This window comes from Vipera ursinii (genome assembly GCF_947247035.1).
Source record: "Vipera ursinii genome assembly, chromosome: 2".
Classification (NCBI taxonomy): domain Eukaryota; kingdom Metazoa; phylum Chordata; class Lepidosauria; order Squamata; family Viperidae; genus Vipera; species Vipera ursinii.
In genome coordinates, this window is record NC_139513.1 from 133,148,104 (window position 1) to 133,220,192 (window position 72,089).

The window sequence follows — 72,089 nt, forward strand, 5'->3', positions numbered from 1 at the left end:
GAAATACTGTATTTTCTCATAAAGTTAAGTATGCACACACTAAGCAGAATGCCATCATTCATTGTAGCGCACACAGAAGTGAATGATATGAGGGTGCTTCAAAGAAGGCCATGTCCAAATGACCAGATGGTCAGAGAACAATTACAGATTGTTCTAGCATAGGACCTTTCCTAGTTTAAGGCTTTGATGTCTCAGAAGCTGCACCTGTACACACCAGGAAATGATAGAACAGGCAGGCTGTTGAGAAGTCAGAAAACAATTCAAGAGACCCTGTTTAGATTGCTGTTCCATAGAGATGTCAATAAACTTTTTGGAAATATTTAAAAGAATGGCACCAATTTCTATTTCCGCTTCATTAAAATCCCATTTTTCCCCCATAAGACATGAAAGCAATACAAAAACAAACATTTTCCTTGCAATTGCAAAATGTTCAAATATTGCAGTACAGATCAGTATGCACTGTTTTAAGCAGACAGGAGATCACAGAAATGGCAGGGAAGGACCACTTTCCATATATTTTAAGTTCAAAAACCATTAAGGTATTTGCATAAAACTTTCCAATTTGGTGTCTGGAAGGGGGCTTTCAAACTACATCATGTTATTGGTTTAGTCCAGGGGTAGGCAACTTTAGCTCTTTGGCTGGCTCAGGAATTCTGGGAGTTGAAGTCCACAAGTCATAAAAGAGCCAAGGTTGCCTACCCCTGGTTTAGTCAAACCAATTGCCTGTTCCAAAGTGTTCAAAGAAAGGCTGTACTGCTCAAGACTGAAGCAGTGTTCTACTGCATAAAAACGTACACCACTTCATTTAAGCCTTGCTTGAAAACCAATTTGCTTTTCTTCCCCTGTGCATGCACTACCTATATCTTTCTCTATCCATTCGCTTGAGATGATGCCTCCCCATAATTTTGAAGGTAGCCTAGCCCCTGGTCCAAAGTGCACATTTTATCATGGAAGATTTTTCTTGTCAAGAGAGTCATAGGAAGCTGGGAGCAAAATGTTCAAGATTTAACAGTTGAGTCCCTACTGAATTATCCACATTTTACCCAATGCTTATTTAAATCATATACTGTACACTACAGCAACTATATGGAACTAAACATTTGCAGCAGGTAAACTGGGACAACAAACAATGACATGGAAGTGGGCAGAAATTCATGTAATTCCAGGCCTACAGCTGTTCCAGAAGTCATTAAAAACACGGCTGTGCTCTCAGCCCTGGGGTTAGCATGGATGTCAAGTCTTTGTTAGTTTTTGCAGCTTTGGTATGTTTGGGTGTTCCTCGCTTCCAGATGTATATGTGTGTTTTAATTATTTGGTTTTCTGTTTCTTTGTCTCTACTGTAACACACGGACACACACTCCAGGATCTTGTAGAGGTTGTGTGGTCTCCAAATGCAATAAGTAAATAAATAGGCTCAAGTGGCTAGTTTAAAAATCTGCTAGGAAAAATGCTAGCAGTCGTGAGGCATCCTCATTTCTGCAAAGTTCACTAGAACTCCCTGGACATCAGTGTTAGAGAGGCTATCAGGTGCTTTACCTCTTGCAGCAATACTTCAAAAGTCTTCATTTACGAGCTTATTTGCCTATCCCAATCCAATAAAAAAAAATTAAGTCACCAGAAACCAGACTGTTGAGCAAGATTAACCTTATGGCAATGAAGATTCTCAGTCATACGGGTTGTCTGGAAGTTGAGTCATGGCTACCAGAATCCTTTTCTTGTCGGTTTGAAACATTTCTCTACTTATCCAAATGGAACTGAAGAAGCTCCTTATATGAGCAGCAAAATGTTTTGAACCAACAAGAAAAGAATCCCAGTTGCCATGACTAAACTACCAGACGATTGACCTAATGGATTAATTTTGGCAAGGACATTGTGAGTGAACCTCTATAGATGCCCAGTATTATTGCCCATGTCTTGTGATTCATTCCTATCAATATTTTTAATTTTCAAAGAAATTTTGTTTGTTTCCCACCTTTATTACTTTTATAAATAACTCAAGATAGTGAACATACCTAATACTCCAAGAGCCTTGGTGGAGCAGTGGGCTGATGCCTCCTTAAGTAACACCAGCTGCCTGCAATTAGTGCAGGTTCGCATCCCACCAGGCTCAAGGTTGACTCAGCCTTCCATCCTTCCGAGTTAGGTAAAATGAGGACCCAGATTGTTGGGGGCAATTAAGCTGACTTTGTAATAATGCCACTTGGTGTGTGTGTGTGTGTGTGTGTGAAAGCCCTAATAAGCAGGCATATACATAGAATGAAGGCTACTGCTAAGCTTGTAAGCCGCCCTGAGTCTTCGGAGAAGGGCGGGATATAAATGGAAATAAAATAAAAAAATAAAATAAAATACTCCTCCCTCCTCCTACTTTTCACACAATAACCATCCTGTGAAGATTCTCAATAAGCTCAATCTCAGCTAGCCGGCTTTCAGAGATAAGGTGACACTAAAACTCAGAGTCTCCTGGTTTCTACATCAGCTTTTTAACCACTTCCAGAGATCATGTCTTTTTCTACATGCTAACCTTACCTTGCTACTTTACCTTGTTGCTAGATCCCCTGTGAAGCATTCATAGCTACACTTAGGTAATTTGTACTGACAAACCACATCAGGGGAACTCAAGGTAGGTATTTTAGGGACTTTTGAATTGTAACTCCACTCCTGTTTCATAGAATAATGACCATTAAATCAGGGTTCTAGTGTAGTATTTATATAATAATAATAATAATAATAATAATAATAATAATAATAATAATAATAATAATAATAATAATAATAATAATAATAGGAAGGGACCTTGGAGGTCATCTAGTCCAACCCACTAGTCAGGCAGGAAACCCTATACCATTTCAAACAAATGGCTGTCCAGTCTTTTCTTAAAAACTTCCACTGTTGGAGCATTCACCGCTTCTGGAGGCAGGTTGTTCCACTGGTTAATTGCTCTAACTGTCAGGAAGTTTCTCCTTAGTTCCAGGTAGTTCCTCTCCTTGATTAGTTTCCATCCATTGCTTCTTGTCCTGCCTTCGGGCGCTTTGGAGAATAGCTTGAGCCCCTCTTCTTTGTGGCAGCCCCTGAGATATTGGAACGCTGCTATCATATCCCCCCTCGCCCTTCTCTTCATTAAACTACACATACCCAATTCCAGCAGCCGTTTGTTATATGTTTTAGTCTCCAGTCCCCTAATCATCTTTGTTGCTCTTCTCTGTACTCTTTCTAGAGTCTCAACATCTTTTTTACATTGTGGTGACCAAAACTGGATGCAGTATTCCAAATGTGGCCTTACCAAGGCATTGTAAAGTAGTATTAATACTTCACGTGATCTTGGATTCTATTCCTCTGTTAATGCAGCCAAGCACTGTGTTGGCTTTTTTTGGCAGCTGCAGGAACTGCTCGCTCATATTTAAGTGATTGTCCACTAGGACTCCGAGATCCCTCTCACAGTTACTACTGTTGAGCAAGGTACCCCCTATACCAGGGGTCAGCAACCTGAAACAGTGAAAGAGCCACTCGGAACCGGTTCCCTCACAAAAGGAAAAACTGGGAGCCGCAAAAAAATGTGTCCACATGCGCAGAACAGGGTTTGACTGAAGAGTGGAGCCAAGGCAAGATATGCACCTACCCTGCATATTTGAATTGATTTGTTGAACTTTTTTAGTCCCACTTTTTTTTTTTTGGACTGCACATGGCAGAGGACTGGGAGCCGCTGGAGACGGCTGAAAGACCCGCATGCGGCTCCGGAGCCACGGGTTGCAGACCTGTACCTATACTATACCTGTACATTTGGCGATTTTTGCCTAAATGTAGAACATTACTTTTTTCACCATTGAATTTGAATATTAGTTATACAATATAATTACACAAAATAAGGTAAAACCATAGATAACCCCCCCAAAAGTTTCATTAAATCATGATTTACATGGTTGAATGAGATTCCAGCAGGAAGTTAAATAGAGAAGCCACAGTTTTGAGCTACATTATATCCGTCCATAGTCTTCCACTAATGTTTCAAGGGATTAGACAATCATAGGGTTGAGTTTAGTAAAATATGGCAGAGTTCCAAGATAAAACTCAAGTATTAGTGAAGTCTAGATCAGAGTTCAAGTAGATGCAAAATACAACTAAATGGCTCAAGTTGTTTTAGCAAGACTCCATCAATTGAAGAACTCTTAAATATCTTAGTCCTCTGTAATTCTTCAGCCAAGGCTTCCCATACTGTGGTGGGCATACACCTCTTGGCACCCTTTCATGGAAATTTACTTTCAAGTAGCACCAACTTGGCCTGGACTTTTACAGAGAAAAAAAGGAAGAGATCACATGCAAGAGTGAAAGCAATCAAATGTCTCAGACAGCCCAATTGTTATTAAAGGTGCTATCAGATATGTACCAAATCTTTAACATCTGTACATCTGTATCTGATTAACAAAACACTGAACTGGTTAATCCAGCTGCTAAGGTCTTTATTTTTAAAAAAAGAGCCCTTGGAGTTGTACAGCACAAACAATTCTAAAAAGAAAGTAGAAATGACAATGTTTGATCTATTTCTTATACTACAACTGCAAACAAATACATAAAGAAAATAAACAGCATGGTACTGTAATAACATAGTGCATTGTACCAGGAAATAGTAAAATATCTTGTAGCTTTCATGATTAAAAGGATATTTTTGGCCATACCAATCTATGGCCATAAGAACAGCATCCTTCATTATCTCCTTCACATCTTAGCGCGGGAGTTCAGGGCCTCCATGACGGCCATGGACCTGACCCAGATAATTCAGGGCCTGACCCATGGAGGGGGCCACACTCTCAACCTGGTTTTCCTATCTGGGCAGTGGTTTGATGATCTGGGAGGGGGTACACCAAATATTGTCCCCCTGTCATGGTCCAATCATTACCTCCTACGGCTGGTCTTCTGATACGCTACCCCTCACCGTTGGGCTGCGGAACCGACCAGGTGGTTCCGCCCCAGGCGCCTAATGGATCCTGAACGGTTCCAGACGGTGCTTGGGTCTATACCTATCTCCCTCACTCACAGCCCGGCTGATGCCTTGGTGGAGGCTTGGGAGAGAGCCGCCACCGAGGCGCTTGACCAGATTGTACCCTTGCGACCCCTGATCCGGCGCAGATCCCGATGGGCTCCATGGTTTTCTGTGGAGCTACGGGAGATGAAGCATCGGAGACAGAGTCTGGAGAGCTGTTGGAGATCCAGCCGGTCTGAATCTGACCGATTGCGAATAAGATCCTTTACTAGGTCTTATCTCGCGGCGATGAGAACGGCGAAGTCTAATTACTTCGCCACCCTCATCGCGTCCGCAGATAATCGCCTGGCCGCCCTGTTTAGGGTAACTCGCTCCCTCCTCTCCCAGGAGGTGATGGAGGAGCCCTTGCAGGGGCAGGCCGAGGAGTTTAGCCAGCATCTGACGGACAAAATCGCTCAGATTCGGACTGGTTTGGACTCTGACTGGGCAGAGTCTGATGGGGAGGAATCGAGCGGTCTTGAGAGTATTATCTGGACTGAGTCTGATCCTGTGACTCCCAAGGAGGTGGACAGGATTATGGAGAGGCTGAGCTCTACCACCTGTTTATTGGACCCGTGCCCTTCCTGGCTGGTTTATTCAGCTCGGGAGGAGACACGAGGCTGGTTCCAGGCAGTGATATCTGCTTCTTTCAGTGAGGGTGTCTTTCCCGCCACTTTGAAGGAAACGGTGGTGAGACCCCTTCTCAAGAAGCCTGCCCTGGATCCAGCTATTTTGAATAACTATCGTCCGGTCTCCAACCTTCGCTTTTTAGCGAAGGTTGTTGAGAGTGTGGTGGCGCATCAGCTTCCTCTGTTCCTGGAGGAAAACGATTATCTTGACCCGTACCAATCGGGTTTCAGGCCCGGGTACAGCACGGAGACGGCATTGGTCACGCTGATGAATGATCTCTGGCGGGCTCGGGACAGGGGTTGTTCCTCTGTCCTAGTCCTATTAGATATCTCAGCGGCTTTTGATACCATCGACCATGGTATCCTACTGCGACGTCTCACGGGGTTGGGAGTGGGGGGCACTGTTCTACAGTGGTTCTCCTCCTACCTCTTGGGCCGTTTGCAGTTGGTGTTGACGGGAGGGCAAAGGTCCGCCCCGAGGTCTCTCGTTTATGGAGTTCCTCAGGGGTCGGTCCTCTCTCCCCTCCTGTTCAATATCTATATGAAGCCGCTGGGTGAGATCATTTGTGGTTTTGGGGCGGGGTATCATCAGTACACCAATGATACCCAACTTTTTCTTTCCACCCCAAACCAGCTCAGTGATGGCCTCGACGTGATGTCCCATTGCCTGGAGGCGGTTCGGGTTTGGATGGGGAGAAAAAGGCTCCGACTCAATCCTTCCAAGACTGAGTGGCTGTGCGTACAGGCATCTCGAGTGAATCATCCTATTCCACCTTTAATGATGGGGGGTGAGGTGTTACCCCCCCCCGTCAATAGGGCTCGCAACTTGGGTGTCCTCCTGGATTCACGGCTCAGTTTTGAAGATCATATAGGAGCCGTGACCAGGGGGGCTTTTGCCCAGGTTCGCCTGGTGCACCAGTTGCAGCCCTATCTGGACCGGGATGCCTTGCGCACAGTCACTCATGCGCTCGTGACCTCCCGGTTAGACTACTGTAACACTCTCTACATGGGGCTGCCCTTGAGAACCACTCGGAGGCTTCAACTGGTGCAGAATGCGGCCGCGCAAGTTGTGATGGGGGCTCCCCGATACTCCCATGTAACACCTCTGCTCCACAAGCTGCATTGGCTTCCGGTTGCCCTCTGGGTGAGATTCAAGGTGCTGGTGATGACCTATAAAGCCCTAAATGGCTTGGGTCCAGGATATCTAAGGGAACACCTGCTGCCGGCGTCAGGTTTCCTTCGTCCTGTGCGCTCCCACAGGGAGGGCCTTCTCAGGGTGCCGCCGGCAAAGGATTGCTGGAGGGTGACACCCAGGGGGAGGGCCTTCTCTGTGGGCGTGCCTGCCCTTTGGAACCAGTTACCCGTAGAGCTCAGGACTGCCCCAGATTTTCGTTCGTTCCGCCGGGACCTGAAGACCTGGCTCTTTGAGCTTTCCGGCCAGGACTATAGTAGTAGTGACTGGTAGTCAACCGATCAACAGATAGAAATTTCAGACAGGAAATTGGTAGGTGGCAGTAGAGGAACAGCTTGATATTTCCATGATAAATAAAGAGAAGAATAGAGAATTTATTGACTCTTGGCTCCTGGTGTCGCTACTAATGTGGAACTATACCTTAACCATCTGCTATTATTTAATCATCTTACATTGGCAGCATTGAAATTCAAGAAAACAGATTAGCACATGCTATATTCATATTGTAATTCAGTTACTGGGAATGGCAGAACGTTTACAGGGGAGAATCAGTGCTAATTAATGAGGGAGGAGATTAAGATATTTCCCCTCTTTTTTCTTCTCTAGTAATTTTCCTTGCATTTTCATGTTAATTTAACATCTGTTAAAATGATGGAACTGCTTCTCAGAAATGTATAGTTCTAGATTTATATGCTCTGTTGGAAGAAATGAAGAAAATCTATTATGTGATTGCCAAGAGCTGACACAAATTTGATGGCACATAATGAATTATAATTGTGTATTTTGTGCAAATATAAAAATAGTAAATAGTGAAAATGAAAATAGAAAAAGATTTTTTTTTTAAAAAAGTAGCTTTCAATATTCTTGACAGCAGTTATAAATACATAGTGTGTGCGTGTGTGTGTGTGTATACACACACTCATATATATATATACCTTTCTCTCTAAAGCACAGATCGGAAACCCATGGCTCTGGAGCTGCATGTGGCTCTTTCAGCCTTCTACTGTGGCTCCCATTCCTCCTCTGCCATTTGCAGAGAGGGGGGGCACTTGCGCTTCCTCTCTCTCTCTCTCTCTCTCTCTCTCTCTCTCTCTCTCTCTCTCTCTCTCTCTCTCTCTCTCTCTCTCTCTCTCTGTTCCTGATTGGCCCTGCGCCCAGGCGCCCCGCCCCTTGGGAGAAGCACAGCCAGGAAATTCCTTTCCTGGGATGGCCCTGTCCCATGTGGCTTGGGAGCCACATGGGGGAGCCCTGGGATCCCCCCTGGGAGCAGCCTGCAGGAGCCTCTACTGACTGGGCCAGCCCTCCCACAAGCCGCGGCCCTGAGGGAGCGCAGCCCCAGAGATCCCCAGCTGGCACTACCATTGGCCCCGCATCCTTGGAGCTGGCAAGAGGCAGACAGAAAGGAAAATTTGCTGCCTCCCACCTTGATCAGTTTTGTTCCCCTCGGTTCCCTCCTGGACATCATGCGTGGACCTGAGCAATGTTGCTAAAAAAAAAAAAGCCCCATCGTAAGGGATCTGTTTTTTCTGCTGAAAGGAAGTGCCATCAAGGTAAGGTCGAAGCTGGCGTTGGCTTTTTAAGTTTCCTCTGGCTTGATTTCTTGATGCAGAAAAGCAGATTTGTTGGGTTGTTGTTGTTTTTGCAGTATATGCACAAATCGAGGCCAAAAGAGAGAGAGAGGGAGGAAGGGAGAGAGGGAGGAAGGGAAGGAGAGAGAGAAAGAGAGAGAGGGGGAGAGAAAGAGAGAGAAAGAGAGAGCGGGAGAAAGAGAGAGAGAGGAAGGGAGGGAGAGAGGGAGAAAGAGGGGGAAGGAGGGAGGGAAAGAGAGGGAGGAGGAAGAAAGAGAGAGGGAGAGAAAGAGAGAGAAAGGGGGTGGGAGGGAGAGAGAGGGAGAAAGAGAGAGAGAGGGAGGGACAAAGAGAGAGAGAGAGAGAGAGAGAGAGAGAGAGAGAGAGAGAGAGAGAGAGAATTCATATATGTGGTTGTCCTTACTAGAAGAAGGACAAAGAACGTTTAATGGAATATTTTGGTTTTTTTAATTAAGAGATGAGATATGGGGATAATTATGCTGTATTTAAAGATTGTAGATAAGCTACTAAAATTGTTTTCACCTGTTGGGATAAAGGAGAAAGGGTTTTTTCCCCTCTTTCTCCTGTCCTTTTCTTTTTTACACCCCCCCTACATTTTTTTCTTTTCTATTTTTCTATCTATTTGCACCAGCTTTTTATTTCATAAATATAAAGAGGACTCAAATAAATATTGAGTATTTTATTTGAGAGTAACCTTCGACCCAGCATCTTTTTTTTGGAGTTCAAATGTTTTTGTTGCAAGCAGAAATAAAAATTTGTTTTCTCTGTAACAGTTCATTGCTTTCATAAATGCAACACACTATAGTTTTTTATACATAGCATAAAGCTAAAAAATGATATATTCATTGTTTTATCTTCATTTTAGATGTCAAAAGGGTTTTGTGGCTTCCAGTGTTTTCTTTTCGGAAACGGGTCCAAGTGGCTCTTCGAGTGTTTAAGATTGCCGACCCCTGCTCTAAAGTTACTTCATAAATTCCTTCTTTCCATAAGCTTTCCTTTCTCACCTTAAAGCCCACAAATCAAAAGTTCATTTTTTTCTCCACTTTTTAGCAAAAAGTCTATATTTATTTATTTATTTACTTTATTTATTTATTTAATTTATATACCGCCCTTCTCTCAAGAGACTCAGGGCGGTTAACAGGGCAATACGTAAAAGACAGATAAGGTGAGAGTTGACAAGTCTTCAGCAGATCATTAAGAAATGTATGAGTCCGAGAAAGCTTATTGTCCACTGATAGATTTAGAGGCTCTTATGAAATATTTTCAGTTGATTGTTGAAAGACAGTGGTATAGGAAGGTAACAAAGCATGCGTAAGAAAGGATGGGATGTTTGACAAAAAGGTCCAACATTGAACAAGGGAGTATAATAAGGATGTGTAATATTCTTTGGATGTATAAAATTATTCATGTTAAATGTGTAAGGGGGATGAATATGGTGATATTAGAAGTGTATTGCTTGGGGATGTGAGTGGTGGAAAACCTGAAAGATTTGTGCTATTAAATACATTGAAGTTCGGCAGTTTGGCGGGTCGAATCCCAAGTGCCGCGTAACAGAGTGAGCGCCTGTTGCTCGTCCCAGCTTCTGCCAACCTAGCAGTTCGAAAGCACGTAAAAAAATGCAAGTAGAAAAATAGGGACCACTACGGTGGGAAGGTAACAGCGTTCCGTGCGCCTTTGGCGTCTAGTCATGCCGGCCACATGACCACGGAAGACGTCCTCGGACAAATGCTGGCTCTTCGGCTTTGAAACGGAGATGAGCACCGGCCCCTAGAGTCGGAAACGACTAGCACGCATGTGCGAGGGAACCTTTACCTTTACTTTATTATGAAACATAGAGTGAAAATCTAAAAATTAATGTGCCATGTTTTGTTTGGTAGGGGCAAGGGGGGGGGAGAATTAATGAAATTCATCATTTGTTATAATGACTAAGTAGGTCAGGAAGAAAAGGCTGTGCTTTCATGGGAGTGTGTTTCATACAAATATATTAAATAAATAAATGTTTACTAAAGGTGAAAAATGGATGGAGACGTGTTAAGATGTACAAATCCTAATAGAATTACAGTGGTTATTATATGTTCTATAATGAGGAATAAATGTTTGGCAAAAGAAGCCAAAATAGCTTTTGTAAGCTATTCAGGAGAATTGAATGGTTAAGTGAACCATAAAAATAAGTTGAACACTGTAGGAGCAGATTACTTAAGCCTTTTGTTTGATTAAAACAAAAAGAGATAGGATGAATAATGAATGGATGGGACTGGATACAAAAATAAGTGGTCAGTGTGAAAGAAATGCATTGAGGTGATTTGTCCATACAGAGAAAATTATTTAGGATTGAATAAAAAAACAAATATGAGGGAAGAGGGAATGGGTTGAGAGAAAGAAAACCAATAAAGTTGTGGTTTGATGGAATTGAAGAAATTCAGAAACAGAAAGACATCAATAGGAAAAAGCATAAACGGTATGTATGCAGCTGTGTATTGATATGGTGAAGGACGGCTTTTAACTATAGATGTGAAAAGGTGAACAGGGTGTATAGCAAACTAGTTTTAAGTATACTTTTTTTCTTTTTTGCCTTTAATGTTTAGGAAAATTATTCTTAACTACTTTGTGTATTCATTATAACACAGCACTGGTTACAAAATTTCTGAAAATAATTCAACACTTCTTTTTTTGCAAAAGCTGTCTTTTTATAAACGCAAATTCTTCTATTTCATAGATTCAAACAATGATTATATTTAAGTGTGCATATCATATATTTATATACTGTATTAAGGAGGGAGAAGACCACATTCTTATGGTAGATGTTTGTTTATCATAGTATTTATATACCATTCTTTACTGTAGTATTTATATCCTCTTTGGAAAGCAACTTTAAGTAATGAGATTTGCTTTGTTATTCATTTCCAGAATATATTTACTTGTTTTGGAGAGTTAACTAAATAATTATACTGAGGTTTTATGAAAATAGGAATATTATTATTATTCTTTTACCTACTCCCACCAAAAAAGAGTTTTGACAGTGGAAAAGAAAGTGCGATATGAACAACTCACTCGCTGAAAAGAAAATGCAACTCACCAACCTCAGACTAAGGAGCAGACTAAGAAATCAAGTTTACAACTAAGACAACTTTTATTGAGATTGGCCATAATAATCAGAATCTTTGGAGCCTGATTATGTTGTACTTCCTATTACTTATAGTCAAGTGAATTAGGGAGGTGTTTCAGCCTCCTCCAGAGCTGTCTGTATGTTGGGGACTTAAGATATGTTTTAGCCCTCATCGCTCTGGCAACAGATTTTGCATATCTGTGTCAAGGTCATTTTCTTTATTCTCTGCAAGTGTTGGAAAGACATCACACAAATGATGAGGTCTAAATGATGAGATATATAAAAAACATAAGAAGATTCATTCTCAACTCCCATGTTGGAAGGTACCATTATGAAATCAAGACTCAAATAAATTTAAATAAGAAGTTTTAATGCATGAATTAAAATGAATATAGGATATATCAATATAGAATCTTGGAAACCATGTTAGAACCTCCAATTCTTTTTTATAAGTCATAGTTGCATATCTGAATTTAAGTTGAAGAATTGTATAGAATGCATTGTTGATAATTATGTGAGGTTAAGACTTTATGGACTAATATGCATCACTTTATACATATTATTTTATAGTCAATTTTTAATATAGACTTCCTCTAGTTTAAATATACTGGAAACATGCTTAATTTTCAACACTTTCAGTTTTCATTTTAATTATAATCATTGAACAGAATAAGTGGTTACTGTTCTGTACCAGCCTGCTACCGGCCCTGCAGAAAAGGCAGGAACAACCCCTTTACAAACGGCAAGAGGCTGGAACTAAGCCTGCCAAATTTATTAACATAAAACAGAGCAAAACAAGACACGAACCATGAAACAGGAGCTATTCAAGCGGTTGCCTTCAGCAAACCAGCCCTCCCATGCATTCCCCTTTTATACAGTTCAGGGCGTGGCTTCTGTCTGCCTCCTTCCGAGGTGCCCCATTGCCTTCCTCTGTTTACTCCTGATTGACTGCCTCCTGTGTCGGGCGTCCTTGAACAGGGCCAGCTGTGGGTCATCTTCATCCACGCTGTCAGGCTCACACAGCTGGGTCTGCGTCGTGACCAGGTGGGAGGGGCCTGGCTGAGGGCTCTCATCAGCAAGCTCTCCAACCCCCTCAGCAAGCTCTTCAACAGCCCCCTCCTCCTCCTCTGAGTCATCCGACCCAACTGCAGAACCCACAGACTGACCCTGAATCACAACAGTTACATTATAGAGCTCCTCTTTGGCTCAGCCTCAAAAAAATTGTTTGATTCTACATAAATCCTGGTAGGTATTGAAATTCTTATTAGTTAAGATACCCTTAATGTTTAATTCATAAAAAATTAACATTACTAGCTAACCATACCCTAAAAATAGCCAGTAAATTCAATGATGGCTATTTCCAGTCACAGCCAACGTTAAAACTACCCAATTAATACTTCCATGTTTCAATTTAGGGAAGAGACAGAAAATAACCATGGCAGACTTCAGTTGATCTATTATTTCTCCAAACTAGACAATGCTGGAAGTATCTATTTTAATGTAAACTCTGCATGTGACAAACCCTGAGACTTGTATTATAATTCAAGATAAAAATGTTCAGACTTTTAGTTGCTTGGGAAACTGTACTTCATATAAGAAAATGATTTGATTGACTTTGCGCTTTCTTCATTTTCAGTAGGATTTAAGAACTGTCATTTGCTTTCCTGCCTCAGGCACTGACATATATTAATCCCAGGGTCACCTCTGATGAACAAAATAAACAAAATTTTCTATGCTCTCTTCTGTTTCTTAGTATTGCTAACAGTATGGAGAAGGGGCATCCCCCCCAAAAAAAACTTCCTTTTCCCCCCTCTGCACTGTTGATATTTCTGTGTTCAGTTTTTCACTGTTGTAAGTTTGAAAACGTAGGATAAAGGAGAGAAAAATGCTTAGATATGCAAATTATTTGTCATGTTAACATTGGGTATACTGTAAATATAATATCTATTAGAATTAAGGCATTTACATATTTTAATCTGCAAAATATATCATCTGTTCACATCTAAAAAAAACAGATCTCAATAATATATTTGAAAATATTATGTGTACTTTAATTTACACCCACAATAAAAGGTGAAATTTACTTTCCTGAAACATGAAATAATGCAGAGAAACCCATGCTTCTTCTTGGTTGAAAATTTCCTGAACTGTAAATTCTCTAGATATGGCTAACATAAGGGTTAGTCACCATGCTTTTTCCTTAAAAGGCTTCCATTCTAAGCAGCAGATTATAAACTCCATTATCTAGAGATTATTCTCTCTTCCAGATCAAGGCATCAGTGTTTGCGTCAGTACTGTTCAGTTTTTTAAATGCGTTGATGAACTTTAGAGATCAGCCTCCTGAAGTTTCTTCCAATCAAAAGTTGTATTCGGAGCCAAATCAACATAATCTCGCTCTTGCTCTTTGCAAAGTTCTAGGAAAACCTACATAAAGCAGACAATATTTAATAGGTTAGTTGATGGTGGATGGATGGTATAAGAGATAACGTTTGCCTAATATTTATCTTTCCTTGGAAAAGATTAGTTTTAGTTTCCCACACTTTGTTAAACAAGGATTTTTTGGGTGAAGAATCCTTGAGGGATTTCTGATTGATATCATTTGGCCATTGATTTTATATTCCCGTCTAAGTAGTCTCTTTGCTATAGTGTACCCTTCCTGTTTATGGAAGCACTTCCACTCCTTCTTCGCTTTTTCTGGCAAAAAACAAGATGATCTTTTGAGTGGAAGTGTCCGGCTCCACTCCATTTCATGCCTAAGATATCAAAATGTATCATTTTGTTTTGTGTTGAGCTTTCCCACGTTTATGCTTCTTATGTTCTATATTAGTTCTGTCTAACTAGATATCCCAAAGGCTTTAATGTAACTGAATTATAGACATCATTAATGCTCTGAAATATTTTCAGCTCTTTCTCAGTAAGATGGAGTGTCATCCAACCACTAGAGTGGGGAGGCAAGGAATGTTGTGGGTCCTTGTCCCCTAAGGAGGCAGGACTCAGAAGAAGGGCCTTCTCCATGGTGGCTCCTTCCCTCTGGAACATCATCCCTCTGGAAATTAGATTAACCCCCACACTTTCGGAATGTGTGGGTTGGAGCCCATTAAATGGCTGGTATGAGTGTGTGTTGTCGCCGGGGTGGGGGGATGGGGGGGTTATTATTTTTTATTATTTTTTATATTTCTTTTATATTGTGTTTTATCTCCTGTAAGCCACTTTGAGTCGCCGTGAGTAGGCGGTAATATAATTGTTTAAAAAATAAATAAATAAAATAAGTAAATAAAAAGGGGCCTGTCATCCAGCACTATATCATCAATCATTTTATCTTGTCTATCCATATGGTTTTCTTGATAAAATACATGAATGATTTCCCATTGCCTTCTCCCATGCAGCAGAAAGTGATGCCGTTGCCATTGACACTAAAGAGCATCTCCTTCCAACATCTTCCTAGTTTACTGTGGCCAGATAAAGGTACCTGGTTTGGACTGACCTTCATGCTTTGAGCGACCCTATGGAGAATATAGGGTCACTATGGAGTGACCCTACGGAGAATATAAATTCTTCCTGTCCATCGCAAGTGCTCTTCACTTGGACCCTTTCTGCCATGATAAGGCTGCAAGACCTGGGAGGGGGTGTATTAAGGGGGGGGTTGTATAAGCGTATTATGTAAAGAGATTACCTGTTCCAAAGTGTTCAAAGAAAAGCTGTACTCCTCAAGACTGAAGAGTTGTTTAGCTATGTAGGGGGGGAAAAAGTAGGCTTAATTGATTTAGGCTTTGCATGGAAAAATTTTTGCTTGTCTTCTGTGCATAGCATATTCATTGTCTACTCAACACCCATATAGCCATTACCTTTAGAAAGGTCGATATATTTATTTCTGAAAATTCATTGGAAAGAATGGAATGTTCTGAGAACAAGAAGGGATGTTTATTACATTGCAGAAGAAAAGCAAGGACATTCCATTCTTATCCCCTGAATGACTAACTAGTTTCAGAGAGAGGGAGGGAGGGAGGGAGAGAAAGAGATCTGGAAAGACGTTCAACATCCTCACCCACCACATGCTCACTGTGGAAGTAAATCAACTTACCAGTTTCCACGATTCTGTAATCTTATGTCTTTTTCCTCACATTAAACATGGCTGATGAAACGATATGGGAGTCTAACTTTCTTAGTTACTATTAGGGGTCAGATGATAAGTTTATCTTGACCATTGTGCATTTGGCATAAAATAGAGAAGGTCATTCTCAGCCAAAGCAAAACATTCAAGGCATACCAATAGCTATAACCATCCAATAATTAAATAATGATCTTTACTACTTTTACTGATTAAATTATCAGGAATTGATTCAATTCAGATACACTACATATACAAAGGCAAGATAAACTAAAGTGCTCTTCTGACACCTGGGTCATTCCTGTAATAAAACTATCCATAACAGATGACCCCAGGATGGTCATTAAAAACTCTGGTGAGATAATTGTCTAATCCTGATACATCACCATTCTGGAAAGGTGGCAAGTAGTGACAATCAGGCTAAAGATTAGGGCTATATATACTTTGAAATTAATTTGGCACATATGCTTTAGACCTCACACAACTATGAACACCCAACTCTGTGCTATTCATTAAAGCAGTTTGGCTTCTTGGGTCTGAAAAAATGCTGCTTCTGAGTAAGCATCACATTAATGAGTCAACTTTTTAAAATAGCAGCATCCCTCTTTCAGACTTGTGCAGCAGCCTGAAAATAATGGCTGAGTTGAAGTCTGGGAGTTGAAGTCCACAAGTCATAAAAGGGCCAAGTTTGAAGATCCCTGTTTTAAAGCATTTCAAGGAGGTGCTATTCCATGTAAGGCCCAGTTTTCAAAACATTTCCAAAAGACTAATAGTGCTTTTTAAATATGGTTGGGCTGCTGTAGCATTACTTTGCAACGTTTCATTTCTCTGTCTATTCATCTGTCTTAACATGATCATAACATGATCAGAAATCTAGTCATCCTGAAGGCAAGTTACTAAATAAAGTTGACCAAATAAAGTGAACTGTAAGAGTTGATGATTTCTCTCAAAATAAGGAGCATTCCTCAGAATAGACTACATAGCAGTAGGGACCACATAGTAGGCATAATAGCATAAGATGTCAACAGGGAATGGTAAAACATCATGCCAATAAGGAGTGAACCAGGGAGTTTATAGCTGGGTTTACCTCAACAATAAGGATAGAACGCCAAATATAGATAGATTTGGTTTCCTAAATATAACAGTTTCAAATCTCTACAAGGTGGCCCTTCCAGTACTGGCGGTCTGCACACTGTTTGTTCATCTCCTTGACTTTCTTCAGTTGACTTTTGTAAACTCGCCGAAGGGCTGCATTTCTGAAATAGGCTCTGCCATGCAGATCTAGTGCTCTCATTCCTTTGGGCTCAAACCAGAAATTTGCAGATTTATTTCTTCCGACGAAAATTGCCACCAGGGACCGTAAGCTTTGGACTTACAATGGAAACTCACACCTGGTTTGGGAAATCAGCTCTCAGCTGCAAAAATTGAAAGGCGCCGCAGTAAACAAAATATTTCAGCTGACATCTCCTGAGTATTATCCATACACATTGTACTCAAATTTGCTGCTGTCCTGAAGAAAACCACACATAGTTCAACCTTGTGCTTTTTCTATCACAAGGACTCTGAATCATTTATTTCTCTCAGGGATACCTTCGTAGTCCAAAGAGAGGCAGGTTTCCATCGGGTTACCAGAAGATGAGAGGTTTGGGATGGAAGAAAATATGTGGTGGTTGTTGTTTTTTTATTATTAACTCTTCTTAATTTTCCATTCTTCATCAGTTTGAACTAATACCACATTCCTGGGTGGTGACTGAAAGCAGAATTCATAGGTAAGGAGAAAAATAACTAGTTCCTGACCTTGATCGTGAGTGGTGACCTTAGATCAGCAGTTCGGGGCTGTTTCTCAAGTACTTAGAGATAGTCCTCAAGTTACACCCATTCATTTAGTGACCATTTGAAGTTACAATGGCATTGGAAAAAAGGTGACTTGTGAATGTTTTTCACCCTTCTAACCAGTGCAGCATCCCTGTGTTCACACAAATAAAAATTCAGACGCTTGGCAACTGGCCTGCATTTATGACGATTGCAGTGGCCTAGAGATGTATAATCATTTTTTGCAAACTTCTCACAAATAAAGTCAATGGGGAAGCCAGATTCAATTAACAACCGTGTTACTTGCTCAACAATTGCAGTGATTCACTTAACAACTGTGGCAAGAAAGGTCGTAAAATGGGGAAAATTCATTTAACAATTGTTTTGCCTAGCCGCAGACATTTTGGGCTCAATTGTGATCGTAAGTTGGGGACTATCTATATTTAAGTCAGCGGAATATATCTGTATATTATGTATTAGCATTAAGAGTGAAGAAATATTTTATATTTGTCGCACTAACTCTATTATAAATTCAGGGCTTTAGTTTCCAGTGTGCAATTTGTACTGTAAATGCCACTTTTGCAATTTGTAGAGAATAGAGCTAAGAGTCTGAATGTTAACTTTAAAGAGGCAACAGGAAGAAAGATATTTGATGAGGCAGGGTAAAAGCAACAATGTGCTCTTTACATATTGAATATTGGTTGTTCTGTACCCATTCCTAGGTTGGATAGAAATTGGCTAAGCTCATTATTTTACACCATTTGTTGATGGGTTTTATTATAGGGTACATTTTTTAAAATTTTGTAAAACACACAGAGATATTTATGTGTGAGTTGGGCAGCTACATAAATAGGTTAAATAAACAAATGAATAAATTCAAATTTCACACTGTTGATGGATGTTCAGAGATGCTAAAGATTTTTTTTATTCTGAGTTTATGTGTTCACATTTCATAAAACTTTCAGACATACCTTTTTCTAGCATGGAAAAAGCTTTAGAGAGAGGCAGTGCATCTTCCATTGGAATCTTGTAGACCAACAAAGTGGATATCCTAAAAGGAGGTGAAACCATACATATCCTAAGTGGAGGAGAAATAATAATATCACCTCTGCAACTGGTTGTTCCAACTTTAGTCAGCTCATTCAAAATTATCTTCCTTGGCAAATTTATTGGTGGTTCCTCAGTTTCTGGACATGAGTGGGTTTGAGACTATAAAAAAGTGTGTCTCTGTGATGGCCTCAATATTATGGAATAGCCTGTCCTGGAAACCAGGTTAGCTTTTTCAGTGATAATGGGGGAGTATCACACTGGAGGTGGTTGATTAATTAAGACCTCCTTCCGATCCGGCTCCGCCCTTCCCCATCTTGTAACTATGATTTAACTTTGATTTTACTTTCATTTTATCCCAGATGTTTTTAATGTCTTGATGCTGCAAGATGCCAAGTGTCAGATCAAAAAGAGATGGCAACAAAAGATTTTAATAATAAATAAAAACTAAAAATTAAAACTTTCTAGAAAGCAATTATACCAAGATTTGCTTGAGGACCTTCAGGCCTTGATAGTTCAATGTTTCTAAGTGTTTGATGCTGGTATTGATCATTATGTAATATCTTGCTTATTGACTCTTTACTTTATTTCATTATTTATATATTTACTTATATTATTTTCTTCTTTTGTATTATGCTTTGATTCATACAATGGACATTTAATTCATACTTTATTTTATGGTTGTTAGCTGCTAGGAAGCCAGACGAATTCAGCAGCATACAAATACAATCAATCAATCAATCAATCAATCAATCAATCAATCAATCAATAGATAATACAATACAATACAATACCATGATAAACAATAATCTGTATCACTGATAATTCTGACCCACAAGACTATTGGGCAGAGCAACCCAATTTGTATATACAAAACTTTAAAAATAAAGGTGCAAGGAGGAGTAACAAACATTTTATTTATTTTATCCCACCTTTATTATTTTAACAAATAACTCAAGGTGGGGAAACATATCCAGCCTCCTCCTATTTTCCTCACAACAACAACCCTGTGAAGTGGGTTGGACTGAGAGTGAGTGACTGGCCCAAAGTCACCAAGTGTTCTGTACCAGCCTGCTACCGGCCCTGCAGAAAAGGCAGGGACAACCCCTTTACAAACGGCAAGAGGCTGGAATAACGCCTGCCAAATTTATAGCTACAAAAACAAACAAGACACGAACCAAGAAACAGGAGCTTTAACAAACATGAACCATCCGAGCGGTTGCCTTCAGCAAACCAGCCCTCCCAAACATTCCCCTTATATAGAGTTCAGGGCATGGCTTCTCTCTGCCTCCTTCCGAGAAGCCCCATTGCCTTCCTCTGTTTACTCCTAATTGACTGCCTCCTGCGTCGGGCGTCCTTGAACAGGGCCAGCTGTGGGTCATCTTCATCCACACTGTCAGGCTCACACAGCTGGGTCTCCGTGGTGACCAAGTGGGAGGGGCGTGGCTGAGGGCTATCATCAGCAAGATCTTCAACCCCCTCAGCAAGGTCTTCAACACCCCCCTCCTCCTCTGAGTAATCCGACCCAACTGCCGAACCCACAGGCTGACCCTGAATCACAACACCAAGGCTAAGGCAGAACTAGAACTCACGATTTTCCACTTTCTAGCCTGGTACCTCAACCGCTAGAACAAACAGGCTCTCCACATTACATATTTCTCCATCTTTGTCATAATAATGGCAATTAATTTTGAGAAGCAACTGAATCCAATAGGCAAAGCATACAGATAACCATCTGGATCAAGAGTAAAAATTTGTCCTCAGAAGCAAAATCTTTCTAATTGGAAATTAAATAAAAGAAGGTGTAATGTATTGGGCTTTGTTTTACTAAGTGTATCACGTGGGTTTAAGTGCTGGAAGGTTGCTTAAGCAGGGAGCTAGCCAACGGCTGCCATATCCTCAGACAACCTGTCTCCAGCGCCGCCATCGGCTGCTTCTAGGGTGGCAATAGGTTGCTTTAAACCTATTGGCCGCCACCTAGAGGCCAGGGTATAAATAGCTGCATTCGCAGCCCTGTTCCCCAGTTCAGTTCCTGCAAGCAAATAAAGAATGTTTCTGACTGAACTCACTTGCCTCGTCTCTTCGCTCAAGCAAAGAACCCAGTATACAACACTGGCGATGAAGGTGGGATCCTGCTTCTCCAACAGAGCTGAGAGTCACTAGGGGAGAGGCCAGAACACGCCTGGTGGGAAAGCAATTCCCCCCTCTACGGTCGGCCTAGCACAGCCACGTTAGCGACCACGCACCCAGAGGATCATTCCCTGGGCACACAGAGGAGCAGGACAAGAAGATGATGAACTCCAGCTGTGAAGACCAACCCCAAATGGCGAAAGTCGGAAAGCTGGAAGAATTTGATATAGCTCTATCCAGGGTCAAGAATTGCCTCTGCGCCAATCAAGTCACTGAGGATGGCCTGAAGGTCACTACACTCCTGTGTGTTTGCGGCCCAGCCACATTCGACATTGTAGAGAACTTGTTCGCACCAACGCCATTGGAGTCCACAACGTTCATGGACTTGAAGAAACGGATTGGCGACCACTTCCAGCCCAAGCTGTCGGTAATTGCTTGGCGCCACGCATTTGAACAGAGGGTTCAACAGCCAGGTGAAACAGCATCCGAATTCATCGCAGCATTGAGGCAAGCTGCACGCCTGTGACAGTTCTCCAACGTAGAGGAGAGGCTCCAGGACCGACTCATCTGCAGCCTCCGGAATCGAGAGTTGCAAAAAAAGCTCTTTGCCAAAGAGACCCTGTTATTTCCAGACGCGCTGAAAGAGATCATGGCGGACAAAGCCACCGGCGGGGCCGTACAAGCTATGCAGCCCACCAAAACAGCACAGCATGAGGAGGCCATCCAGCACAAGGAGGCCATCCACCATGAGGATGCTGAACATGATGAAGACTCCAATGACAACACAGAAGTTGATAAGCTCCAAAGGCACGACAACCAACAACATCGCAGCAACAAGCAACAAGGGACGACTTACAAGGCAGGTCCATGGTGAACAAGGCTCCCCTTATACATGATCTTATTGAGGAGGAGAACGCGGACCTGGCCTGCATCACGGAGAGCTGGTTGGGCCAAGAGGGGGGGTCCCCCTCTCAGAACTATGCCCACCGGGCTTCCGGGTGCTTCACCAGCTGCGGGCCCAGGGCAGGGGTGGTGGTGGTGGCGGTTATTATTAGGGAGAGTCTTTGTCCGTGAGTGGCCACTGTCCCTCAGATAGGCAGGTGTGAGTCTCTCTTTTTGAAGTGGGGTCCTGGAGTTCAGTTGGGCCTATTCAGTTGGGCCTGTCTCCCAGCTGCATGTCATCGGCCCTGCCCAAGATCCTCGACGTCTTGCCTGGGTTGGCGATTGAGTTCCCCAGGCTTATAGTTCTGGGGGATTTCAATCTGCCTTCCACAGGTGAGGCATCTGAGTTGGCTCAGGAGTTCATGGCTTCCATGACAGCCATGGACCTGACTCAAGTAATTCAAGACCTGACCCATAATGGAGTGCAAACACTCGACCTGGTTTTTATCTCTGGACAGTGGATTAATGATCTAGGTAGGGGGGGATTTAACCATCCAACCCCTGTCATGGTCCAATCATTTTCTTCTCTGGCTAGACTTTCAGTACACCACCCCCCGCTGCTGGGAGGCGGAACCGACCAGGTGGTTCCACCCCAGACAGAGCTTGGGACATTACCTGCTTCCCTTGCCCACGACTCTGCTGAGGCCCTAGTAGAAGCCTGGGAGAGAGTAGCTGCTGGGGCCTTGGATTGAGTTGTGCCTTTGCGGCCTCTGACCCGGCGCAGATCCCGGGTGGCCCCCTGGTTCACTGAGGGTCTCCAAGAGATGAAGCGCCGGAAAAGATGCCTAGAGAGCTGTTGGAGGTCCAGCAGATCTGAATCTGACCAAACACAGCTAAGAACTTATCTTAAGTCTTACCTAGTGGCGATGGAAGCGGCAAAGCATGTTTACTTTGCCACTCTCATTGCATCCGCAGATAACCGACCAGCCGCCCTGTTTAGAGTGACCCGCTCACTGCTTAATCAGCAACCAAGGGATGACCCCTTGTAGGGTATGGCTGAGGAATTTGTACAGTATCTGCAGGACAAAATCGCTCAGATCCGGACTGGTTTGGACTCCGACTGGGTGGAATCCGGCGGAGTGGAGAGGACAGGTCTTGCTTTTACCATTTGGGGTGAGTTTGACCCCGTGTCTTTGGATGATGTGGATAGGATAATGCGTAGACTGAGCGCTGCAACCTGTCTATTGGACCCATGTCCCTCCTAGAGGCCAGGGTATAAATAGCTGCATTCGCAGCCCTGTTCCCCAGTTCAGTTCCTGCAAGCAAATAAGAATGTTTCTGACTGAACTCACTTGCCTCGTCTCTTCGCTCAAGCAAAGAACCCAGTACATAACAGAAGGAATTTTCTTTTTCATTGTTAAGCCATCCCAAAAAGCACAAGGACTTATATTTCAAACAATTTTAAGCGTTCTATCAAGTTGTAGGTAAATATTGCTGTTACCTTTCCTGACGAGCTGCCTGTGGGAACATTTTTAGAATCTGAGTATTCACAAGATCCCCTTGTTCTTCTCCTTTTACTTTTATTTGCAGCAAATAATTTTTTTCCAAATTTGCTTTTCAGATACTGAATTGAACCCAGGCACCTGCAAATAATAATAATAATAATAATAATAATAATAATAATAATAATAATAATAATAATAATAATAATAATAATATAGAACCGAAGCGTACAGTTGATTGATATTGCTGTACCAGGAGATGCCAGAGTTGAAGAAAAAGAACTGGAAAAAATTACAAAATATCGTGACCTGGACATCAAAACTGCACGATTATGGATGAAACGTGTAACAGTGATACCCATTGTCATCAGGGCACTGGGAACTATGTCCAAAAACTTTGCAAAATACTTCAAGAAATTGTAGCTTCTTGCAATAACTCCAGCAAAGCTACAAAAAACTGCGCTACTCGGAACATCTTACATTTTAAGAAGATACCTGGTTGATACCTTGGATGCTGGCAGCAACCCATGTCAACCATTAGTGCCAGTCAATTTGAGTATTCAGTTGACTGAGGTTCCTGTTTATTGAATAAAAGTGTAATCATCATCATCATCATCATCATCAGTAGCAGCAGCAGCAGCAGCATGCCATGTATGGGATCAAATTGTTATCAGGTAGCAGGATTCTGATCCATGTCCCCACACGCTGATTTTAAAAGATACCAGACCACTGAGCCTCCATTGCCAGGATCATGTGGAGAGGAGAAAGGACCAAGGGCTTGTATTGATAGGAAAAAGCACAAAAGAGACTTCTAACACGTAGCATGGGAACTTTTCCTCTTCTGTAAGCACTGATGATGTTACCTACTTTGGTAATGAAATGTCTGCAAGAAAACAAGAAAGCTCAAAGAGCACCAAGGACCCGATGGTTCAATCCTGAGCTACAAATATTTGGATCTTCTATAATTTGAACTGTAAGGCAACAATTGCAACTGGAAGGAGGCTGGGAGAGGTACCCAAAATTTTCCATTGCATGCTCATGTCCCTCAATCGATGTTGTATCTGATACTTGGAATCCTGCTTTAGTTTGGTTATGTTTTTCCCTTACCCTTTCCATCCAATTCACATCTAAGAACTCTGTGTCTGGACTGAAGTGAACGAAATAAGACTGGCAGCTTGCTTTGCAAATTTACAGGAAGCTCCTGATGGTTTGCTGAAAGCTGGCAGGCTGGGTTTCACTCATAATATTAAAACTAGTAAGACCGTTCTGAAGCCCCCATTATTATGTGGATGTAAGATTTAAGTATGTCAAGAGAGATACACAAATACGTTGAATATAGTTTAAAAAGTGTAAGCTAAATGAAGAAGAAATTGGAAGACAATAAACAGACTAAACATACCAGTGGTGGCGAACCTATGGCATGGGTGCCAGAGGCAGCACTCAGAGCCCTCTCTGTGGGCACCCACGCCATGCCCCAGAGGTGGCAACTGTCCCTCTTCAACCAGCCACCTGTTAATTCACCAAGATCCCATGTGGCTGAATGCATCCCAGCACTGCTGGTTTCCCTCCCCCACATCCTGTCCCTCCTGGGTTCACATGCTCTCCTTTTCCCAGGCACGACCCACGACTCACCTCCTCAGCTGTTGGCTGAGCATCCATCTCAGAGGCGGCTTCTTTGAACTGCTGGCAATGGGCTGTGGAGCCCCAGAGTGCGCCTGTCGAGGGGCCGGCAGACTGTGGCTACTGACAGACACCGTTGGCCCCCATGCACTCACTGGCCTCTGTGTGCAGGAGCTGATGGTGTCAGGCAGCAGCTGCCCCAGCCCTTGCCTTGCCCCATGGCAATGGCACCCCTACCCTGCCTCGCCTCACCCCACAGGATGAGTCTCCTGCCTACCACCCCACCTGCGAGAGACCTCCTGGAGCTCCCCCAATCCTGCCCAACCCACACAGGTGTCCCTCCACGTGAGCAACATTGAGGTGACCACACCCACCTTGGCCACACCCACCCAATCTTCCATGACCAACACAGCCACACCCACCCAGTGGGCCATGCCCACCTGACACCCAGCGATAAATAAGTGGGTTTTGGGTTGCAGTTTGGGCACTCGGTCTCTAAAAGGTTTGCCACCACTGGAATATACTGTATGCTTTACTGCAATTGGTGACTAATCACATATGACAAAAGGACATAAATCAATATTAAAAACACATTTTCTGTCATTATAAATCTGCAGAATTACAACAGTATGTTCCTGTGTTAAGCAATGGCAGCTGCAAGAAATTTTGCAAAATGTTGGCGATGTTAAGATTGACATAAAACAAATAAGAAACTCCTTGGAACTTGTGCAACTTAACCCGCCTAAAGTAGAGTCATGGCAAGATAGTTGGCAAATAAATTGAACAAATAAATAAACACACATGTGCAAGGGTTATAAGGGTGGGGTCCAAATTGTATAAATAAGACATAGGAGGAACATGTGAATTAGGGACTCTAGTTTCTCCAGCGACAAGTTTACTCTGCAAAAAGAGTAATATTATACCTTCTCTACACTATCACTGAGGGCAAGTCATGAAAGCAGGCCAAAGAAAGAGACTCTATTGTGTGTAGAGCAGCTAGCACAAAATAGGTAATTTGAAAAAAAGAATGCTTTCCTATTAATAAAGTAAAGGTAAAGTTTCCCCCGCACATCCGTGCTAGTCGTTTCCAACTCTAGGTGCCGGTGCTCAACTCCGTTTCAAAGCCGAAGAGCCAGCGCTTGTCCGAGGACGTCTCCGTGGTCATGTGGCCGGCATGACTAGACGCCAAAGGCGCACGGAACGCTGTTACCTTCCCACCGGAGTGGTCCCTATTTTTCTACTTGCATTTTTACGTGCTTTCGAACTGCTAGGTTGGCAGAAGCTGGGACGAGTAACAGGCGCTCACTCTGTTACGTGGCACTCAGGATTCGACCCGCCAAACTGCTAACCTTCTGATCGACAAGCTCAGCGTCCTAACCCACTGAGCCACCACGTCCCTATTTATATCCTTCCTCTATTAGTTAACTAGATGACTTTGAACATCAGATGCTGGAGTGTGACTCTAACTCTCAGTAGACTCATCGCCAATAAAGCTTGATACTAGATGTTGCATTGGCATAACCACTATGGAATCTAGTTTTTCTAGAAGAGGAAAACGTGCCCCAAAAGATCTATTAATATTATGGAATCACAGGGAAGACGAAGCTTAAGCCAGATGTAGAGCTGATTCTTGCCTTCCAGCAGGATCATCTGTGTCAAACTAGATTGTGGAGTTTGAAATTCAACACACAACCCAAAACAGGACCCTTAGGAATCTGGGCTGGCTTTAGCACTATCGTTGTCCTCATCAGAAATAGATTAAATTTGTTCACACCAGACTCCAAAAAGTTGAAACATTATGCCAAGGCATTTGAAGGATGATACCTGGACTATAATGTTATTGTTTATCTGGTGTAGTTTTGTGTTTCCTTCCTGCAACACACTACTAGGGCTTCTAAAACCAATGTGAGTCAAAGAAAGAATAGTCACATCATCAGCATAAAGAAGCACAGTTAAATGTCCACCATAGAGTTAAGGAAGGTAGAATTCTGTTTAGTTACCGTGTACACAATTGAGCTACCTAAATATTGAGAGGGAAAGTGCCTTATTTCTTTTTTTTTTCCTGAATGGGGATATCAGCAGAGTTTGAATTTCATCCATCGTAGCCAAAAAGGGAAAAAGTCTACAAGAAAGTTCTATGTGCTCAACAAAGAAAACATGCACTAGAAAACCTACCTGAGCTGTCCAGACACCATGATAGCTACTCGGTCACACACTGTCTCTGCTTCCTCCATGTGATGAGTTGTCAAAATGGCACCTTCATCATTCTTCTGCAGCATACTGTGAATTGCTCTCCTAAAGAAACCATCTGACTGATGAAAATGAAGGAAACCTGAATTCTGCTATGATTCAGCTTTAATTGATGAGTGGAACATCCAAGCCAAGATGCTAGAATGCCTGAATGGAATCCCAAATCAAGTCCAATCAGCACAATATAAAGAGGGAAAGTAGATGGATGAGAAACCAGGACAGGTTTCTCAGCTTGCGCATCTCTCTTATGAAATGTGGTAAAAGCTTGTTTCTTTTCCTTATGGGTTAGGCGGTACATTTTTGAAACAGGCAAGGTTAGGATTAATACATTATAGTCAGTATTTCACGAATGTATCAGGAACATGAATAAAGCAGCACTGGATCCATAGGTTATGTAAATATTCCTAGTTCTTAAAATAATTTTACATTCAGTTGCAAAAAATCATGCATATGATGAACAATATAGAAACCTGATAAATAAACAAACTAAACCTAGTGTCAGATCTGTGCTATTCCTGGAGACACAGTAGATTCAAGGACTGTCAGAATCCATTTATATCATATTCATAAATGGAATGTTTCAAACATTATCCCATGGATTCTGTCATCTCCCGAAGAGAAGAGGATAGATGTGTATTGAACCGGCAATAGGCATTTCAAAGGAAAGGAGAAGCCTTTTGAACTGGGGAAACAAAAGGGGGGGCTAGCATCTGGGTTTTGTCACGGTAGACAGCAATAAACAAAAGGGTCCTAACTTCCTCTTTCCCACGAGATGGATGATACGAGAGGAAGGATGGGGGGGGACTGACCAAATGGGGATTAAGGGGGGTTAAACCGGGAATTCTTTATAAGGGTTTACATCGTGGAAATATTAAGCCCTGTCTCATTTCCTACAACCGAGCATGTCATAGTAAAGATTTCTTTTGGACTAAAACCCTGACTCCAAGAGTTTTGTCTTCCTAAGACGTGGTTTGGGGTGGGTCCTGACATTGACCTCCGAAAAAGGCATCTTCAAAAGGAATGGCAAAGATACATAAATTGCAAATTCTCCTACCTCCTGCCATTTCACTGGCATGATGTTAATAGGTTTTTCATAAATCCCACGATTGGCTGGCTATATCTTATCTTATCTTATCTTATCTTATCTTATCTTATCTTATCTTATCTTATCTTATCTTATCTTATCTATTATTTTTATTTGTGACTTAATAGTTTCAGTGAGAAACTGCCTGGTACATTTCCATTGGAAAAGGAGAAAACTGAAAACCTTGCAAAAATCTCTGGAATCATGAATAAAGACAAGATGGCTGGGCGCCTCCAGAAAGCCTGAGATTCATCACATATACAGATAGGAAAATAACATTTCTTAAGAGAACACTAAGACGCTACAAGAAGTACGAGTGGAAATCAAATCCCCGTGGAATTTTGTCAGAAACTTTTTATAAATTCAAACAACACACACTTGATTATTGAGATATAAAAGCTAAGAGATTGGAGATAAATTTTTATTACAACTGTAAGTACGCAAACCTACTTTTAGTTCAATGTATAGAACACTTGCCACACTTGGCGTTTTCCTTTGGGATCCAGGCCAGTGGTTGGTTCATCTAGTAGCCACGAGGTAGGATTACTCAACATGCTCAGGGCAAAGCACAACTGAAATTCAGGAAATTATATTAAACCCTCTTAAATATTTCACCCACACAAATGATGAAAATGCGAAGAATGCACATTTCAATATGTTCTTGAAACACACGCTTTCCTAATGATAGCCGCACAAATGGAAAAGCAACATATCAGTGAGGACAAACTAATATTAGTGTGCTGAGATACTTACCAGTACACTGGGAGTTATTAAAAGGCACTTTAATTTTTACATGGTATCTTCTTGAAGAACTGGAATGGAGAAAGATATTCTTTCACTCTGTTCTACTACAAACCTCATCAGGCTTGAGAACAGTCTTTGTGGCTTAACACAAAGTACATTCTGAGATGTAACGAATTCTCAGTAATTACCAATTTAGTTTTTTTTAAGACAATTATCAGGAGACTTATTGTCTATGTCCTCAGATTTTCAAAGTGTGCATTATTTAAGAATCTTAATATTCTATACAGCAATATAACAGCATTTCAGACAATGATAGAGGAATCCAATGTATTACAAAGCTAGGTAAAGAAATCAGTCAGTTTAGAAGATTTTGGGCTTGAGTACTCAGGAACATGCAATTCTGTCATTCTTTAGCATGGTCTCCTTTCGTTTAGCCATGTGAAACACTGACATATTTTTAAGCAAGGAGCTTATCACACAAATTCTAGTTATGTATGATGGCTTGCCAGCTGTAAAATGCAGGTCTCCATGGTGTCCTAGCATGGCTCCTCATGCCAAAAGGCCCCCTGTCTCCTCTTCAGCCCTGTCTCTCCTTTCCTCAACTTCATTTCTTTATTTTATGGGAATACTTTAAGGGAGCAGACAAGCTGGACAAAACTGCATTGAGGAAGAAGTTTAAAAGGAGGAATGACAAAGCGCAGCTGGATATGGTATCACAAGACTTGTGGCTAAAATACAATGAATCACAGAGCTTACTTTTCTACTGAATCCAGCAGATAGTGTCTTAGTTGTCTTTTTTAAATGCACTTCAAGGTCCAGAACTCGAGTTATTCTGAAAAAAAGCAAAAATTTTGCTCTTTTATTCTCTTCATGAGCCTCTTTGTATGACAGTTGCAAAACACAGCACACTGCAGTAAAATAACTGGAATGAATATGTATGTATGTATGTATGTATGTATGTATGTATGTATGTATGTTATTCAGAGATATGCAAGAATACCTGTTTTTTGCTAACTACTCCGAAAGCAATTTCATACTTTCCAGAGTATTGTTAATTTCAAACATACAGCCTGAGAAATTCAGCTCCTAAGAATGAAAAATCTTGGGAAATAAATTTTATAATAAAAACAATATCCCAGGCTGTTACTACCGATCAATGGCCATGGTGGCATCGTCCTTCCTTATTCCTTTTACAGCTGCAAAAATCTCAAAATGTTCTTTCACGGTCAGGTTGGACCAGAGCGCATTCTCCTGAGGACAGTAGCCAAGAGCAGCCTTCTCCTCTGTCGCAGCTCCCTCAGCTCCTTTGATCCACACCTGTTCCAAATAGGCAGCATAAGGACCTCATTTCTTTTTGTCCAATGTAAGAATATACTTTGAAATATCAAAGATGTGACCAGGTGCATTCCTGATCAATAAGGGTTGCTGTTAATATTAAATTGGTAAGTTTATTAAGGCTCTTGATGTAATCCAAGAAGGAAGATGAGATCTAGTACAATACACGAATAATGCAGAAGCAGACAATATGGCAGATTATAAGGTCTGTGGAGAATTAGGTTGCAATGAAGGTGACTCAGGAATCTCCACAGAAAGTTTCCTCTCCAATCACTATGCCTTTGATAAATTAATAAATAGATTTTCTCCACGGGTCTCTGTCTTTCCTTCTTACATTCTCTGATATATTACAGTAATATTATTTAAAGCGGTGATATTGCCATTACCTTCCTAAACTGGATTCACAGTTTTACTGTCCAATAATAAATAACAGAAAGACCATAATAAACATTTCTTTTTAAAAGCACAAGTTACACTTACTTGCCCGGCAGTTGGATCCACATCTCCCATTATCATGCTAATTGTTGTACTTTTACCAGCACCATTTGGTCCCAGAAGCCCCAATATTTCTCCTGCAAAAAAAGTCATTTTTGGCACCATAAGATCCTTCAAACCCTCCCATTATGGATGTTTCATATGAAACAGAAAAGCAAAGGAAAAAGCAGGAGAAGGAATCCTTTAACTTATAAAAGTTCCTTCTCACCCGATTCCAGGAATTTCCCTCCAGCAAAACAGAAATGTATATTGAGAAAGTTCAATCAGACATTGAAGCAGTTTAACTATTATGAATTTCAACAGTTCAGGAAATACGCTGAAAGCAAACATGGAGGACTTACACATGATATGCCATAAAGGAAGAATAGAACAAACAATGTAGAAACGTTGCTCAAGTGGAAATAGAAATGTTTCAAAAGAAATGCCAATGCACAGGACAAAATCAATATGTACACACCATACAGCAAACCCCAGGAAAGCCTACAAGAGAGAGAGAGAGAGAGAGAGAGAGAGAGAGAGAGAGAGAGAGAGAGAGAGAGAGAGAGAGAGAGAGAGAGAGAGAGAGAGAGAGAGAGAGAGAGAGAGAGAGAGAGACTGTTAACCTTGTTAAAATGAATGTCTATAGGTCACTGGAATAACTATGAACATTATGCCATTAAGAGAAGCCCAAAAGGATCCTGTAACCTGTGTTTCTTGAAAATTATTTTGCAAAATCAAAAGTGAAAGAATATTTAGGCACATTTAACTGCATCACTCTAAGGTACAGAGGAAGCAAGGACAGGTAAATGTCTAAATTGGAGAGAAAACAACACAGAATCACTATTTTGAGCAACTGTTTCATGACCAGTGCTTGGCTTAATTCTGTGCTAAGTAGCAGTAGATTCCTGCTTTCTTTTCTGGCATGAAGTTGCTGGTTTCAGGTGACAAAAAGAAACCACAGCTCACCAGAATGCTGCATCTCGTAGTCCCATCCTCTTCATCACCTCCTTTAATTTCCTTTTCTCTCTTGAAAGAGTTTGTGCCAAGAAATACATAAACGGTGAAAAACATAGTGATAAGACCCATGTGAGTAGACAATTCTCCAGTTCATTTCCTGGCATAACAGACGATGATCTCATATGGATGCCATTAATAGATTGCATTTCTTCCCAAACAGAATGAGTGGTGATCCGCTAAAAATAAAAAACAAAACATTTCCGAAATTACTGGTAGCTTCCCTAGGAGATGGAAATACTCACCTACACAACACCGCACCAGTTATGTTATTATACCAGTTATGACTGCACCACTTATGGTCATCAAATTTCCATTTTCAGATTAAGAGGAAATATTAAAATATGAAGAACGTATAGGAAAAATACAAAACAACACCAAAGGATTCCCTCCCCCTCGTCCTGACATATACATTTGACAATCTTAACGTATTTTCAAAAGTATTTTTAAAGTATCCCAAAGGCAAAAAAGCACCTTTGGGACAACCATGACCTGGATGATTGAGAATCTCCATTGTGATTTTTAAACTTTTTATTTTTAAACAATATTTATTAGTATTGTTCATATTTTTCTATTAGTTGTTTTGAATCCTTTGCACATTTTCTTTTGTCCCATATCTTAACAGATAAATCTACCTTCACAGCAGTCCGTATCCCCTGGCCAATTTTGACTGGGCTAGGAAGCTAAGCCGGGTCATAAGCTGATGGGAAACCTCAAGGCATATTAGGGCGGTAAAGAGGACTAAAGGTAAAGGTAAAGGTTCCCCCGCACATGCGTGCTAGTCGTTTCCGACTCTAGGGGCCGGTGCTCATCTCCGTTTCAAAGCCAAAGAGCCAGCGCTTGTCCAAGGACGTCTCCGTGGTCATGTGGCCGGCATGACTAGATGCCAAAGGCGCACGGAACGCTGTTACCTTCCCACCGTAGTGGTCCCTATTTTTCTACTTGCATTTTTACGTGCTTTTGAACTGCTAGGTTGGCAGAAGCTGGGACGAGTAACAGGCGCTCACTCTGTTACGTGGCACTCGGGATTCGATCCGCCAAACTGCCGACCTTCTTATCGACAAGCTCAGCGTCCTAACCCACTGAGCCACCGCGTCCCTTTAAACAGGACTAAGAAGTTATAAAATGTATTCCAGAAGGTGGCAATGATATTGTTTTGCAGAAAACTACATGGGTATGTGACTAAAGGGATAGACCTCAAGCTCCGCTTGAAGGAGGCTCAATTTTTATTCAGCCCACGTTTGTGCAATCAAAAAATGACTTTTTGTTTCATTGCTTTCCTTTAGTTCTCTTGCCTCCCTTCTCTTTTTTCCTGTGACACATCTGCAAAACATCACCTACATACAGTAAAGCTATGTAAAATGTTGTTGTTTATGGTAACAGTGATAATTTATGACCTTTAGTAGCAAAAATATAACAAAAATAGAAATTGATTGAGTGGTCGATTGATTGATTTGTTCATGCTTCAATAAGGCACCAGTCACAGAAGACTATGAGTAATTTCGCCTAATAGTTAAGGCATCAGGCTCTAAGCCAGGACACTGCGAACTCTAGTCCCACCTTAGGCATGGAACTGGCTGGGTGACTTGGGGGCGGTCATTCTGTCAGCCCAACCCACCTCACAGGGTTATTGTTGTAGGGAAAGTAGGAGGAGGCAGGAGTATTAGGCATGTTCGCCACCTTGAGTTGCTGATAAAAATAATAAAAGGATACAAATATATAAATATCAACAAATAAATCATTCTGTATGCAGCAATCATGGTGAATACAGTACATAGCAACCCAAGACAATTAACACAACCCCCTCAAAGCCATCACCGTTGGACGTAATTCACTAGAGCCTTGGTGGAGCAGTGGGCTAATGCCTCCTTAAGTAACACCAGCTGCCTGCAATTAGTGCAGGTTCAAGTCCCACCAGGCTCAAGGTTGACTCAGCCTTCCATCATTCCGAGGTAGGTAAAATGAGGACCCAGATTGTTGGGGGCAATAAGCTGACTTTGTAATAATGCCGTGGGGTGGGGGCGAAAGCCCTAATAAGCAGGCATATACATAGAATGAAGGCTATTGCTAAGCACATTGATTTGTGCTTTAAATTGTAAGCCGCCCTGAGTCTTTGGAAAAGGGCGGGATATAAATGGGATTAAAAATAAAAAAATAAAAAAATAAAACATATATCTGACATGAATGTGTCATAAAACAGAAGTCCCCAACCTTTTGAGCACCAGGGACCAGTTACGTGGGGAGAGGTTTTTCCGTGGACCAGAGGGGGCATGATTTTGTGTGCTGACTGCATCCCGTGGATGGGGCTTTGGTTGTTTGTGTGGACCGGTTGCTGGTGTGCCGCAGCCTGGTACCGGTTCACAGATGAGGGGTTGGGGACCCCTGTCATAGAACATCAGAAATGTCCATGGAACTATGTGAATCAGAAAGGGGACATCTTATGAGTAGCTTACAATTCAATGTTTGAGAGAAAAGGAAGAGAAACAATAGCGCTAGGGGAAGTATGAACAAATAAATAGAAAAAAGCAGTTGGAAACCTGTTGACTTTGTTTGGCTTTTCTTAAATTCTTATGGCATTCTGTGTGGTTTATGTGGCACTGCAGAGTGGAGCCTCAACCAAGATAGCAGGTAGGGGATGCTATATTCAATTTCTATTTTTCAATTTTAAAAAAGGATCCTGAATCCTGCAACATGCGGGATTATGTCTGAAACTTTTAAATAGTTGTCTATCTTATTTGAATTTTTAAAATGACTTTGCCCACTGCAGGAGACTGAGGAATCTGCTGACTAACTAACGGTTCTTAAGTGAGTTGCCTGCTGTTCCACTGGTGATTTCTAAATATTATGTAACTGCAGCATCCACTGTCCTATTCCGATAAGAAGCAAAGGATGGGATTCAGGGGAAATTGTTTCACAAACACACAGAGACATAGACACACACAGACACACACACACAGACACACACACCTAGCAGGCTGAGCAGATAACAACAAGACCTAGCAATGGCTAAGAGCAAGAAAGTTGAAGAATGAGACAGAGAGGCTAATTCTGACTTTTATCCAACTTCCAAAGAAATTGAGGAGGGTTTTCGCCACCCACGGGTTACCCGATGTCCTAGTGTCCGACAACGGCCCCCAATTTACCTCTCATGACTTCCAGATTTTCACCAGGGACAACTTAATTAGGCACACCACGTCTGCACCCTTTCACCCGTCTTCGAACGGCCTCGCAGAGGTCATGGTGAAGGCCACCAGGGACTCCCTGAAGAAAATCATCTCTGGAGACTGGCACTGCCGGCTGGCACAATTCCTCCTAGCCCAACACTCAACCCCTTGCTCCTCCACCGGGAAATCACCAGCCGAACTCCACTGGGGCCGCCGCCTGGTCACCAAACTGGACCGCTTGCACCCTGACAGGACAGCCGCAGAAACTGACCATACACCGCCCATCAAAACCTTCCCTCCCGGACAACTCATCTGGGCCAGGAACTTAGGGGCTGGCGACAAATGGGTTCAAGGCGTAGTACTAAACCAGACATGTCAAACACAAGGCCCGGGGGCCGGATGCGGCCCACGAAGTGGTTTCATGTGGCCCGTGAAGCCATCCTTGAAACAGTGAGGGAACGGCCCCCACTGCCTTGGCCCTGGCCCAGAGACCCTCCTTCTGCCAGAGACCCTCACATCTGTCCCACTCCTGCCCAGGCCCCCATAGGCACCCTTGATGCAAACGATGTAGAGCTGGCCACGCCCACCCAATAGGCCATACGTACTCTAGCCATGCCCACCCAGTAGGCCATGCCCACCCTGGCCATACCCATCCAGCCCCTTGAGGGCAACCGCAATGCTGATGCAGCCCTCAATGAAATTGAGTTTGACACCCCTGTACTAAACCAAACAGGACCAATCTCCTATCTAATTGACTTAGGGGGAGGACGGCACATCAAATGGGACGCCGACCAGTTGAGACCCAGGGTGCCGCAAAACCGCCCCCCCTAAACACCCCCCACTATGCTGCATAACCCAACTCCACCACAAACGCCGCCAAGCCCACCGACGCACATCTCCGATCCCTCTGACGCTTCCGAACCTCCAAGCCCAACAACTTCCATTGCCGGGGGAAAGGAAGATCAGCCCGGAGAGAACCTCCGCCACTCCACCAGACTGCGGAAAACACCAGCATACATAGCCGACTACGAATGGGCCGGAAGCAGAAGCAGCAAAACCCAGCCAAGTTAAAAACTTTCAAGGGGAGGGGGAAGGGGTGTTATATATTGACTGTTAAACTGTTTATTCTCCTCACACGTTCGTGAGGAAGAACACGGCAGCCCGATGACAGCTGTCAAAAGGGCTGCCGCCTCTCATCCATGCAGGCGCAGCGAAGCGGCTGACTTTGACAGCTGTCAAGCTGCCGCGCAGGCACAGCTCACTGACAGCTGTCAAAGTTGCCTGGGCCGCGCATGCGCAGAGCAACCGGAGCTGTCAGAAGTTGCCAGCTGGCCGGAGCAACAGCCTGTTGACAGCTCGCGGCTTGTGCAGCTGACCACACCTGATTGGCTGCCACCACGTGGCGGGAGAACACCACCCGCTGATTGGTTTAACGTTTACAGAGCTAGAGTATAAATAAAAGGGAATCCCGGCGGTGCCTCGCCCAGGGCACGATCCCAAAATAAATCGTTGTAAACTGTGCCTGCTGTCTCCTGGTCTTCCCTCGACTACAAAACATAGGGTATTTGTTTAGTCAACAAAACAAATTAAAGAACATCAAGGTTGATGCAATTTCAAGTTATTATTGTAAAAAACAGTGGAAAAAAATAACATGAACATGCTTACCTTAAGTAATTGGTTTAAGCCAGAAGCTCAGCAGAAGAATTCACAAAATGCTAATAATGGAGATGTCTACTGTCTGAAATATCATTGGCTTTCTGTCTACAACAGCTCTTTCTGTTGCTTTAAATCTTCGTTCGTTCAGTCTTTTCCCACAGCCAAAAGACCCAAGGACTTTCCAAACAAATGTGATATTGTTGTTTTCTCAATATTACCCCTCTTCCAAGTTTTACTCTCAGGAAAACTCAAGGGATTTACTTGCTGCAAATGTTTCATAAGTATATTGGAAGAGGAAATTATACTGTGAGAGGGCAAAAAATGTACATACTTTCTGTGCCAAACTGAACAAGAAACTAAATTAAAGGGGCTCAAAACAATTAGGAAAGTTAAAGCAGTGCAAAAATATCAATGGGGTAAAAATAAAGGCCCAAAATAGGTCAAGCTCTATTTGTCACTTATTCAGTTCAAATGGAATGTTCTGTTCATGATATTTGTTTGGCAGAAATATGGATTAAGGAATTTGAAATATAATTAGGCAAATGAAGAATATTATCTGAACCAACTGAAAAATAAAATATGGTTCCTAACACAATGCACAGCAGAAACCCATGTTTTGATGATAATTTTGGTCTCAAAATTAATACCAGGATAATACAACAGATATGTTTGATTTGGGGCATTGGATACATTCAATAAGATTTAAGTGCAGTTATCTCACTGTCAAAAATTGTTTCTTTCCCATGTCATTTTTTGTGCTGCAAAACTCCGCATTTCCTGAGATGTCCTGTCCCTGATATCACTCATATTCCACACAAAATTTCATTGGGATGGTAGGCAATAAAAGCAAAGAAAAAAAATATAGGTCCAAGGGACGCAGAGAATCAGAGAGCAGAAGTAACTCTTAATTGAATCCAGAGATATCCGTCCAGCACAAGACAACTCTGTCGATTAATGATATTGGATGTTTAAATGCTCCTCTTGAGCATTTCTTTGCTCAATAATCCTGTTGCTGTGTTTCAGGAACCAACAGGTTAGAAGGGCAAGCCAGGAATAGAAACTTATTCCCAAGTGAATTGTTACTCAAAATAAGTGGGAGTTGAAAAAAGTGTTTTGCAAACCAGGTTAGTATGAGTGAAACACCTTTTCCTGATGATTAAACTAGCCTTCATGACACTGTTTAAAGAACTGTATCCAGAAGACATTTAGCCATGTACCTACTAACATTCTCCCATCTCCAGGTTCTCCTTCTCAAAATTAATTGTGGGAGTGAATGTTTTATTCTTCTATTCTAATTTCTATAAAGCAACTTGTTCATTGCTTGCACCCATAAATTTCAAACGCAACATCCAAAAAATAACACACAGCCCTCCTTCAAGGTAAGATGGAACAAGAGAACACTGGAGGACTGCAACAGTTGGCAAAACAGTTTTGCTTTTTATTTTAGATTCTTTAAATTCTTAAGCTTAATTAAAGTCTTCTTTCATGCAAGACTGAAGGCAAATTCACCCAGTATTTTCAAACTTGACAGTCTGAAACTCTCTTTCAGGCTTTAGAAGTAGATAGTGAACAATTTCCAAAAATGATTGTAAAGTGCGATTTGCAAACTTAGTGTCCTTTAAAAGCCTCTGCCATTAGCAAAATGGCTAATCCCATTCTTTCCTCATACTCAGACCTGCAGAAAAGCATTGTGCTGTTGTCGCCTCATGAGGAGCAACTGTCTGGAACACATGTGGGCAGTCTCCATCCTCTCCATATCTAGAGATGTTCTAAATAACTGGGCTACTCACTGGGTCTTTGGCCATTGCTGCAATCACCGACTCTTCTCTCATAATTGTCTTCAGTTTGCCACACTTCTTCTGGAAGTCCCTAACCTAAAATCTGTGTCCTGTAGCTCTAGTAAGTATAATGCAAAACCTTGGGAGTCATTGTCTCTCCTATTCCTGGGCTCTAGGTGTGGCTAGCTAGATGTGGCAGCCTAAAATACTGTATGTCTCTTGATGAAATGAGCAGTAAGACTATTAGAACAATGCTCAGTTGAGTCACAAACTCCAATATCTATCTTGAAGCAAGTAATCAGTCAGGACTCTCCAGCAAATCACAAATAAGTAAAACATGCCTTAGAGCAAAACATAGCCTTCTTCTTCACAACTCTCTTTCAACATTACATGTAATGTAGTGGGTCCGACGCAAGGAAGAGACACCAGCCAGAGTACGTGTTCAGCTCTTTATTGTGGGGGGGCCATACTAGCGAACAAGGGCTACCTGGCCTCCTTAAATACCTGGCCAGGTAGGTGGCCAGCCAATGGGGTTGGCCCTAGGTTTCCCGCCGAAACTAGGTTTCCCGCCAAACTGTCCAAGCCAATGCCCCCTAGTGGCCGCTGCTATGCAGATGCCTGCACCTGGATACATAACACCCCTCCCCCCTTAGAGAAGAACCATCCTACAACTATGTACATACATAAATATATACAATGTGTGATAATACATATACAGCGAGTTGGTGGTCACTTGCAAACATAGTCCGCTAAGTACGCTGGTGTCCTGTGGGGCCTGGTGGACTGTCTGGGTGCGGCGTCACCCAGGCCTTGAACGTCTGGCTCGTGCTGCTCCTGTGCTGGGTTGAGTCTGGCCGCCAGATTCCCATTTCCGATGATGCCCTGCTGCTGCTGCAGGGCCAGCTGCAGGAGGCCATCCTCCTCTGGTTCAGGGACTGTGCTGTTTCCAGTTGGTCTGGCCTCCTCTGGGGTGTGGCTATCTGGTTGGCCGTGGTTGGTGCACTCAGGGGCCCTTCCTCTGAGCTGGTCAATGAGCCGCCTGATGTGTCGATCCCCTTCCACCCCCACGATGTATGATAGAGGCCCCGTTTTTTCAACCACAATCCCTGGAATCCATGGGTGACCTGCCCCATACCTTACTAGCCCAAACCAGGTCCCCCACATTGAGTACCCTATGTGATGAGGGCTTTTGAGTCTCTGCCGCCACTTGGTCAGGGTGCAGCCGGTCAAGCTTGGTGATGAGGTGCTGTCCCCAACGTAGTTCTGCCGGGCTCTTCCCTGTGGCAACGCATGGTGTGGTGTGCTGTGCTGTGCAAGCAAAAATTTTGCCAGTCTGTGATGCCAGTCCCTGCTGATGATGCGCCGGAGTGCGTTACCGTCCGTTACCTTACCATCCGTTCAGCTTGCCCGTTAGTCGACGGGTGGAAGGGCGCGGAGGTGGCGTGTCTAATCCAATTCATCTTCAAGAATGCCTGGAAATCATTAGCGGTAAACTGAGGCCCGTTATCAGACACAATTACGTCGGGGAGGCCGTGTGTGGCAAAGAGAGCCCTGAGCACCTGGATTGTCCTAGCTGCGGTTGTGTTGGGGACAGGGACTACCTCCAGCCACTTAGAGTGGCTGTCCACTACCACTAAGAATTGGCCCTGGAAGGGCCCTGCATAGTCGATGTGAATGCGGGACCAGGGTGTGTGTGTGGCCTCCCACCTGTGCACAGGGGCGTGTGGCATCTCTGGCCTGGATCTCTGGCATGTGTAACAGGCCTTGACCCATTCCTCAATGTCCTTGTCCAGCCCTGGCCACCAGAGGTAGCTTCTGGCCAGTGCCTTCATCTAAGAGGTGCCTTCATCATAGAGGTGGGAGCTCTGTGGGTGCTGCCCCACCCAGGGTGGGCATTTTGGACCATCCCCGGGAGCAGACTCGCGGCCCGTTGTGAGAGGACGGGTTGTGGTCTGCCCCTGGGAGTACCCAACCGAGTGGCAGTCGGTTGGTGGATGGCCCAAATGTTCCACTCCTTACCTTCGAACCTCCTGTTGGATTTTTAATCATTGGACTGCCCTCCCTGGACTTGCTCGGACTGTATGCTTCGATATTCCGATACGGACTTGCTCGCCCTCAGGGGTGCCCCCCTCTCCTGGGTGCGTCCCGCCTTCTTCTCTATCCCCAGTCTCGATGAGGGGCCCAATTATTGGGACCCTGAGAGATGGCCGGGTAAGACCAGGGGCTCTCGATATAAATTTAATAAGAGGCCCCTGGTTATTTTTTTAGTAAAATTTTTTAGGGGGTTGGGGAGGGGGGTGGGGGGTAGTGGTTGTCTGGCTGTGGGGGGTAGCCAAACAAATGGGTTGCAGGCCAGGCCTGGGTCTGACAGCGTTCGGGGAGAGCGGGGTGTGGTTACATCTGGGGCTCCGGAGCGGGTCGTGGGATTGCCGATTCCCACGACATTGGGGTATGGCAGCGGGTGTATGGACAGAGGGCCGTATCGTTACTGGGAGGGCCGTCTCCTCTGTTTACAAGCGGTGAGGCGCTCCGACCCTCTGGTTCTTCCCCGAGGTGCCGGGAGCGAGGATGTGCAGCCTCCTGAGCTCCGGCTGGTGTACCTGAATGCTAGGTCCGTGGTTAATAAAGCTCCCCTCGTTAGGGATTTAGTTGAGGGTGAGCATGCGGACCTGGCCTGCATCACGGAGACTTGGTTGGGCCCTGAGGGTGGGGTCCCTTTGGTTGACCTCTGCCCACCAGGCTTCCGGGTGCTACACCGACCGCGAGCTCATGTCAGGGGTGGGGGAGTGGCGGTTACCATTAGGGAGACCTTATGTCCGCGGGAGACCACCGTTTCTCAGATAGTCGGGTGTGAGTCTCTCTTTATGAGATTTGGTCCTGGGGCGCAGTTGGGCTTGCTGCTGGTGTACATTTCGCCTAGTCGCACAGCGGCAGCCCTGCCCGAGCTGCTCGATATCCTCTCGGGTTTGGTGGTTGAGTTTCCCAAACTTATAGTTTTGGGAGACTTCAATCTACCATCCCTGGGAGGTTCATCTGAGCTAGCTCGGGAGTTCATGGCTTCCATGGCGGCCATGGACCTGACTCAATTAATTTCAGAGCCAACTCATGAGGGAGGCCACACCCTTGACCTGATTTTTTTATCTAGACGGTGGTTGGATGATCTAGGTGGGGGCTCTCCATTTATTATGCCCCTGTCATGGACCGATCATCATCTCCTGCGGCTGGTCTTCCGTTTTGCCACCCCCCGCCGTGGGGGTACGGAGCCAATTAGATGGTACCGCCCCAGACGCTTAATGGATCCTGATAGATTCCAAGCGGCGCTGGGGTCCCCACCTGCCTCCACTGCTCACAGCTCGGTGGATGCCTTAGTGGAAGCCTGGGAAAGGGCAGCCACTGAGGCACTTGACCGGGTTGTACCCTTGCGGCCCCTGACCCGGCGCAGATCCCAGCGAGCTCCATGGTTTTCCGCGGAGCTCCGGGAGATGAAGCGTCGGAAACGGGGCCTAGAGAGCTGCTGGAGGTCTAGCCGATCCGAACCCGACCGGTTGCGGTTAAGAACCTATATTAGGTCTTATCTCGCAGCGATGAGGGTGGCGAGGTGCAATTACTTCTCCACCCTCATCGCGTCCGCAGATAATCGCCTGGCCGCCTTGTTTAGGGTGACTCGCTCACTTCTTAATCAGGAGGTGAGGGAGGATCCCTTGCAGGGTCGTGCCGAGGAATTTAGTCAACATCTGTCGGATAAAATCGCTCGGATTCGGACCGGTTTGGACTCCAGCTGGGCAGAGTCAGGCGATCAGGACACGGGCGGTCTTGTCAATGTTATCTGGGAAGAGTTTGATTCTGTGACCCCTGATGAAGTGGACAGGATTATGGGGAGGCTGAGCTCCTCCACATGTTTGTTGGACCCGTGCCCTTCCTGGCTGGTTTATGCAGCTAGGGAGAGGACACGAGGCTGGCTCCAGGCAGTTATATCTGCTTCTTTGAGTGAGGGTTATTTCCCCACCGTCTTGAAGGAGGCGGTGGTGAGACCTCTCCTCAAGAAGCCTGCCTTGGACCCAGCTGTTTTGAACAACTTTCGTCCAGTCTCCAACCTTCGCTTTCTTGCGAAGGTTGTTGAGAGTGTGGTGGCGCATCAGCTCCCTCTGGTCCTGGATGAAGCGGATTATCTGGACCCCTACCAATCGGGTTTCAGGCCCGGGTACAGCACGGAGACGGCATTGGTCGCTCTGGTGAATGATCTCTGGAGGGCTCGGGATAGGGGATGTTCCTCTGTCCTAGTCCTATTAGACCTCTCGGCGGCTTTCGATACCATCGACCATGGTATCTTGCTGCGGCGTCTCAGGGGATTGGGAGTGGGAGGCACAGTTCTTCAGTGGTTCTCCTCCTATCTCCTGGGACGCACGCAGTCGGTGTTGGCAGGGGGGCAGAGATCGGCCCCTAGGTCTCTCGTTTGTGGAGTTCCTCAGGGGTCGGTTCTCTCGCCTCTCCTGTTCAACATCTATATGAAACCGCTGGGTGAGATCATTCGTGGTTTTGGAGTTGGGTATCATCAGTATGCCGATGATACCCAACTTTTCTTTTCGACCCCAAACCACCCCAGTGATGCCCTCGCTGTGATGTCCCGTTGCCTGGAGGCGGTTCGGGTCTGGATGGGGAGGAACAGACTTCAACTCAACCCTGACAAGACTGAGTGGCTGTACATTCCGGCATCCCGGGACATTCAAAATGTTCCATCTCTTTCTATGGGGGGTGAGCTCTTATCCCCCGTGGATAGGGCTCGCAACTTGGGAGTCCTCCTAGATTCACGACTTACCCTGGAAGATCATATAGTGGCCGTGACTAGGGGGGCTTTTGCCCAGGTTCGCCTGGTGCGCCAGATGCGGCCCTATCTGAACCGGGATGCCCTGTGTACGGTCACTCATGTGCTCGTGACCTCTCGCCTTGACTACTGTAATGCTCTCTACATGGGGCTTCCCTTGAAGACCACTCGGAGGCTCCAGCTGGTACAGAATGCGGCCGCGAGAGTTGTCTTGGGAGTTTCCCGGTACTCCCATGTTACACCTTTGCTCCGCGAGCTGCATTGGTTACCAGTTGTCTTTCGGGTGAGGTTCAAGGTTTTGGTAACGATCTTTAAGTCCCTACATGGCATGGGTCCGGGATACCTCAGGGATCACCTGCTGCCGGCGTCAACTCCCCTCCGCCCTGTGCGTTCCCACAGAGGGGGCCTCCTCAGGGTGCCGCCAGTCAGGGAATGCCGACTGGTGACCCCCAGGGGGAGAGCCTTCTCTGTGGGCGCTCCGGCATTATGGAACCAACTGCCGGTGGAGCTCCGGATGGCACCAGACATCCGAACTTTCCGTCGTGACCTGAAGACCCACCTATTCGAAATAGCTGGTCTGGCCTGACGGGGATGGGTTTTAATAGTTGTTTTAGACTTGTTCACTGTTTTTAACTGGGCATGGGTTTAATCTTTTTTTTTAATTTTTGTATTGTCTTTTTTATATATGCCCTGTGAACCGCCCTGAGTCCCCACCAAGGAGAAGGGCGGTATATAAATTAAATAAAACTATAAACTATAAACTATAACCACTCTCGGATGTCCCTCGTGTAGGGATTCCAGCACTCTGCCCCGGAATGCTGTGGGAATGATGACCCTGCTTCCCCAAAGAAGGCAACCATGGTCCGTGGAGAGCTCGTGCCGCCTGGTGAAGTATGCCTGGAATTCGGGCCCCGGGGACTTATCCTGCCAACCAGTGCAAACCCACGAGTGTACCCTGCTCATGATGTTGTCAGAGGCTGTCTTGGTTGCAATGTCCTTGGCATGCATAGGGCACTCTGGCAGTTCCTGCAGCGCTAGGATCTTTGTTGCTGGCACCGGGTCTGGTTCAGTGGTACCTATGGGTAGCCTACTTAGGCCGTCTGCGTGGCCCATCTCCTTTCCTGGCTTGTGCACCAGCTTGCAGTTGTAAGCTGCAAGGAAAATGGACCACCAGAGCATTCTGGGAGATAGTATTTGGGGGGGTCTGCTTGTCTGTTGTGAACAGGCCTAGCAGTGGTTTGTGGTCTGTGTAAATGATGAACTCCCTGCCATATAGATAATCATGGATAATCAAACCACTATTGCCAGGGCTTCCTTATCTATTTGGGCATAGTTCCTTTCTGCTCCAGTGTCCTGGAATAGTAGGCGATTGGAATTTGGGCCCCAGTAGGTTCAAGGTGGCTTAGTACAGCGCCCACACCGTAAGGGGATGCATCGCATGCAATGCATATGGGCTTCGTTTCTATGAAGTGTGTTACTGTGGACTTGTCAGACAGTAGTGCCTTTAAGGCTCTGAAACTTGGTTGTGGGTGACAGTCCAGGCCCATGCTGCCTTCTTGTCCAATAACCTGTGTAGTGGTTCTGCTATTGCTGCCTTGTGTGGAAGGAAGGTGTGGTAGAAATTGAGCAGGCCCAGGAATGCCTGTCGCTCTGCTTTGTTCCTAGGTGTGGGTGCCAGTTTGATTGCCCTTACCTTGGACTCCGTGGGGTGGATTCCCTTGGCATCTATCCTGAACCACAAAAATTCAGTAGAGGGAACACCAATGCTGCACTTTTCCCTCTTCAGTTTGAGGCCAGCAGCGCACAGCCTAGTTAGAACCTCCCTAAGCCTACCTGCCAGTTCTTCAGCTGATGCTCCTGCAATCAGGACGTCATCAAAATAGCGGCAGACTCCTGGGATGCCCTTGAGGGTTTTTTCCATGATCTCCTGGAAAATGCCTGGAGCTATGCTGATCCCAAATTGCAGTCTGTTTACCCTGAAAGCTCCCCTGTGAGTTACTATCGTCTGAGTGTCAGCCGTTGCCCTGGTAACCGTGAGCTGTTGGTATGCCTGTGCAAGATCGAGCTTCACAAAGATGGTGCCGCCTTGGAGGGAAGCGAGAACGTGGCTGACCATGGGGACCGGGTAAGCGTGCGGGTTTAGGGCGCAGTTCACCAAGCATTTGTAGTCGGCGCAGATCCTCACCTCCCCGTTGGCTTTCAGTGGGGTGATATCGGGGTCTCCCACTCTCCCCCATCTATGGGCTCTAAGATTCCCTGGGCCACCAGCTTGTCCACTTCGCTCTCAATCTTATGTTTGAGCGCAAAGGGGACTCACCGCAGCCTGACCCTAATGGGTTCAACTTGAACGAGATGGGGGCCCCTGTGTACCTGCCCAGCTTCCCATCAAAGACGTCTGCAAACTCCTTGCAGACGGCCTCGATGGATTCTCCCTGGATCCGGTGGATCCCGGTGACTGCGATTCCCAGGGCCTCAAACCAGTCTAGGCTGACTAGGCTGGCTCTCCGGCCCTCTACTACTACTACCTCCAGGTGCTCTTCGCGACTCTTAAACCCCATGGAAAGGGTGGCCTCCCCCCTTACCTTGACCGGTGTATTCTGGAAGTCGGTCGGGGCTAAATTTGAGGGCTGTAATTGAATCCTCTGCTTGCTCCAGCTGTTAATATAGTTAAGGGTCTCGTCAGAAATGACGGAGACCGCTGATCCGGAGTCAAGCTCCATGTTGCAGGGAATGCCCTGCAAGCGGATTGTTAATTTAATTTTTGACTTGAGCAGTCGGTGGCTACCAGTGTGGTGGATGGCCAGCCAGCTCTCAACATAGCCAATTCATAATCGGGTCGGGGCCCCAGTACCTCTCAGCAGCAATTCATCCAGGCACAGCTTGTGGATCTCTTCCCGGAGACGGCGGCTACAACAGACCACGGCTATGTGGCCTGTCTTCTTGCAGGCCCGACACGTGGCCGACCGGAACTTGCAGAGGCTGTGCACGTGGTTTCCACCGCAGCCTGCGCACTTCTGTGAGTTGTTGGCTGGCTTGGGCTTGTCCGGGCGTCTATCTCATTGGTCGGGGGTTGACTTCTGCCGGAGGAGGTCGACGCTTTGTTCATCCTCCTCGTCCTCGGCCAAGATGACCTGCTGGTGGATGCTGCCCGTCTGGCTGCAGGTTCTGGACTCCTGGACAGCCTGGATAGCCCCACAGGCTGCTTTGTGGGCCAGGATGGCATCCTGGGCCTCCTGGAGCGAGATCTCATCTTTCGCGAACAGGTGCTCCTGCAGGCTTGTGTCTTGTATGCCGCAAACCAGCCTGTCGCATAGCCGCTCCTCCAGGTTCGAAAATTTGTAGGCGATGGTGGCTTCTCGCAGGGCGGCGATGTAGTCTCTCTTCCTCTTTAAATAATAATAGGTAATAATAGTTGGATCGATGGGAATATGGATATTAAAAGATAGTGTCTATGTCTTCGTCTCCTTTACTCTGATTTGACTGTGGAGATTGCCCACATGTGCTCCAAACAGCTGCTCCTCATGAGGCAACAACAGCACAGTACTTTTCTGCAGGTCTGAGTACCAGGAAAGAAAGAATAGGATTAGCCATTTTGCTAATGGCAGAGGCTTTTAAGGGACACTAAGTTTGCAAATCTCACTTTACAATTGTTTTCGAAAATTGTTCATTATCTATTTCTAAAGCCTGAAAATGACAGAATGATCTCAGTTCGAATCCAAGACAAACCATTCAATATCACAGTAGTCCAGGTCTATGCCCCAACCACCAGTGCTGAAGAGGATGAAATTGACCAGTTCTATGAAGCCCTACAGCACTTTATAGAACTAACACCAAAAAATGATGTCCTTATCATCATGGGGGATTGGAATGCTAAAGTAGGAAGCCAAAAGATAAGCGGAATAACAGGCAAGTTTGGCCTTGGAGTACAAAATGAAGCAGGGCACAGGCTGATAGAATTTTGTCAAGAGAATACGATGGTGATAGCAAACACTCTTTTCCAACAACCCAAGAGACGGCTCTACACATGGACATCACCAGACGGTCAACACAGAAATCAGATTGACTATATGCTCTGCAGCCAAAGATGGAGAAGCTCTATACAGTCAGTAAAAACAAGACCAGGAGCTGACTGTGGCTCAGACCATGAGCTTCTCATTGCAAAGTTTAGGCTTAAACTGAAGAAAGTAGGGAAAAGCACTAGGCCGCTCAGGTATGAATTAAATCATATCGCTGTTGAATATAAAGTAGAGGTGACAAATAGATTTAAGGAATTAGATCTGATAGACAGAGTGCCTGAAGAACTATGGATAGAGGTTCGCAACATTGTACAAGAGGTAGCAACCAAAATCATCCCAAAGAAAAAGAAATGCAAGAAAGCAAAATGGCTGTCTGAGGAAGCTTTGCAAATAGCTGAGGAAAGGAGGGAAGCAAAAGGCAAGGGAGAAAAAGAAAGATACACCCAAATGAATGCAGAATTCCAGAGAATAGCTAGAAGAGATAAGAATGCCTTCTTAAATGAACAGTGCAAAGAAATAGAAGAAAACAATAGAATAGGGAGGACCAGAGATCTTTTCAAGAAAATTGGAGAGATGAAGAGAACGTTTCATGCAAAAATGGGCGTGATAAAGGACCAAAATGGCAGGGACCTAACAGAGGCAGAAGAGATTAAGAAGAGATGGCAAAATTACACAGAAGAACTATACAAGAATGAGCTTGTCCGTGATAATCACAATGAGGTAGTCACTGACCTCAAGCCAGACATCCTAGAATGTGAAGTGAAGTTGGCCTTAGAAAAACTGAGCAACAACAAAGCTAGTAGAGGTGACAGTATTCCAGCTGAGCTATTCAAAATCTTAAAAGATGATGCAGTAAAAGTGCTACACTCAATTTGCCAGCAAATTTGGAATACTCAACAGTGGCCACAGGATTGGAAAAGATCACTTTACATTCCAATTCCAAAGAAAGGCAGTGCCAAAGAATGTTCAAACTATCGCACCATTGCACTCATTTCACATGCTAGTAAAGTTATGCTTAAAATCCTACAAGCTAGACTCCAGCAGTATGTGGATCAAGAACTTCCAGTAGTACAGACAGGATTTCAAAGAGGCAGAGGAACTAGACATCAAATTGCCAACATACGCTGGATCATGGAGAAAGCTAGAGAGTTCCAGAAAAACATCTACTTTTGTTTCATTGACTATGCTAAAGCCTTTGATTGTGTGGATCATAACAAACTCTGGCAAGTTCTTAAAGAGATGGGCGTACCAGACCATCTTATTTGTCTCTTGAGAAACCTATATGTGGGCCAAGAAGCAACAGTGAGAACTGGACACGGAACCACTGATTGGTTCAAAATTGGGAAAGGAGTCCGGCAACCTGTATACTGTCACCCTGCCTATTTAACTTATATGCAGAGCACATCATGAGAAAGGCAGGGCTAGATGAATCAAAAGTTGGAATTAAGATTGCCGGAAGAAATATCAACAACCTAACAACAACAACAAATAGTTGGATCGATGGGAATATGGATATTAAAAGATAGTGTCTATGTCTTCGTCTCCTTTACTCTGATTTGACTGTGGAGATTGACCACATGTGCTCCAAACAGCTGCTCCTCATGAGGCGACAACAGCACAGTACTTTTCTGCAGGTCTGAGTACCAGGAAAGAAAGAATAGGATTAGCCATTTGGCTAATGGCAGAGGCTTTTAAGGGACACTAAGTTTGCAAATCTCACTTTACAATTGTTTTCGAAAATTGTTCATTATCTACTTCTAAAGCCTGAAAGAGAGTTTCAGACTGTCAAGTTTGAAAACATTGGGTGAATTTGCCTTCAGTCTTGAATGAAAGAAGAGTTTAATTAAGAATGTAAAGAATCTAAAATAAATCTAAATCTAAATAAATATAATATATGTATGCATATATTTGAACATGGCTAGCATGCCCATTCTGGGAAATAAACACAATCCCATGAATATTCCTGGCTTACATTCCTTGCTTGTGTATTTTCTTTTGGAAGTTTTCTATTCCTATATTAAAGGGAACGTCTGATTCTACTGGAAGTCCCTTGGGTTGAGAATAATGGAAGCATTTTATGCTCTGCTTTGTCTTCTCTTTCTAGCTTTCTAATGTAAAGGCATTCTCTAAAAAAAGGCATTAACAATGGCCAAAGAGAGAGATGGAGAGAGATGGAGGAGTTGCTACTTGCATCAAGAATGAGAGCCTAAGCACCAAACAGCCGAGTCTGCATCATCCACCCACATGTAATTTTTTGAGCCATAATTTTGATTTATAATGGACGTTGCTGTACAGATGTGTTCATCAAATCACCAGGACACAAGCTTGAGTTAAATACAGTACAATTTTGCCTCTTGAAGGAAGAAATATAACTTTGATACTATAGTTTGAACTAGTACAAAGTGTGAACAAAATATGTGTGAGCTACTTGCTTTTCAAATATATGCAAACCTCTAAGTAGGATTAACTAAAAAAAATGAGCATTCACAAATGCATGTTACATTTTTTCTCTCCAACATTTTCTTCCTTGTTGTTGTTAGTTGCAAAGATGTGTCCAACCCATCACGACCCCATGGACAACATTCCTCCAGGCCTTCCTCTCCTCTACCATCTTCTGGAGTCCATTTAAGCTGACACCTACTGCTTCAGTGACTCCATCCAGCCACTTCATTCTCTGTTGTCACCTTCTTCTCTTGCCCTCAATCTTTCCCAGCATTAGGCTCTTCTCCAGTGAGTCCTTCCTTCTCATTAGGTGGCCAAAGTATTTGAGTTTCAACTTCAGGATCTGGCCTTCTAAAGAGGAGTCAGGGTTGATCTCCTCTAGGACTGACTGGTTTGATTGTCTTGCAGTCCAGGGAATTTGCAGGAGTCTTCTCCAGCACCATAGTTCAAAGGCCTCAATTCTTTGGTGCTCAGCCTTTCTTATGGTCCAACTTTCACAGCCATACATTGCAACTGGGAAAACCATAGCCTTGACTATACGCACTTTTGTTGGCAGGGTGATGTCTCTGCTTTTTAGTATGCTGTCTAGATTTGCCATGGCTTTCCTCCCCAGGAGCAAGTGTCTTTTAATTTCTTGGCTGCAGTCCCCATCTGCGGTGATCTTGGAGTCCAGGAAAATAAAATCTCTCACTACCTCCATTTGTTCCCCATCTATTTGCCAGGAATTGAGAGGGCCGGATGCCATGATCTTGGTTTTCTTTTTTTAAAAAAAAAGTTTAAAAAAAAGTTTAAAAAACCCAGTTTAAACTAATAAATTTCTAGAAATAGCATGGTCAGTTGAAAATTTCTCAATTCAATTTCATTGAAATATATCTATGTCCTGTTATTAAAGTTTAACTAATTTTAATTTTAATTATATTATTCAAATTTAGCCTTTAACATCCTAAATAATATTCACAACCCAAATTTCCCTTATTGCATTACAGCAAAAACTATAGCATCTAACATGTACGCAGTGGCTGAGTAGCTGTGTTCTACCTAATAAACATCATCTGTTTCACATCCTAATACATCACACGTTACTGATAGGACCACAGCCTATGTTTATCAATCTACAACTATTTATACACCACCAGATTCTGTTTTAAATTTTAGCTAATTCTTAATTCTTAAATAGAATAATCAAATGTCTTTTCACATCAAAAGTGGGATCTATAAACCAAATTTCCATTATGTTGGTGCACAAATTATAATGTCTAAAATAAGCCTAATAGATACATAAACACATTCTAGTTCTATCTCATAAACATTTTCTATTTTAGATCCTGATAGATCACTGATTACTAAAAGGATAACCTTTAATGGTTCTCTAAGAACTCACTTTTTAATAACTCTGGGTTTCTTTTTTTGCCAATCAGGTTTCCAAACCAAGGCCTTTGAATTGTCAGATCTTGGTTTTCTTAATGTTGAGTTTCAAGCCCACTTTTGCACTCTCCTTCTTCACCTGTGTCAAGAGGGTCTTTAGTTCCTCTTTACTTTCAGCCATTAGAGTGGTATCATCTGCATATCTTAGGTTGTTGATATTTCTCCCGGCAATCTTAATTCCAACTTTTGATTCATCTAGCCCTGCCTTTCTCATGATGTGCTCTGCACGTAAATTAAATAGGCAGGGTGATAGTATACAGCCTTGCCAGACTCCTTTCTGAATTTTGAACCAATCAGTGGTTCTGTGTCCAGTTCTCACTGTTGCTTCTTGACCCGCATATAGATTTCTCAAGAGACAAATAAGATGGTCTGGTACTCCCATCTCTTTAAGAACTTGCCACAATTTACTGGTCACTTAAGGTGTCAAATTTGGCAGAAATGGCTAAGATTTCTGCTTATTTGAAGGATCATTCACAAGAAAGATACATTTCGGTCTGGAAAAGATGGATAGATTATATTCAGAACAAATATGGGACTAAACAGTTTCATCTAGCTTATGAATGAATTATAGAATAATATTATTAATATTAGTATGTTTTTATGGTATTTTTATTAGTTTTTATTCTATTTTATTATTAGTATTGTTTAATAATATGGATATTATCTTGTTTTTATGTTCTTATTATTATTATGTTTACTTTTATCTTGTTTGTGTTCATGTTAAAGGGGAGTTAAAGTGCGTTAGGAACTTGGTTACATATATAGTTGGTTAATGTTATTTAGATTTTGATTGTTATTTTTCTAACCCTGTATTCAGTTCTGGGAAATGGGGGAGGGGGAGGGGGGTGGTTTGGGGGTGGGTTTGTATTATGACTTTTATAAAACTTTTTAATAATAATAAAAAAGAACTTGCCACAATTTGTTGTGATCTACACAATCAAAGCCTTTAGCATAATCAATGAAGCAGAAATGGATGCTTTTCTGGAACTCCCTAGCTTTTTCCATGATCCAGCATATGTTGGCAATTAGATCTCTAGTTCCTCTGCCTCTTTGAAATCCTCTCTGTACTACTGGAAGTTCTCGATCCACATACTGCTGGAGTCTAGCTTGTAGGATTTTAAGCATAACTTTACTAGCATGTGAAATGAGTGCAATGGTGCGATAGTTTGAACATTCTTTGGCACTGCCTTTCTTTGGAATTGGAATGTAAACTGACCTTTTCCAATCCTGTGGCCACTGTTGAGTTTTCCAAATTTGCTGGCAAATTGAGTGTAGCACTTTTACTGCATCATCTTTAAAGATTTTGAATAGCTCAGTGGAATACTGACACCTCCACTAGCTTTGTTGTTGCTCAGATTTCCTAAGCCCCATTTCACTTCATATTCTAGGATGTCTGGCTCGATGTCAGTGACCACCCCATCATGGTTATCAGGGATGCTAAGCTCGTTCTTGTATAGTTCTTCTGTGTAATTTTGCAACCTCTTCTTAATCTCTTCTGCCTCTGTTAGGTCTCTGCCATTTTGCTTGTTTATCATGCCCATCTTTGCATGAAACATTCCCCTCATCTCTCCAATTTTCTTGAAAAGATCTCTGGTCCTCCCTATTCTATTGTTTTCTTCTATTTCTTTGCCCTGTTCATTTAAGAAGGCATTCTTTTCTCTTCTAGCTATTCTCTGGAATTCTGCATTCAATTGGGTGTATCTTTCTCTTTCTCCCTTGCCTTTCACTTCCCTTCTTTCCTCAGCTATTTGCAAATCTTCCTCAGACAGCCATTTTGCTTTCTTGCATTTCTTTTTCTTTGGGATGGTTTTAGTTGCTACCTCTTGTACAATGTTGTGAACCTCCGTCCATAGTTCTTCAGGCACTCTGTCTATAAGATCTAATTGCTTAAATCTATTTGTCACCTCTACTGTATATTAATCAGGGATATGATTTAGTTCATACCTGAATGGCCTAATGTTTTTCCTACTTTCCTCAATTTAAGCCTAAATTTTGCAATGAGAAGCTCATGATCTGAGCCACAGTCAGCTCCTGGTCTTGTTTTTATTGACTGTATAGAGCTTCTCCATCTTTGACTGCACAGGACATAGTCAATCTGATTTCTGTGTTGACCGTCTGGAGATGTCCATGTGTAGAGCTGTCTCTTGGGTTGTTGGAAAAGAGTGTTTGCTATGACCATCAAATTCTCTTGACAAAATTCTATCAACCTTTGCCCTGCTTCATTTTGTACTCCAAGGCCAAACTTCCCTGTTATTCCAGTTATCTTTTGGCTTTCTACTTTAGTATTCCAATCCCCAATGATGATAAGGATATTATTTTTTGGTGTTGATTCTATAAGGTGCTGTAGGACTTCATAGAAGTGGTCAATTTCATCCTCTTCAGCACTGGTGGTTGGGGCATAGACTTGGACTACTGTGATATTGAATGGTTTGCCTTGGATTCACACTGAGATCATTCTGTCATTTTGGGGATTGTATCCCAGTATTGCTTTTCCTATTCTTTTATTGACTATGAAGGCTACTCCATTTCTTCAGAGGGATTTTTGCCCACAGTTGTATACCTGATGGTTATCTGAATTAAATTCACCCATTCCTGTCCATTTTAGTTCGCTGATTCCTAAGATGTAAGATGTTCATAGCAAACACTCTTTTCCAATAACCCAAGAGACTGTGGTTCAGATCATGAGCTTCTCGTTGCAAAATTTGGGCTCAAATTGAGGAAAGTAGGGAAAAACACTAGGCCACTTTGGACTTCCAAAGGGATGCAGAGCTCATCTACATCAGGGGTGTCAAACTCCCAACATTGTGTGACATGTTGTGACGTATTGTGACTTTTTTGCCATTGCTGGCAATGGGGTGGGTACAGTTTCACCATGACGTATCCAGCCCATGGGCCAGCAGTTTGACACCCCTGATCTACATGAAACTGATGGGGTCATGCCTTGAATCACCATATACGTCCAAGCTTTCCCAGGGTCATAATTGTGCTTCCTTGTGCCTGCACTATAGTTAAAAGTGTAATCAAGAAACCCCCAAATAATGTGATTTAAGCTATATAATCTTAAAACAAAATTGATACACATTGCAGGTAGACCTCGACTTACGACCACAACTGAGCTCCAAATTTATGCTGCTAAGCGAGACTTCTGTTAAATCAGTTTCACCCCATTTTACAACTTTTCTTGCCGGTGTTGTTAAGTGAATCACTGCAGTGGATAAGTTAGTAATCTGGTTCCCCATGGACTTTGCTCAGTTATGACCCTTGGAAAGCTTGGACGTATAAAGTGGTCTTCTGCAGTCAGTTTGGCTTGAGCCCAAAATTTAGAGTCCTAGTTATCCATATTGTCCATATGAGTAAAGAAATGTTTGACTCAAAGGAGAAAGATATTCTGGTACAGATCCCTAGAATTGACCACCTGACCTTAAATCTGGCTCAGGAAATTGCTGAACCTCACACAAGTTGCAACAAAAGCAACCTCCTTGCTGCACAGTCAATATATTGTGCTACTTTGGACCACCTCAGGCTCGCCTTCTCCATTAGCTTTTTATTCTTTCTGAACTATTCATTCAGTTCAGAAGTAACACAAAGGGTTTCTGATGAATGATTTCTCTTCAAAAAGGGAAGTCAAGAAGAGAAGGAGAAGAATTTATATGGGGTTATGAACTTCACAGCTTTGCTGTACTGACTAAAAGGTCATGTAGAAAGAAAGTTCTGTCCTGAAGTTTAGACTGAGTCCTTAGTGCACGTACATGAACAAACCAGTGTTTCTTTGGTTGTCCTTGGATAACACGTTCATTCTTAAGTGGAAGGCAAAAATTTCCAGAAAAATCATAAGGGATTTGTTCATTTCTTAAGTTACTTGGAAGAGGAACAATTTCTAATATTATATAAAAGTGGCTCTTGCTACTGGGTTTTACACAGCTTTATAAAGACTGAGCAATAAGGCTGCATTTTCAAAGGCTTTTCATAGACTGACCTCTACTGATGATATGTGGACAGTGGATGGAGATACTCTGTTTATTTGTTCACATTAAATGATTTATTGCCTGCTTTCTTTTGTGATTTCCAACAATATGAAAACAAAATAACATAAAAACCGCTCAGCTGAAGCTTTTCCATGTTGCCTTTAAATTGTGCAGCAGGTTTCAGTGTATAATTTGTCTTTATAAATGTATTCGTGATCTTAAAAGCCGCACAGGGAACTTGTTTGAAGGGTAGGGCAAAGAATGCCAAAGTAAATAAAGATCAAAAAATAACATCCCTGAATAAAACACGCACACTTTTATATAATTTTTCATCCTATCAGTTTTATTAAAAATTGTACTCAGGGGTGTTCTGAGTTTTCTAGAATGTGCAGGGCTGTTATGCAGATTTTCTAAATGGACCAGCTTTAACAAAATGCAATTGAGACAAAAGAGAATACCTCCCATATACTCAACTTCCTTTCCAGATCGACAAGGTGGTGCAGAATGAAAACACTAACAGTAGGATCCGGTGGTACCTTGGTACTCATCGTTATTTGGTTCAGAGAAGCATGTCAAGAACCAAAAATGATGAATACCAAACAAATTTTCCCCATAAGGAATAATGCAGTGACTCACAAGGCAGCCAATACCGACAAGTTCTAGCTCGTGCAAGTTCTAGCTCGTGCAGGATTAGAGGGTAGGTAGCTAGCTTTCTTCTCCCTGTTTTCTTAGGCACAATTATTGATGCAGGTGGATTCCGAATAATTAGATCCTTGAAGAAAGCAAAACCTCTCCTAGATCCCTCAGAATATACCCTTAATTTGTAGCCCTAATTTTAATGTTGCTGTAAAGAGTAAATATGAATGCATTTGGGTCAATATAAAAAGGGGGGGAAATGACATTTCCATAGGTGTATACTATAGGCCGCCCAACCAAACAGAGGAAATAGATAAACTTTTTGCTAGTTAGCTTGCTAAGGTATGTAGGCAGCATATCACAATAGTAATGGGGGACTTTAATTACCCTGACATCAACTGGGAGACAAACTCTGCACCAAGTGGAAGATCAAACAGATTCCTGACAAACCTAGCAGACAACTTTGTCTCCCAAAAGGTAGAGAAGGGAACTAGGGATTAGCCATATTGGATCTAATCCTCACTAACAGAAATGAAATGATAGAAGGTGTTGAAGCCACAGGAAGCTTGGGGGGAAGTGATCATGCAATATTGGAATTCAACATTCTGGAAGCACAAGCAATAGAACACAGTCAAACTACAGTCTTGGACTTTAAAAGAGCTAATTGCAATAAACTTAGAGAGAGCTTGGGAAGGATTCCATGGATGAAAATCCTAAAGGGGAAAACAACTCAAGAAGCTTGGGAAACTTTGAAAAGTGAGATAATAAAAGGCCAGTCTAGTACAATACCAACAAAGAAGAAAAATAACAGCTCTCAAAATAAACCAGCATGGCTGCATAAAGCATGGCTTTTCAACCAGTGGTACGGGTACCACCTGTGGTACATTGGCACCTAGCAGGTGGTATGTGACCATCCTAGAAAAGTGGTAGCCAGGGACAGAAATGAGCTGAACTGGTGGCAGCACTGCACAAGCCTGAGTGAGAGATGGCTGGAGCTGCAGGCCTGTCGGGGCTGAGTGGAAGTGCCAGGATCAGTACTGTTTTCCAGCTGATCAGCACTTCTTCGGGGCTGTCAGGGCTCAGTGGAAGCACCAAGATCAGCGCCAGGCTCCAGCTGGAGCTTGGTGCTGATCCTGGTGCTTCTGCTGAGCCCTGAAGAAGCACCAATCAGCGGGAAAGCAGCACTGATCCTGGCACTTCTGCTGAGCCCAGAAGAAGTACCGATCAGCTGGAATGTTGCAGCATCCCCAGGGTCTTGTGATTTACATTCAGATGCTTGGCAACTGATTCATATTTATGATGGTCACAGTGTCCCAGGGTCATGTGAAGTGACCAAAACCTGCTGCAACTACCCAGCAGATTGGGGGGGAAATAAAAACCAAACACCCCCCCACCCCACCCCCACTGCCAATCCTTAACAGAAATGCTCACAACAATGAAAATCTCAGACAGGAGGAAGAGCGCCACCAGGTGGGCAGGCAGGTGTCTTGCTCGGTTGTGGCTTGGGGGCACTTTTTTCAGTGCCACTGTAAATTTGAACACTCACTATGCGAACTATTGTAAGTCGAGGACTACCTGTACTTCATCATTTCTTTCCCTTTTTTTTTGGTCATCAAGTTTTTGACACCTTGCTAGGCAACTGATGGTACTTGGATATTGCCATATTCTAAAAGTGGTACAATGAGTGAAAAGGTTGAAAAGTCTGGGCATAAAGAACTCTCTGATAAATTGAAAGATAAAAAGGACAAGTATAAAAAGTGGAAAGAGGGGCACATACTGTAACTAAGGCAGAATATCAGCAAATAGCCCTTGCCTGCAAAGATGAAGTGAGGAAAGCTAAGGCTCAAAATGAACTAAGGCTTGTGACCAAGGTCAAAAAGTAACAAAAAAGCTTCTTTAAACATGTAAAAAAACAAGAAAAAAGTTAAGGAAATGATTGGTCCATTAGTGGGGGAAAGTGGCAAGAAGGTGACAAGCAACAGGGAGAAAGCCGAACTATTTGACTCATTTTCGCATCTGTCTTTACACAAAGGGAAAAAACAGCCCATCCTATCAAAAACAGTGCCATAAAAAACAGAATAGAAACACAAGTTAAGATAGGCAAGAAAATGGTAAGCACCTGTCCAGCCTAGACAAGTTCAAATCACCAGGACCAGATGGATTACACCCCAAGGTTCTCAAGGAACTGGCAGATGTGACCTCAGAACCACTGAACTATATTTTTCAAAGATCCTGGAGCACTGGGGAACTACCAGAGGACTGGAAAAGAGCTGATGTAGTTCCCCTCTTCAAAAAAGGATGGATCCAGGAAACTACAGACCTATCAGCCTGACCTCAATACCTGGGAAGATTCTGGAATAGATAATCAAACAACAAATCAGTGAAGACCTAGAGGCAAACAAAATCATTACTAAAAGCCAACATGGGTTTGTCAAAAACAGATCATGCCAGACAAATCTTTGACCAAGTGACAAAATTAGTGGACCAGAAGAATGCTGTGGATATAATTTACTTGGACTTCAGTAAAGCATCCTACTGATCACAACCTACTACATGATAAGATAGAAAAATGTGGGTTAGCCAGCATCACCACTAGATGGATTCGTAGCTGGCTGACTGGTGTACTCAGCGTGTGGTCCTCAATGGAACTGCATCTACATGGAAGGAAGTGTTGACTGGGGTGCCCCAGGGCTCTGTTCTGGGCCCAGTGCTATTCAACATCTTCATCAACGATTTGGATGAGGGGATAGATGGGGAACTCATCAAATTTGCAGATGACACCAAGCTGGCAGGAATAGCCAATATTCCAGAAGATAGGCTTAAGATACAGGAGGATCTGGACAGACTTGAACACTGGGCGCTATCTAACAAAATGAAATTCAATGGTGAAAAAAGTAAGGTTCTACATTTAGGCAGGAAAAATCAAATGCACAGGTATAGTATAGGTGGTACCTTGCTCAATAGTAGTGACTGTGAGAGGGATCTCGGAGTCCTAGTGGACAATCACTTAAATATGAGCCAGCAGTGTGCTGCAGCTGCCAAAAAAGCCCTTAAAGTGCTAGGCTGCATTAACAGAGGGATAGAATCAAGATCACATGAAGTATTAATACCACTTTACAATGCCTTGGTAAGGCCACACTTGGAATACCACATCCAGTTTTGGTCACCACAATGTGAAAAAGATGTTGGGACTCTAGAAAGAGTACAGAGAAGAGCCACAAAATGGTTAGGGGACTGGAACGGTTGCTGGAATTGGGTATGTCTAGTTTAATGAAAAGAAGGACAAAGGGTGACATGATAGCAGTGTTCCAATATCTCAGGGGCTGCCACAAAGAAGAGGGAGTCAAGCTATTCTCCAAAAGCACCTGAAAGCAGGACAAGAAGCAATGGATGGAAACTAGTCAAGGAGAGAAGCAACCTAGAACTAAGGAGAAACTTCCTGACAGTTAGAACAATTAATCAGTGGAACAACCTGCCTCCAGAAGCTGTGAATGCTCCAGCACTGTAAGCTTTTAAGAACAGACTGGACAGCCATTTGTCTGAAATGTTATAGGGTTTCCTGCCTGAGCATGGGGTTGGACTAGATGACCTCCAAAGTCCCTTCCAACTTTTTTATTATTATTATTATTATTATTATTATTATTATTATTATTATTATTATTATTATTATTATTATTATTATAGGAGGAAGCACCAAAAAGAAAGCAACCAATAAATTCTTGCTAGCTTACCAAGAATTTTCCTCTGCATAGGAGTCAACTATAAAATCACAGCAGTAATACTGAGCTATATTAGATGGTTAGATACAAATGGAATACCAAAGGGGTCAGTGGGGGTCCTTGGTACTCTCTGAGCTTGATTGTTTTCTTGCAGATGTTTCATTATCCAACTAAGTAACATCATCAGTGCTAGAAGGGAGTGGGATATCCATCTTTAGTTCTGAATGAAGTTGCACTTCATCAGATGGAACTGATATACAATTCAAGGGTCCCCCTGAACTCTCAGCTTCTGAATGAGGAACAGGTGGCAGCTGTGGCCAAGAAAGCTTTGCACACATTCTTCCTGTGCCTCAAGTGGTCTTATTTGTTTGAGCAGTCACCCACACCTTGGCAACTTTGTGGATTTTTGTCAGGTGGGGCTGCTCTTGAAAGCCTGCTGGAATCTACAGCAGAATGGGGCAATATGTGCAGTAAGCAGTGTTTCACAATATGTTTGTGCAACACCTCCACTTTGTGAGTCACATTGGTTAATAGTTGCCTTACAGTTACAAGACTCCAGTAAGCCCATATGACATCTCTGCTGTGTGAACCGCATACATTGCAGTGTGAACTTCTGGGAGCAATTCAAGGTGCTTATTATTGCATACAGTATAAAGCCTTTCTTGGCCTAGTGCCTGGTTAATAAATGGACTATTGGTCTCCTGTGGTTTCTGCTCATCTGCTGTTGGCATTGTTTGAATCCCATCTCTTAAACAGGGTCATCTGATGGGACCTAGAAAGCAGGCCTTCTCTGTTTCAGTGCCTGCCCTCTGCACCAGCACTCCTATCCTTATGTGCTGCCTACCCTGGCCTCATTTTAAGGTAAAGGTAAAGTTTCCCCCGCACATGCGTGCTAGTCGTTTCCGTCTCTAGGGGCCAGTGCTCATCTCCGTTTCAAAGCCAAAGAGCCAGCGCTTGTCCGAAGACGTCTCCGTGGTCATGTGGCCGGCATAACTAGACACCAAAGGCGCACAGAACGCTGTTACCTTCCCACCGTAGTGGTCCCTATTTTTCTACTTGCATTTTTACATGCTTTCGAACTGCTAGGTTGGCCGAAGCTGGGACGAGTAACAGGCGCTCACTCTGTTACGCGGCACTCGGGATTCGACCCGCCAAACTGCCGACCCTCTGATCAACAAGCTCAGCGTCCTAACCCACTGAGCCACCATCTTAATTGACAAAATAATCTTGGAAAACTGCAAGAGAAGGAGGACCAACCTGAATATAGCAAAGAATGACTGCAAAAAGGCATTCAACTCTCTGCAACATGACTGGATAATCAAGTGCCTAGAAATAACAGGAGTCAGTAGAAACTTCAGAAAGCTTGTACAGAGATTGATGACACAATGGAAGACATAGTTGCAGGTCCGTGCTGAGAGACTGGGAGAGGTTAATATCAAGAGAGGAATATTTCAAGGAGATTCACTATCACCACTACTATTTGTCATTGCACTGTTTCCTCTGTCAACAATATTAAACAACTCAGGCCATGGCTATCAAACATCAAAAACCAAGCTCAATGGAGGAAATACCATGAAGGCAATCAACACCTGGGCAATTCCATTCATAAGATACACAGCTGGCGTAGTGGACTGGACTCAAGCAGAACTAAAAGCAATGGATAGGAAGACCAGAAAAATAATGACAATGAATCATGCCCTTCATCCACACAGTGACATTGACAGACTCTACCTACCAAGGCAAATAGGTGGACATGGAATGTTGCAAGTACATCTGATGGTTGAAGAAGAAAAAATGGCTTTGGAAGAATATCTGAAGGACAGTGATGAAGATGCACTGAAGTTAGTATATCAGGAAGGCTTATTGACTACTGGAGAGACCAAACTGGCCTACAAGAAAGACCAAATAAAGAATAGAAGGAAGGCATGGGAAGACAAACACTATACGGACAGTACATTTAAAAAAATAGCAGACAAAGCAGATAATAACAAGACATGGCAATGGCTAAGAGCAGGAAAGTTGAAGAAAGAGACCGAGGGACTAATTCTGGTTTATACAAGACCAAGTCTTAAAGACAAATACATACAAAATCAGAACTGAGAATACAGCAACAGACAGTAAGTGCCATTTATGCAATGAAAATAAAGAAACAGTTGCCCACTGCAAAGTAGCTTACCCCTGTAAGCTACTGCAAAGACTGATTTGCCTATCCCAAGTCTTCAGTAAGGACTCAATAGGTGGACAAAAATGCCAAACCAGTATGAACATCTGGCGGTGATTAAAAATAACAATAATAAATTGTTTGGTCCCCATCTTTTCAGACCAATAGTTCTTCTGTGGAGGCTCACATTTATAACTAAGTCTCTGAGGCTTGTTAACATAAGAGAACTGGCAACTTTTCTTTGTGTTTGCCAATTTCCTCCCATTTTTGCCAAATCTTCTTTATTTCTCATTTTTTTAAAAAGTAAAACAGATTTATATCACTATAATACTGAGAGTAAGATAATGTGAAATATATCCTTAAAACAATCGTTGCTATACAAAATTAGTATGAAGGAAGCATTTAATACATGACACTAATTAAAAACAACACAGTATCAAGTCTTGCATAGACATATCATCTGCACAGTTTTTCAGTTTTCAAACTATTTCCATCTTGGCACATATGAGTTCCCTCTTCATTGTCAGGTTTAATATATTCCGATATAGTTTTTCGATTTGGGGTTGGTTTTTTTTTGTTTCCTTTTGTCCTTTAACATTTTTAAGTAATTCCTTATATGGGAGCGCCCTCATCTGGTGATAAGTATAATCAATATTATTATTTTTTCTGAATATCAGGGGCTCTTTAAGTTATGAAATATCTTTCTGCCACAGTACATGCAGCCTACAAGTAAATGCCAAGTATGTAAGGCATAGTGCAGATAAGTCCAATTTAATAAAAAAGTAAAGTCCAAATTAGAGTGTTTTAACCATAATAAAGCACAATAAACCTAATTCAGCTTATAACTGTTGCTGATGCCTCTTTAAAACTAAATGCAATCAGATTTTTATGATATTATTTAAAGTGAACTACAAAAAGTCATATTCTTCATATCAACTTTTCTTGTCAGCCTAAAATTCAGCAATATGCTGTCTCTTTGATGTACATAACATAGCCAATATATCCTTTGTGAAGTTATAAAAAAAATGCAGTTTCCACTATCAAGACATTTTTCCTTTAAGTCTGGTGTGCTATGTGACAGATGCTTCTCTTTTTGAATTCTAAAGTCCCAGAGCACTTTAGCTCATTCATTTTCTATTACTTTGTCTATTTTGTGGTACCACCTGTTCTTGTTTGCAGACAAATGGTATTTCTTGCTACTTTATCATGCTGTTGTTTATAATCAGCTTGTGCAATCTTCTTGCAGCAGCTTACCAGGTGGTCCACTGTTTCTTCAGCTTTTTTGCATAAGCAGCACTTACTGTCTGTTACTGTTTTCTCAATTCTGGCTTTGTATACATTTGTTCTTAAGGCCAGGTTTTGTGCAGCCAGAATTAGCCCCTCTGTCTCTTTTTTCAACTTTCCTGCTCTTAGCCATTACCAGGGCTTGTTATTATCTGCTTTGTCTGCTATTTTTTTAATGTGCTGATCATGTAATACTTTGCCTTGCCATATCTCTTTTCTATTCTTCATCTGGTCTTTCCTGTAGGCCAGTTTGGTCTCTCCGGTAAACCTTCATACTGTAGTACAGGCGTGTCAAACTGCCGGCTTGTTGGGCGGATGCATCATGCTGAAACTACACCCACCTCATTGCCGGCAATGGCAAAAAAGTCCCGTGACATCATGAGTTTGACATGTCTGGTGTAATGGCTTCCATGTATCTTTTTCACGGTCCTTCAACTATTTTTCCAATGCCCTTTTTTCTTATTCAACTGTCTGGTTTACTTGGAACATTCCACGCTCACTAACGCTCCTTGGTAAATGGAGTCTGTCAACATCACTGTGTGGATGAAGCACATGATTTGTTTTTATTATTTCTCTTCTCACACTTCTTCCTATCTTAGTTCAAAATCTCAACCACTGAATTGCATGGGTTCATCCTTTAGCAAATGAGGGTAGCTTAAGTGTTTTGCATATTCTGTCTCATAAGAGTGAAACAACTCTGTAAAAAAATGATTGGACCTTCTCTATATTTCAGAAGGGAAAGTCTATTGGCAGTTTGCTTAGTATATCTCAGGCACACTCAGACTTATGACTTTGTTTCTTTATTCTATATTTAGAAGGCATATGACTCCACAGAAATTATCTAAGATATATAAAGGTACTTATAGTCATCATTGAAAAACATTTTACCATGCATGATGGACTTGAGAAAAAGCAACAAAATATTGAATGCAAATACATATGACACAAAGAATGTTAAATATTAATATTCAGATGAAATCAGAAAGTTTTTTTATTGGGGCGTATGGATCGCCACTTGAGAAAAGACTAGTGTGAAAGTGTTGCAGCAGCCATAACCTTCAAAACAGGGCTACTAAGTAGCTTTGAGGTGATCTGTCAGAACATTAAATGGTCACTAAGTGACCAGTCGTACCTCAAGAACTACCTGTAGTGAATTAGGGGATTATATTGTAAGGGCATTATCTGAATGCCTCTAAAACTTTCAGTATCAATAACCTACAATTAGGACATTTTCTTCTTACTCTTCTTCCATTTGTTACATGCTTAATAGACAATATATTTGCGTTTCATTTGATATGTACTGTATGTACTTAAATTTTTAAAAGATCATGAAATTTTAACATAAGACCTGACCAATCTGTCATTCTTTTATGTCTGAACTTTTGGAGAGTAAAGATTACCTGATTAATTAATTAGTGGGACTCTAAAATACTAATACTCTATTTACTTTGGCCTGGGATATGGAATCATGTCTGTTGTTCATCATTGAAACAATGAGCAAAACATGTTGTGCTTTGTCCAGTTTGTCAAAATTATAATATTATTCTAAATCCCAAATATATGGCATTACAATGACTGGGGGCTAGAACCTCTGCCATTAAATGCTGCAGTTTAATTTTGTGGTCCTTGCGCAACCTTAGGTAGCATCTGTTCATTTTTTTATTCATCCCCCACTTGGCTGAATGGAGTCGGTCATCCCTTTGAAATCTACCTCAGGAAGCAAAACATTTCAAATTTATTGGCAGATATTTGACCTTTCATGGCAAGAGGCAGGACATTTGATTCAGAGCTATCCTTTCCTTTCAATGCAAACATAACATTTCTTTGCTGCCAATTCATCCAGATGTCAAATTAGGGCACTATATTAAAATCTTCCCTTTTTTTCTCTTCGGGTTGCAGAGTTCAAGCTGCGGTTTGGTTTTATACCATGTCATGTTTGGCTCCAGTGGGCACGCCCATTTCTTATTTTGTGGATGTGGGATTGGAGGGTTGGCAAGAGGACAAGAAATGCTGAGGAGATTCTGAAAAGTCCAAGGGGGGAATTTCTCATTGGTTTCAAGGCCAATACAGTTAAGACAGCTAAGCCCTTCTGTCTCAGTCAGTGACAGATCTGCCTCAGCTTGAACCTCTCAGTAAGAACGATCCTTAACTCCATTTATCGAGAAAGGTATAGTTTACTAGAAGTCAAGTGAATTGCAGTAATGCATAGAATCGTGCACCAAATTCCCCAAGTCTAAATTTTCCCTCCCTTAGTCGCCTCCCATTGCTGGCCCCACCCCATCCAATCCAATTCAAACAAGATGTTTTCAAAACGGTCAATTCAGGTGTAGGTTTGATAAGCAGCTGCACTCCATTTCCAACCCGTTGTCCTTGAAGCCCATCTTAAAGAGATACAGTGAAGTTTCGTTTTCCTCAAACCATCCCCTCCCCCTCCCATCCAGCCCTCCCTGAGTTTATGGAGCTGATACTGAATGGTTGCGAAACACAAGCATGAGGTGGCAGCTGACAGCCAAGGGTGCTCTTGCCCTCACCTAGCCAAAATATAAAGTCTGCTGGTTATATCACTTAATTGTTGTCACTATTGTCACTATTATTTTCACATCTCCTTTTCTTAGGTTAGATTTTAAAGTGATCCTGCATATCTCTCTTTCACTTTGCCAGTCCATATATTATGGCTGTAACAGAGCAGACCAAGCTTATTTTGACATAATGATCCGCAGCAACTGATCTCCTCTGCCTGATCATCCATGGACTTACTGTTCAGTTTTCACACCCATGCAAAACACTGTTTAATGCCAAGGTTATTTACTATGGTCCATTACTATTAGTAATGGAAAGCATGTAAAGAGTGAATAGGAGCATACTGATATTTAAAATGCGGGGAGCAGTGGGAATACAATTTAATTTCATGATGTCAAAAGTTTTTATATCCTGTTGGCTTTCCTGGATTTGATTCTTCAATATACAGCATTAACATAAATGTTGCAATCTATTCTCTGAAATGTTAAGAACATCAATATTGCGGGGCGGGGGTGTTCTGTACCAGCCTGCTACCGGCCCTGCAGAAAAAGCAGGGACAACCCCTTTTACAAGAAGGCAAGAGGCTGGAATTATGCCTGCCAAATTTATTGATACAAAAATAAATAGAACAAGACACGAACCAAGAAACAGGAGCTTTTCAAGCGGTTGCCTTCAGCAAACCAGCCCTCCCACGCATTCCCCCTTTTATACAGTTCAGGGCGTGGCTTCTCTCTGCCTCCTTCCGAGGAGCCCCATTGCCTTCCTCTGTTTACTCCTGATTGACTGCCTCCTGCATCGGGCGTCCTTGAACAGGGCCAGCTGTGGGTAATCTTCATCCACGCTGTCAGGCTCACACAGCTGGGTCTGCGTCGTGACCAGGTGAGAGGGGCCTGGCTGAGGGCTCTCATCAAGCTGTCCAACCCCCTCAGCAAGCTCTTCAACACCCTCCTCCTCCTCCTCCTCCTCTGAGTCGTCCAACTCAACTGCCGAACCCACAGGCTGACCCTGAATCACAACAGGGGGGAAGTCTTCCACAATGGGATAGGCATGTTAGAGCAGCCAAAGATAACAGCAGCTTAAAATTGCTTTTTTTGGTTTATGTAGACTTTCAACTTGCCTGGATGCAGACTTTTGGTCCCCATGTACCTCAACTTTTATTATTATTATTTTTATAGGAACCCTATTTTTGTTAGAGGAAGAAGAGTAATAAAAGACATACAGAAGGGAAAGGGTATAAGGAACTGTCAAGAGACGAAAAAGGAACGGGAAATAAGTCTCCTCATGGAGAGAAGGGCAGCAAATAAAGACATTCAATAAATTATCAAACATCATAAAGTACATAAGATACCACTTTGCCCAGCTTTCATCACCTTTGAAAAAGTGACTCTATATTTGAAGCCCTACTGTCAGGCTCAAAACCACACGGCAATTCTTCCAAGCTGAGTTCTTCACATCTGTAGGTAAAATCTTGTCAGACTAAAGACTCTACTATCTGCGTCTGCATCTACACTATTCTCTGTGAACTATTTAGGGAGGTGCTTTCTTCACCCTCTTTCTCTCACACATAACATCTGGACTGAGTTGCCTCTTACTCCTCTGGAATGCAGCCCCTCCCTCCTGGGGATCCAGCTGCTTAACTACATTCAAGATATGGAGGAATCTTGCAGCAGTGTCTTGAAATCGATATGCAGTAATATCACAGTTAGCCACTACATACAGCAAATAACAAGACTGACATAAAAGTTTGACAAAATGATCCTGTTTTCACCAGAATTACTCTCAGCAAGCCTGGAGGAAAGAGTCAAATGAGAGAATTAATTGAAATAGATATTAAAGGTAAATGGTAATGCCTTAAACAATAAGTTGATATAGATTTACAAAGAGATAGAAATATGTGATGTGTTGAATCAGTGTTGGACAACAGCCCTCAACTGGATATTAACTGAGCTTAAAACATCCAGAAAACGCCCAAAGACATCCTGAACATATGGTATAACTCAGTTAACAAGTATTAAATGGAAAAGTTGCAATGTATGGCAGTGAAAGCTGGACCATAAGAAAGGCTGAGCGCCAAAGAATTGAAGCCTTTGAACTATGGTGCTGGAGAAGACTCCTGCGAGTTCCTTGGACTGCGAGGCGATCAAACCGGTCAGTCCTAGAGGAGATCAACCCTGACTGCTCTTTAGAAGGCCAGATCCTGAAGCTAAAACTCAAATACTTTGGCCACCTAATGAGAAGGAAGGACTCACTGGAGAAGAGCCTAATGCTGGGAAAGATTGAGGGCAAGAGAAGAAAGGGACGGCAGAGAATGAGGTGGCTGGATGGAGTCACTGAAGCAGTAGGCGTGAGCTTAAATGGACTCCAGCAGATGGTAGAGGACAGGAAGGCCTGGAGGAACATTGTCCATAGGGTCGCGATGGGTCGGACACGACTTCGCAACTAACAACAACAAAAATGGAAAAGAGTCGTAGAGCTGAAAAGTAACTGAAGAGGTTTCATCCTCTTCATGTATGGTTTCCTGTTTGAGCAGGAGGTTGGACTAGAAGACCTCCAAGGTCCCTTCCAATTCTGTTATTCTGTTATCCCACAGTGTACTGATGAGGATGGTGATGATGAGGATGAGAGAAAAAGACTTTACTGGGCAAAAGTGGTTGCCAGATAAATTTCCTTATAAAAAGTGTTCATAGAAAAATCAGTACTTGTAAAAAGACGGGTATGGTGGACAAGAAACTGGGAAGCTCTGTGCAGTGTTGGATTTAGATTTGTAAGGCCCTAAAGCTTGGAGATCCCTTGTTTAAAAAGTTGCACCAGAAGCTCTCACTAAGATGTGTATCAAAACAGGACCTTAGGTCACCACAAATAACTGAAACCGTATATATGTCTCTTAATTGTTTAATAGTAAGATATTTGATGTGGAAAAAAAATACAAATTATAAATGCATTTACTGTTTATCTTTTGTCTGGCTTGATCTCACTCATATAGTGTACCCTGACAACAGTACTAAAATAGAACAGAATAACAAAGTTGGAAGGGACCTTGGAGGTCATCTAGTTCAACCCCCTGCTCAGGCAGGAAACCCTATACCGTTTCAAACAAATGGTTGTCCAATCTCTGCATTGGAGCATTCACAACTTCTGGAGGCAGGTTGTTCCACAATTACTCAAATGTAACCAAAATTTACCAAAATTACTCAAATGTAATTTTAAAAATAATTTTAGCATACATTAATATATCTATACACGTAAAATGCTGACAAAATAATCAGGATCAGTTTTATTAATACAGTATGTAACAATGAACTTACTGCAAAATCAGAAAACTGATGTTCTGAAATTTTATGCTTGTTGTGAGGTCCTAAGCTGTAGCATGTTTAGCTTATGCGTAAATCCAGCAGTGGCCATGAGTCCTAGTTCTCCCTTAGCATGGAGACTGGCTAGCTATCCTTGGGGCAGTCACTCTGTCAGTTTAACTCAGGGGTCCCCAACCCCTGGTCCATGGACCAGTACCAGGCCGTGGCATGCCAGCAACCAGGTCGCACAAAGAAGCAAAGGCCCATCTGTGGGATGCAGGCAGCACACAAAACCATTCACCCTCCAGTCTGCGAAAAAACCTGTCTCCACGGAACCGGTCCCTGGTGCCCAAAAAGTTGGGGACCTCTGGTTTAACTCACCTCAGAGGCTTGTGGTGAATAAAACAGGAGGGAGAATTATGAGTGGTACAAAATAAAGGTGAAATATAAATCTAATTAGTAAATAAAAGGTGAATGGAATACAAAATCTCAGAGGAGTGGGGAGAATTGTGTGTAAAAGGATTTCTGTTTAACTCCTTGATAGATCTATACTTAGGGACCCTTGTTTTCAATCTGCTACCAATGCTTGTCAAAGCCATCAGACATTTTACAATTTAAGAGAAAAGACAAGATGGGTCATTGTTTCCTGTTTCAAGTAGAGGAACCCGTTTGAGTTTGCAAATGACTCTTATTTCATCTTCTACTTACATTCAATTAACAATGGGATTTTGTCCTCCACTTTGTGTGAGAGTTGTGTTGGGCTGTGAAGGGTTATAGTCACATGATGCACTTAGTTCTGTCCTCCTGATATTGTTCAGTACTCTCATCCCCATCATCTACCGCCTGATGGGGCCATCAATTTCTGTATAGTGGGGGAGCCACTATTAGGTACTCAGCAAACCCAGGGTGAACAGTTTCGACCTTGGGCAGAGAACTTTTTTCTTATATTTTTCCAATATTCTTATTTATGTGGTTGAACTTGTAACATTCTCAAAATACAATGGCAAGCTAAATGCAAAAGTGGCCATCAACATACCAACATATGATTACAGTCTCCTACGCTTCACATGTTTAATACAGCCATTTGGTTGATTGAAAAGAGTTCTATGGAATTAATCTTAAAACATGGCACTAAGTTCAGAATTGAAGAAATTTTGCTTTCCCTAGTTTTAGAGATCAGAGTGCAATGCAAACTGCAGCAAACTGCTTTGGTTAAAAAAAAAACTACAACCTTGAACATGCTTTCTTTTCAGCTTCAAAGCATTTGACAATCATTTATTATGTTTGTAGACATGAAAATGCATTGGCAGAATAATTAGTATTTATCCTACATGGTGAGATACTGTCTGAGAATGAAAAGGGAAAGATTGTTTAGCATAAGACATGCCTCTGTTACAAATGTAGCAATAAAAATTGGAAACAAATCCTGACAGTATCATAGTACCGGAACATATTAAATATAATATGTACAGACTATTGAGCTTTGCACAAAATATATACTAATGTTTTAAAAAACCAAATAGTCAAAATGCATTGTTTTTCTCTTGCAGATTTCTGCCACCACCCAGTTTTAGAATCCAGGTCCTACCAAAATTGAGGAAGGGATCCATGGCTGATCTATATTTTTCACTGCATGCTTGTAATAGTATGCATGCAAAAACCAGTTTTTAAATGCAAATATGCAAATCTAAAACAGCCACAAGAGTTCTCACTTTTTCCCATATTTATAGCATTATTGTGTGGTTTATGGTCTATTAAATCACTATTAAATAGTGTAGGCTTTACTGTGTTATGAGACTTTAAAAGAGCAAGAAACGGCAGGGTATTGTTGTGATTCAGGGTCAACCTGTGGGTTCGGCAGTTGTGTCGGACGACTCAGAGGAGGAGGGGGGTGTTGAAGAGCTTGCTGAGGGGGTTGAAGATCTTGCTGATGAGAGCCCTCAGCCAGGCCCCTCCCACCTGGTCACGACGGAGACCCAGCTGTGTGAGCCTGACAGCGTGGATGAAGATGACCCACAGCTGGCCCTGTTCAAGGACACCCGACGCAGGAGGCAGTCAATCAGGAGTAAACAGAGGAAGGCAATGGGGCACCTCGGAAGGAGGCAGAGAGAAGCCATGCCCTGAACTGTATAAAAGGGGAATGCGTGGGAGGGCTGGTTTGCTGAAGGCAACCGCTTGATTAGTTCCTGTTTCATAGCTCCTGTTTCATGGTTGGTGTCTTGATTTGCTCTGTTTTATCTTAATAAATTTGGCAGGCTTAATTCCAGCCTCTTGCCGTTTGTAAAGGGGTTGTCCCTGCCTTTTCTGCAGGGCCGGTAGCAGGCTGGTACAGAACAGGTATTTTTTATAGGAACCGCATCATATACCATGACTTATGAAGTACTTGTTTGATAAAGGCAGTTTACAAAATATAGGTGAGCTTTCATATGTCCTTTAGTTCAGGGGTCCCCAACCCCCAGTCCATGAACTGGTACCGGGCCGCGGCATGCCAGCAACTGGTCTGCACAAACAAGCAAAGCCCCATCCACAGGATGCAGGCAGCACACAAAACCACGCACCCTACAGTCTGCGGAAAAACCTCTCTCCATGTAACTGGTCCCTGGTGCCCAAAAGGTTGGGGTCCTCTGCTTTAGTTGTCATGAAATTTTAAACCACTCTTGGCATATCATAAATTATAGCATTACAATGCCAGTGTAGTTTGAGCTTTATTCCTTAGCATACACCGACCAAGTAGCTGTTGGCTTTTTAAAAATCAAATAATAAAATAAAATAAAATAAAATCTTGCATAAGGGAAAAACTATTCCAGAATACCTCTCACTTGAGATATTTTGTTCTCTGCTCTGCATCTCTGTTTGGTGGAAAGATTGTTACTTTCAAGGAAAGAGTTGATCTTTTCTACCACAATGAAGCCAACTTGGTTAGAATTTAAAGAGAACTTCCTACATGCTGTCCTCACTTCTAGAGAAAAGATGCATAGGTGGAATCATTTATTTATTTATTTTTATTTTTATTGCATTTATATCCCGCCCTTCTCCGAAGACTCAGGGCGGCTTACAAGCTTAGCAGTAGCCTTCATTCTATGTATATGCCTGCTTGTTAGGGCTTTCACACACACACCCCAAGCGGCATTATTACAAAGTCAGCTTAATTGCCCCCAACAATCTGGGTCCTCATTTTACCTACCTCGGAAGGATGGAAGGCTGAGTCAACCTTGAGCCTGGTGGGATGCGAACCTGTACTAATTGCAGGCAGCTGGTGTTACTTAAGGAGGCATTAGCCCACTGCTCCACCAAAGCTCAATACGAGCCAGCAGTGTGCTGCAGCTGCCAAAAAAGCCAACACAGTGCTAGCCTGCATTAACAGAGGGATAGAATCAAGATCAAGTGAAGTACTAATACCACTTTACAATGCTTTGGTAAGGCCACACCTGGAATACTGCATCCAGTTTTGGTCACCACGATGTAAAAAAGATGTCGAGACTCTAGAAAGGGTACAGAGAAGAGCAACAAAGATGATTAGAGGGCTGGAGGCTAAAACATATAGGGAACGGTTGCTGGAATTGGGTATGTGTAGTTTAACAAAGAAAAGAGTGAGGGGTGACATGATAGCAGTGTTCCAATATCTAAGGGGCTGCCACAAAGAAGAGGGGGTCAAGCTATTCTCCAAAGCACCTGAAAG

The 72,089-nt window shown here is 42.8% G+C and overlaps 2 protein-coding genes across 2 annotated transcripts; both read right to left on the reverse strand.

The window, feature by feature from the left end:
• Positions 1-12,716: 12,716 nt before the first annotated feature.
• Positions 12,717-27,989, reverse strand: LOC310633497 (ATP-binding cassette sub-family A member 10-like). Its single transcript, XM_083351212.1, has 6 exons — positions 27,936-27,989; positions 26,807-27,028; positions 23,011-23,152; positions 18,422-18,501; positions 15,204-15,259; positions 12,717-13,954 (listed from the first exon to the last, which is right to left on the reverse strand). The coding sequence occupies exons 3-6, from the start codon at positions 23,037-23,039 to the stop codon at positions 13,856-13,858; spliced, it is 264 nt and encodes an 87-aa protein (XP_083207338.1). The 5' UTR covers positions 23,040-23,152; positions 26,807-27,028; positions 27,936-27,989; the 3' UTR covers positions 12,717-13,855.
• A 428-nt stretch (positions 27,990-28,417) lies between these two features.
• On the reverse strand, positions 28,418-30,612 carry LOC310634882 (ATP-binding cassette sub-family A member 9-like; the record flags this gene model as incomplete). Its single annotated transcript, XM_083353420.1, has 4 exons — positions 30,525-30,612; positions 29,860-30,026; positions 29,466-29,541; positions 28,418-28,537 (listed from the first exon to the last, which is right to left on the reverse strand). Exons 1-4 carry the CDS (start codon positions 30,558-30,560, stop codon positions 28,418-28,420), a joined length of 399 nt encoding a protein of 132 aa, XP_083209546.1. The 5' UTR covers positions 30,561-30,612.
• Positions 30,613-72,089: the final 41,477 nt, after the last annotated feature.

Excerpts from the sequence above, each read along its gene's own strand:
- LOC310633497 (XM_083351212.1), bottom strand. The coding sequence starts at position 23,039 with ATGTTCCCACAGGCAGCTCGTCAGGAAAG. Across the intron at positions 18,502-23,010 it reads CAGGCAGCTCGTCAGGAAAG|GATATCCACTTTGTTGGTCT; the intron begins GTAACAGCAATA and ends ACCTCCTTTTAG. Across the intron at positions 15,260-18,421 it reads TTTTTCCATGCTAGAAAAAG|CTAAACAACTCTTCAGTCTT; the intron begins GTATGTCTGAAA and ends CCCCCTACATAG.